The sequence below is a fragment of the Salvia miltiorrhiza genome, chromosome 7, assembly GCF_028751815.1.
Source record: "Salvia miltiorrhiza cultivar Shanhuang (shh) chromosome 7, IMPLAD_Smil_shh, whole genome shotgun sequence".
Taxonomy (NCBI): Eukaryota; Viridiplantae; Streptophyta; class Magnoliopsida; order Lamiales; family Lamiaceae; genus Salvia; species Salvia miltiorrhiza.
Genome location: NC_080393.1, coordinates 34,752,534 through 34,824,622, shown reverse-complemented (window position 1 = coordinate 34,824,622; position 72,089 = coordinate 34,752,534). Strand labels below are relative to the sequence as shown.

At 40.8% G+C, this 72,089-nt stretch overlaps 4 protein-coding genes across 5 annotated transcripts; all 4 read left to right on the top strand.

The window, feature by feature from the left end:
* The first annotated feature begins 28,278 nt into the window (after nt 1–28,278).
* LOC130996168 (uncharacterized) lies at nt 28,279–29,735 on the top strand. The gene is made up of 3 exons (XM_057921677.1): nt 28,279–28,704; nt 28,797–29,022; nt 29,119–29,735. The coding sequence occupies exons 1-3, from the start codon at nt 28,417–28,419 to the stop codon at nt 29,580–29,582; spliced, it is 978 nt and encodes a 325-aa protein (XP_057777660.1). The 5' UTR covers nt 28,279–28,416; the 3' UTR covers nt 29,583–29,735.
* A 10,071-nt stretch (nt 29,736–39,806) lies between these two features.
* LOC130996167 (RNA demethylase ALKBH10B) lies at nt 39,807–46,929 on the top strand. Its single transcript, XM_057921676.1, is given in 9 exon segments — nt 39,807–40,761; nt 41,718–41,819; nt 42,208–42,305; nt 42,403–42,498; nt 42,500–42,521; nt 45,103–45,222; nt 45,360–45,472; nt 45,556–45,710; nt 45,991–46,929. Coding segments are annotated over 9 exon segments (1,800 nt in total). The 5' UTR covers nt 39,807–40,325; the 3' UTR covers nt 46,649–46,929.
* Nucleotides 46,930–47,710: 781 nt separating this feature from the next.
* On the top strand, nt 47,711–50,110 carry LOC130996166 (PHD finger-like domain-containing protein 5A). Of its 2 annotated transcripts, none has more exons than XM_057921674.1 (3): nt 47,711–47,831; nt 47,957–47,991; nt 49,364–50,110. In XM_057921674.1, the coding sequence occupies exon 3, from the start codon at nt 49,409–49,411 to the stop codon at nt 49,739–49,741; it is 333 nt and encodes a 110-aa protein (XP_057777657.1). In that variant the 5' UTR covers nt 47,711–47,831; nt 47,957–47,991; nt 49,364–49,408; the 3' UTR covers nt 49,742–50,110. The 2 variants fall into 2 exon arrangements, with proteins under 2 accessions (XP_057777657.1, XP_057777658.1); XM_057921675.1 differs by lacking the exon at nt 47,711–47,831 and adding an exon at nt 47,862–47,883.
* A 4,626-nt stretch (nt 50,111–54,736) lies between these two features.
* LOC130994155 (uncharacterized) lies at nt 54,737–61,328 on the top strand. Its single transcript, XM_057919185.1, has 3 exons — nt 54,737–55,191; nt 59,620–59,879; nt 61,081–61,328. The coding sequence occupies exons 1-3, from the start codon at nt 54,737–54,739 to the stop codon at nt 61,326–61,328; spliced, it is 963 nt and encodes a 320-aa protein (XP_057775168.1).
* The last annotated feature ends 10,761 nt before the right edge of the window (nt 61,329–72,089 follow it).

The following is a 72,089-nucleotide window of genomic DNA, read 5'->3' as shown; positions in this document are numbered from 1 at the left end:
CAGAACACCTTTTTGAACTCCTTTTCGACACAAACACTCAATTCAATAGGTTGAAGGGAAGTTTAAAAACTTACCAACTAAACTACAAAGAACAAGTTCTTTGCAGTCAGTTTAACCTACGATTTGGATAAACAAGGTTTGCCTAAGGTCTAAGAGAATATATGTAATCAGCAGTGACTGATTCTTGGCTTTGGGATTCTCTTCTTCGATTCAAACTTTGGAGAGGTTTGGCTCTGAGCTGAGTAATGATTTTGGCAGCGTTTCAGCTTATGTTGTTGAATCGGTGAAGATTGAAGTGATCCTCGAGCTCTATTTATAGGAGACGTCTTGAATAGATCCATTGGCGGAGAAGGTCTTCAAGATTTCTTCCGTTAAAGAGTAATTTGAACTTGGGCTGAGGCTTCAATCTTCGAGGTTCCTTGTTTGGTGAGAACGGCTACTTTGAAGAGCAGGAGATGCGACATCTCTGAAAAGGTAATCACCAAAAAGGAATGACCTCTGCAGAGAAAGGACGATCCTGAGATCTCTGCATTTAATGCGGATGTACTTCTGGAGTGCGTGGCTTCCTTTGGACGTTGGAGGTTCAGTCCGAGGAAGAATGTTTAACTGATACTTGACTTTAGTATCAGTGCGCTGATTCCACGTGGCTCGCATTAAGTAATTAGTCAAAACTGATTCTTCGACTGATGTTTCAGTCGACAACTTCAGTCTTCAGTCTTCAGTTCTTCGTTCTTCATTCTTCAGTCTTCAGAGCAGCAACTAAACTAGAAAAAGAACTCTAACACTTGAGTTCAAGCAGTTCTAGTCTATTACAAATGAAACCTATTGATTTTGGTATCATCAAAACAAGGATTAGGATATTTCACTAAGCTCCCAACATAGAGAATGTAAGAAATGTCACATAGAGTCGAATTTCTGATATATATGGTAATGATAAGATATAATACGATAACTCATACATAAATTATATTTAATAAATGCACAAATTAACTTATTCATAAAATTATTAGACATATAATGTTGAATTAATAAGACATAAATTAAGAATTTAGAAAAAAAAAGAAGAAGAAGAAAGATAATATGAAATTAAGAAGGCACAAATTAAGAATTCAGAAAGAAAGAAAGAAAAATAGAATAAGTAGCAAAAACATTCAAAATGTTTACAACAAAAAACAAATAGGTCTCTAAAGTTATGTTTTGTGTAACTTGCTCCCTATCATTAATAGAGTTAGCCAAATAAGTTTCTCCATCTAACGGGAGTTAACAATCATTAGATGAATGAATTTATTTGTCCCGATTTATGAACATTAGAGATTAAATTGTACAAAACATAACATTATAGGCTTATTTATTTTTTTCGATAAATATTAGGGGTGTCTTTTGCTACCCTATATTATTTAATAATTTTTAGAGAACTTATTTATATAATCTATATATTATACTTTTACCCCTATTTATTTAATGTTTTTGGAAAAGTTTATATATATTCCCCCATCCCATAAAAAAGTATCACATTTTTCATTTTATCTGTCTATAATAATGTATCACTGGACATGACTTTACTTCCCCTTTTTAATCACAATAATTTGTTTCTAACTCCACAATCAATTCAACCACGACCACTCATTTCCACTCGCCATATTATCTACCAACATTTATTTACAACATGTGTTATCTCATATGTGATACTCTCATTTGGCGAGTGCCCTAGCGGCGGCGGCCGAGGATGGGTGAGACGATGGAAAAGGCTCGACAGTGGAGGCTCTGAGGCAGGGTAGCGCAATTGGAGAAGGTGGGGGCGGCGGCTAGCGTCGGACGACAGAGACAGTAACGTTTGGGGGATGTGTGGCCTGAATTGAGAATTAGGAGTGGGGAGCGAGAAACAAACGGTGGTGCCGGTGGATAAGTAGAAAACGATAAAGGGGAAGAACCACCATGATCATCGTCGCACCGGAGGCGGCGAAAACCGGCGAAATCGCCGGAGAAGGAAGAAGGAGAATGATGTGAAAGAGAGATAGAGAGCGTCGGAAGAAAGAAAGAGAGGGAAAAAAAAATAGATTTCTAATTTTGAAATTGAGGGGTATTTAGTTTATTTAAAAATTAGAATAATAACAAAAATAAATAAAAATAAATTAATAAATAAATAATGCTTATATATAACGATTTTCTTAACGCTAAAATAACCGTTATAAAATAGATGCTCATAGATAACGTATAACTTAACGGTTCAGTAATATCGTTATATATATCACTAATAGATAACGCAAATATGTAACGCATAATTTGATACTGTTATAAATACATTTGGATAACAGTACATACATAACAGAGTTTTGTAAAACCGTTATGTATCATAAAAAATGCGCTCATACATAACGGTTTTTGACCAAAACCGTTATGTATGAACCGTTATCCCTATTTCTTTTTTTAGTAGTGATTATATTTTTTATAAAATACTAAAGTAAATAGTCTGCATAAAAATTCCATTCAAAAAAATTAACACTCTGTTCAAAATCAACTATTCTCATATATTTTTTTTTTTTTTTTTTTACATATTAGTCATCTAGTTTTAACACACAAAAAATCAACCTTTGACTTGAGTTTCCCTAGAAATCGAAACTGAAATCAGACTATATTTCAAATGTTACTCAACTAGAGTTGCCAAAATTTAGCTGGCTTGATGGACCGATCCGGTCTGCCCGAATTTAGGGATGAACTGAGCTTTTTAAAATGAGACCCAAAAAATTGGGCCTAAAAAGTCCATGCAAACAGCCCGTCGGGGTGATCGGGCTTTCGGACTAAAACGTCCAGAGTTTTCGGGTTTTTTAGCTCGCTTGATATCAATTAATTATTTTTTAAGTTATATTTTAAAATAATGAAATATGAACTTTATTGAATTTCAAAATATGAATTAATTTTACTTTTCACTATTGTAAATCTGATTTGATACATAAGATGGATTTATATTTTTGTACTTGAACTTACATATGAAAATTTCATATAATGGATGCAATGATAACGCTGATATAAAATAATAAAACCATTCGAGATAAATAAAATGTGCTTAACTCAAAATAAATATTATGAAGACAACATATGTACAACAGTAATATTTTGTAAGAAAAAAAATAAAAGAACTGAAAGTGACTATTTTTTTAAAAAAAATTGTTACACTAAAAAAAAAACCATTTGAGATATGAGTAATATTTTGTAAGAAAAAAAATAAAAGAACTGAAAGTGACTATTTATTTTTTTAAAAAAATTAATACACTAAAAAAAAAATACTCACACTTTAGAATTCTAGGTGACTCGAACATTCAATTTATTGATTGGAGGATAAACGTCTTATCAACACTCTGCGCTTCATCGCCAACTGAAAGTGACTATAACCACTTGTAAACTATGTAGTACATGCTTTACTTCAAATTAACCACTCGGATTTTATGGAGTTTTTGTTTGTTTGCACAGCAAAAAAAAGTTAAACGCGCCTCTTATTTAGAGAAAAAATAAATTGTATTTGAACCAACTATTGTAATAAGACGACATATTTATCAAGTTACGGGAATATTAATATTTTCTGGGGGAAGAAAGAGAAAAATAATTTATTTTCTTGTTAATGCAAACATTACATGCAATGAAAAATAGAATAAGGAGAAAGTCAGTTAAGATTCTTATTTCGTTTTTATTTATATTTGTGAATTGATAATTTTGATTTGATGTTAGTCGATTTAATTTATTTTATTTTTTATTATTTTTATAATAAAAATAAATAAATTTGAGGAAACAAAACTATTGAGCGGATTTGACCTAACCGTTTGGTAGCCCGAGAGGAGCTAAGCTGGACTTGCTAATTTACAGCCCGATCAAATTCTATATCCGTCCGGTCCAATCCGATATAATTCAAAAGTCTGATGAGTCGGGTCGAGCTCAATGCCTAACAAATCAAATGAAAGCATGTTGCATTCAATTAAGAGCAGATTTAAGGATAAATCGTGTCCTAACAAAAATTAAAAGAAGATGACTACCCCACAATTCCCATCAGAATGAAGAAACTTCACCAGAGAATAAATAAATCACAAGAAAGTAGGAAATTAAATTTAGGGCAAATAGTGTCAAAATTTATAAAATTTGGCACGATTCTTGTTTTTGTCTTGACCTTAAAATCTCAAGTATAAATTCATGAACTTGTATCCGATTTGTAATTTTCTCATAAAATTAAAATTCCCCCAAAATAACGCTGACATGGCAATCGAAAATACACCTAAGCAAATTTTTCCGGTGACTGGAACGACTACGTTTCAATTAACCATTACACGTTGTCGTTTTAATTATTTTTTGGGGATTAAATCAAAATCAACTCAAATTCCTCTTCAAATTAGGGTTCTTCACGAAGAAATCTGAAAATCTAAATTCATTAAGTAAATTGAACATTAATTTTAGGTCCCACTGCACACTAAGTAAAGAATTTCCTTTAAATTTTACGAGAAATTAGGGCACAAACTCATTCTCCAATAAGGGCTTCGTCCGTGTCTCCATGGCCACCGGCGCCTTCATGTTCCCCATGGCGGTCATTGACAGCGGCACCCCCACCTCCGCCGCGTGCTCCATCCGCCGGATTTTTTTCCGCCGCCGACACCGCCTCACATAAGCAAACAACACCGCTAGTTCTAACGCGAGCGCCACCCCTCCCAACACCGTGGTCACAATTATCCAAACCCTCTTGTTCCCCTTTCCCTTCCCTTTCTCGGGGATACTCCGCGGCGTACATCCGCTGGGTGCCGGCGCCAGCGCCGCCACCGTCTCCACCGCTATTGAGTAATGCCCCTGGTCCGCAGTCAAATAAATCGTCCCATTCACAACGTCGAGCAGCATAGGGTTATTAAATTCAGATGCAAAACGGCCATGTTTTGCTCTCAATTAATTTATTCAGCATAAGTGTGACACGTATGTGACACATCATCTAATTAATGGCCGGAAAACGTCATTATGGGAAAATTACAAATCGAAGCAATGGTCATGGATTTATATGAGAGATTTTAAGATCAAGGGAAAAACAAGAATCACGCCAAATTTCATGGATTTTGTCTCTATATGCCCTTAAATTTATAATCTATTAAATTATGCCACATGAAAATTAAGAATTAAATATATATTAATTTATTTTATACACTCCCTCCGTCCACGAAATAAACTCCTACTTGCCCTTAAATATTTGTCCATGAAATAAACTCATACTCTGATTTTGGACACTTATACCCTCCCTTGCTTTTAAAATTACTACGCTTTTACCTATTGGGCCCACTTTATTCAACCATTACTTATATAATTAGTCTCCCCTAAACTAATTATAATAATAATAATAATAATAATAATAATAATAATAATAATAATAATTATTATTATTATTATTATTATTATTATTATTATTATTATTATTATTATTATTATTATTATTATTATTATTATTATTATTATTATTATTATTATTATTATTATTATTATCGCCGTCATCGTCGTCGTCGTCGTTGTTGTTATTATTATTATTATTGTTATTGTTATTATTATTATTCTTATTATTATTATTATTATTGTTGTTGTTGTTGTTGTTGTTGTTGTTGTTGTTGTTGTTGTTCTTATTCTTATTGTTGTTGTTGTTATTATTATTATTATTATTATTATTATTATTATTATTATTATTATTAGGGCAAAGGTGCAGATTCCCCCCTGTAATACACCCCCTAGAGCTTTTAGCCCCCCAAAATCGGTCAAAGCGCGTTGACCTCCCCAAAGTCCCGGAAGAAGGGTGCAATTAAGTCCAAAGCCTTGACGGGCGTTTAACGCCGTCTTCAAATTTTTTTTTTTTTATTTATTTTCGCTGGGCCCCACCGTTGGGAAACCACAATCCTCAACAGATACGACGTTAAACGGTGCAAAGAAATCCACCCCTGAAGAGAAGAGGATCGAGAGAGCGAAGAAGGTGGTAGAGAGGTTTAATCAGGACGCTAATTTCCAGTTCCTGCACGATCGCGTGTCCGATCTCTTCGCACAGCGGTTGAGATCAGATATGGAGATGCTGAAATTGGGGAATTTGAACAAAATCAGCCTCGCCGCGAAATGGTGCCCCTCTCTGGATTCGTCGTTCGACAAAATAACCCTGTTGTGTGAAACCATAGCGAAGAAGGTGTTTTCGAGAGCGGAATATGCAGAGTATGAAGGCGTGGAGGAGGCGCATTACGCGTATCGCGTGAGGGATAGGCTGAGGAAGGAGGTGCTGGTGCCGCTGCGGAAGGCGCTGGAGCTGCCGGAGGTGTATATCAGCGCCAATGATTGGGGATCTCTGCCTTACAAAAGAGTGGCGTCTGTGGCAATGAAAACATACAAGAGTAAATTCTTCAAGCACGATGAAGAAAGGTTCAAGGAGTATCTAGAGAAAGTGAAGTCCGGCAAAGCCAAAATCGCTGCAGGCGCATTGCTTCCTCATGAGATAATCGCGTCGTTGAATGACGAAGACGGCGGTGAAGTCGCGGAGCTTCAGTGGAAGAGAATGGTGGAGGACATGGCCAAGGCGAAAAAAAAATAATAATAATAATTTGAAGACGGCGTTAAACGCCCGTCAAGCCTTTGGACTTAATTGCACCCTTCTTCCGGGACTTTGGGGAGGTCAACGCGCTTTGACCGAGTTTGGGGGGCTAAAAGCTCTAGGGGGGTGTACTACATGGGGGAATTTGCACCTTTGCCCTTATTATTATTCTTGTTATTGTTCTTGTTATTATTATCCTTATTATTGTTATTATTATTATTATCCTTATTATTGTTATTATTATTATTATTATTATTATTATTATTATTATTATTATTATTATTATTATTATTATTATTATTATTATTATTATTATTATTATTATTATTATTGTTATTATTATTAATATTATCATTATTATTATTATTATTATTATTATTATTATTATTATTATTATTATTATTATTATTATTATTATTATTGTTGTTGTTGTTGTTGTTGTTGTTGTTGTTGTTGTTGTTGTTGTTGTTGTTATATTGTTGTTATTTGGTAAAGCATAGATGAACGACGAACGCTTTGTTTGGTGAATTATCGGTGAATTATGGATTTTACTTAGAGATTGATCGGAAAAATAAGAGAAGATTGTGGGATTGCTGAGTGCACGAGAAAAAGCTGTTGTAGTATTGAGAGTAAAGATAACGTAAGTTTACAAGGTGCGTACATGCGGTTATTTATAGATTACATGCTAGGGGTAAAATAGTAATTTTGCCCTCGAAGCATGCTTCCCGCGTGGTCAAGGGCATAGTGGTAATTTTGCCCCCCAGGCGGGCGGTTCCTCCGCTCTTCAGCGACTTCTCTGGCATACGTGACTTCTCTGGCATAAGCGACTTCTCTGGCATACATGACTTCTCTGGCAAGAGCCATTTCTTTGGCAAGAGCCATTTCTCTGACCGGGAGTGACTTCCCTGACATATCCGCTCCTCTGGTGAGGTCCGTTCCTCTGATAAAGACGATTCCTCTGCTCTGCATATATTACTCCTCATCAGCTACTCCCCCCTCTGGTCTGACTAGTTCGCTCTGGAACAGAGTAACTTAGTCAGAGTAATCACCCGCGTGGCTGACGTCATTCGCATTAACTGCCCGTCCTTTCACAGTGTACTTTCCCGTATTTCGAGGTTACTTTTTGCTCTTCGCGTCCTTTCGTCTCTCCGTAGAAATTCTTGGCCGTTGATTATTTCCCTGAGGCCACGTGTCATTCATCCCGCGTGTTGGTAGTTGCACGCGTACGTTATACTTAGGCGATTTAAATCCTTACTATTCATCTTCTTCGATTTTACTTCTTCGCAATTCTCTCTCAATTTTCGGCGATCCTCTCCCTGTTCCGGCGTATTTCCTGCAACCCTTCCGTTCCAGTCTTTCCCGTCGCTCTTTCTTGTTTTAGGTAACTCGCGTATCCCTCTCCTGGTGCTTGTGTTTGGCGTAGATTAGTTATTTGTTGTGTTGGTGCTCTGACTGAGTATGAACCCTAAACTTTTTTTAATTTTCACGATCATGGCCTCTTCCTCTATTGCCCAGCCTGACTTCTCCCCCTTCCCTTCTCCCTCTCCCGTAGCCTCTCCGATCAACTCTCCCCCTCCTTCCAACCCTGGTTCACCCCATGATTCCCCGGCCTTGACTGAGCCCCAACCCTCCGCTCCTAGGTCCCCCAAGACTATTCCTCCGTCCCGCCTGGGTGTGGCGGCGATGCATAAGATGTATGATAGATGTAAGCGCCCGTAGGGCTTAACCTTCGAACCCTATTCCAAGGCCTCGGTGCCTTTCACTAAACTCCACGCGAACAAAATTCCCCTCTTCCATGCCCAGGTGGACGCTGGCTTGAGACTTCCCCCTCCTCCCCTTTTAGTGCAAATCTGCAACCATTTCCATATCCCCTTCTTCCAAGTACTTCCCTCCGCTATTCAGAGGTTATTTGCTTTTCACATCCTCTGCACAGCTCATGGTGTCCAAGACACTGCTAAACTGTTTATTCAAACCCAAATCATCAGGTGGCAGGGTCACCCCTTATACAGCTTTGCCGCCCGCAAGACCTACCCTACCTCCTTCCTCAACTCCCTCAACTCCCATGATAAGGGATTCATATCCCGCTATTGCTACGTGAAAACTAACCAGGGCTCCTGGCATCAGTATGATGCCCAAGAGTTGCTGTGGCATGAGTCCCGAACCACGTACAAGCCCCCTGCTCCCGAAAAACCCTCCGATTCTGATCTAAATATAATAAATTTTCTTAATTCCCTCAACAAAGATGCCACCTTCCCCTGTAAGAAGCTAACCGAGGATAACTCGGCCTTAGCTGCCACTGGAATGTTTCCCCTGTACCCTCCTGGATCCATAGGTAAAGATAGGCATTAGTAGTTATGTAAGAATTATTTATTACCTTGCTTTTGTTGATAAAGCTTTATTTATTTGCAGGAATGTCGTGGAGAAACAAGTGCAGGGCCGAGCTCTCATCTGACCGTCCCTCTGGCGAAGAGGGACAGGGCTCTAGGCAGCCCTTGGACTCCGGGGTAGATGTCTCCGGGCTGATACCTACTGCTCCCGAAGGGACCACTTCCGTACAACACTTCCCCTCTGGCAAGGGGAATGATATGGATGTGCTACTCGCCTTCAGTCCGGACAGCCAGAAGGCGAGGGGCTCTGGCTCGGGCCAGAGTGGGGGGCAATCCATCATTCCTGTGGTGGATGTTGAGGACGATGTGCCTCTCTCCCAATCACTCCGCAACATTCCCACTCCCGAATCCCGCTTAGTCCAAATAAAGAGAAAGGCCGCGACGCAGGCCCTTGCAGAGAAACGTCGCAAAGAGAGCCTGCAAAAGGCTTGCAAATTTGTGGACCCAGAGGCCGGGTCAGCAGGCGAAGTGGAGACGATCTCCGTGGAGGCTGAAAGGGGCAAGGCATTAGCCTTGCCTGCAGAGAAATCGGAGGCCCTGAGCCCCAAGCCGATCTCGTCCCTAAGGGGGCGTGATTTTGTCCGCACCGTACTCTCCCACATTCATCCCCAGGATAGGGAGGCCGCACAGAAGATAAAGAAGTCTGCGTTGGCTAACTCACTCAGCCGCTTGGTGCTTCAGGTACCCTGCATCATTCAACATGTTTAAATGACTTTATTACTAAGCTTTCCATTTCTCTGCCCTGACATTTCCCTTGCCTTTTTCTGCAGCTGGAGTCCCAGGTCGGGGAGGTGGTCCAGTACATCGATGACTACGGTGCACTGGAGAATGATCTGGAGGCAGAAAAGCAGCGGACGGCACAACGCGACGACGAGGTCGCCGGTATCGTGGAGCGGCTTAGCAAAGCCGAGGCAGACGTGGCGGAGCTGCAGTCCAAATTGGCTCAGGCGGAGATGGAGAAGGCCTCTCTGGCCTCTGAGCTGCAGAGGGTTAAGAAAGAAGGTCACGACAACATCCTCCGCCTCAGGGCGAAATATGATGAAGAATATAAGAAAGCCAAGCGTGGCTGGAGGAGGGCCTGTGCTGGTGCCCAGAACCGTGGTTACGTTTTGGGGGCCCGGGACCAGTGCCTGGAGTTCTTCTTGTCTCCCCAAGGCCAGCACTTCCTGGGTATGATGCTGGAGGGTACTTTGGAAGCCTTCCAGTGGACTCCGGATTACTTGGAGGGCTTTGGGTCCATCTTCGCCTACGTGATAAAGCAAACCGCAACAAAGGCGTTGGAGATGGCAGGTGTGCCCCCGGAGCAAATTGCAGCTTTAGACATGCTAGCCTTGATGGAGAACATCAAGGATGAAGACCTGAACCAGCTGCTGGGGATCACTGCTAATTCCCCCCAGAAGCCGGAGTGGTGGTACCCGGTTTTAGAGAAGGCCCTTCCCTACTTCACTTTTGGGGTCGGCTCTACATCGGTGCCTGCTGCTCCGGTGTACAAGCCTCGCTTCTGCGCTTCCCTGGTGAACTTCGTGAACCAGCTGCGGGGTCCAGCTGGTGACAACACTCTGGGGTTTTCGCAATACAGCATGGAGCCTCCCCTGCCCTCCGGTTTCCAGGCCTCAGCCTTCGAGGATCCTGCTTCTTCCTCCTCCGCGGTGGATCAGCTTTTTGCCCTGTACAGAGATGAAACAACATATGTGCAAGAAGCTTTGAAGCTGCTGGACGTGGAAGTGCGTCTTCACGAGGTGAAGGATACTGGCACGTTGTCAGTGCTTGAGGCAGGAGGGTCCTCCAGCCAGGCCCCTACAGCTGCTGTCCCTGCTCCGGTCTCCTCTGTCCCTTCCCCGATCTTTGTCGTCCCTGCTCCGATCTCCTCTGCTCCTGCCCCGGTCTCTACCGTCCCTGCTCCAGACTCCTCTGCTCCTGCCTCTGAATCTGCTGTCCCTGCTCCTCCCTCTTGAATGCCCTACTGTCCCTTCTTTAGTTTATAAAAAATTCTTGTAGTTCCGAACTTTGTAAATACTTAGTATTTGTTTTGCTCCTAATGTATAGTTCTGCCATTTTGGCATTATAAATGAATTTCCCTCATGACTTGTCTTCTTCTTTTAATTTCTGTGCTGGCTCTGTCTTCATTCCTGCTTTGTGTTGTTTTGTTGCTTGTTGTTTGTTGTGGTTGATGCGAGCTTGCATTCCAGGATCTTGAGCTGTGATATATGTTTTTGTTGAATAGGGTAGAATTCATATTTTTTGTTGAACTGTTTGTGATTCCTCTGGTTGACTTTCCTTTAAGCAGCTTCCCTGGCTATGCTTTCCGTTTGATGTTTCTGAATGGTCCTTGTGAGTGATTATTCTGATTTCCCCTTTCGGGAGCGTCTCTGGTTCGCCCCTCTATGGTTGCTCGGTCTCCGCCATCTGGGTGTTTCTCTGACTCCTCCCTCCGGGATTTCTCTGACTTCTGCCTGGAGGATTTCTCTGACTTCTTCCTGGAGGATTTCTCTGACTCCTGCCTGGAGGATTTCTCTGACTCCTGCCTGGAAGATTTCTCTGACTCCTGCTTTGAGGATTTCTCTGACTCCTGCCTGGAGGATTCCTGGAGGATTACTCTGACTTTTTCTTTCTGGACCATCCCTTCGCTGCTCCCTTTGCTGCTTTCTTTGCTGCTTTCTTTTGTTGCTTCCCTTTGTTGCTTCCCTTCGCTGCTTCCCTCTAGAACACTCTGCGCAGAGCATGGAAGACCCGGGGGGTGCAACCAACTTTCGCGGCTTACAATTCAATAGTAACACTTTGCACGGAGCATGGAGGACCCGGGGGGTGCAACCAACTTTTGCGGCTTACGATTCAATAGTAACACTCTGCGCGGAGCATGAAGGACCCGGGGGGTGTAACCATTTTTCGCGGCTTACGATTCAATAGTAACCCCCTGCACAGAGCATGGAAGACCCTAGGGGTGCAACCAACTTTCGTGGCTTACGGTTCAATAGTAACCCCCTGCACGGAGCATGGAAGACCCTAGGGGTGCAACCAACTTTCGTGGCTTACAGTTCAATAGTAACCCCCTGCACGGAGCATGGAAGACCCTAGGGGTGCAACCAACTTTCGTGGCTTACGGTTCAATAGTAACCCCCTGCACGGAGCATGGAAGGCCCTAGGGGTGCAACCAACTTTCGTGGCTTACGGTTCAATTGATTCCTCTGATCTGCCCTTGATGTTTGCTTTTCCCTTGACTTGCTAAGAAGCAATTTTGCCTTTGTTTTCCCTTGACTTGCTAAGCAGCAATTTTGCCTTTGTTTCCCCTTGACTTGCTAAGCAGCAATTTTGCCTTTGTTTCCCCTTGACTTGCTAAGCAGCAATTTTGAATTGGTAAATTGTGGGCTATGGGTATACACCCTACTCCCCCCTCTGGTGGCATGTGCAATACTCTGCATGAACATGTTAAGTAGAATGTACAATTTGAAAAGCGATAATTTAAAATAAATGAGTCAACATCAGGGAATTCCCTAGAACCACGTATCCGATTTTATTGATATCATGGCCCCGAACCTCGTTAAAACCCCTGTGGATCACTGCATTGGATCCGTATACCAGGGTAAAAGGCGCCTCACCAGTTGCTGTCTTTGGGCTAGTTTGGTAGGCCCAAAGGATAGTGTCTAACTCCTCAACCCATTTACCTCTGCTCTGATTCAGCCGCTTTTTGATTCCTTCACAGATTGATCTGTTTGCTAGCTCCACTTGCCCATTTGCTTGAGGATGAGCCACAGACACGAAACGTTGAGTGATGTCCATTCAGTCACAAAAGTCAGCAATTCTCTGCCCTGTAAATTGGGTTCCGTTGTTTGAGACGATAATTCTGGGGACTCCGTATCGGCAACAAATGTTTCGCCAGATGAACCGTTCTATTGTGACCTCGTCGATTTTTGCAACAGCCTCAGCTTCCACCCACTTGGAGAAGTAGTCTACCGCTACAATGAGAAAACACTTGCCCCCTGGTGCCGTGGGCAGTTTTCCGACTATGTCGATGCCCCACTTGTCGAATGGGCATGCAGCATACATAACGCCCATGGTTTCCCCTGGGACGTTGATTCTCCCGGCATATCTCTGGCAAGCCTCGCATTTGCGGACGAATTCCCTGGCATCTTTGTTGATGTTAGGCTAGTAAAACCCTGCCCGAATGATTTTTCGTACAAGGTCCCTGAATCCCGTATGTGCACCACAGCAACATGCATGAATTTCTTTTAGAGCAAAGTCAGCTTCATCAGGAGATAAGCATTTTAATAAAGGGTGGGTAAAGGACCGCTTGTAGAGTTGATCATTGATTTAGCAATAATTCTCGTATCGAGCCCTCTGATTAGATTCTTTGTTCAACCGCTCCCCTGTTTTAAGAAAGTGCATGATCGGGGCCCGCCAGTCATCCCTGATTTCCACCAAAAAGACCTGTGAAGTCCCCATTTCTCTGGTATCACAGAGCAATATGATCTCATCGTTCCACGTTTGTTCCACTGCGCTAGCCATGCGCGCCAGTAAGTCTACCTTTATGTTTTCTTCTCGGGAAATCTGCTCAATTTTAAATTCCATGAACTTTGCTTTCATTTCGTTGATTTTATTGTAATATGCCCGTATCCGATCTTCTTTGATATTGTATTCTCCCGAGAATTGTTGAGCCACCAACTGGGAGTCGGTTCTGATGATCACACACTCAGCCCGCAATTCTGACAAAATATGTGCTCCTCTGACCACGGCCTCATACTCGGCCTCGTTGTTGGACATCCTGCAGGTGAACTTGATAGCAAACTGATATATCCCATAGCTTGGGGAGATGATGTACACCCCAATTCCGCACCCTTCCTTTATTACCGACCCATCAACAAAAGCGATCCAAAATTCTTGCACAGGTCGTCGAGTGGTTTCTTGGATGAAATCCGCAAGAGCTTGTACTTTAATTGCCGTTCTCGGCTCATACTCTACGTCATATTCTCTTAATTCCACGGCCCACTTGACCATCCTCCCTGAAAAATCTGGTCGTCCCAGTACCTGCCTGAAAGGTAGAGCAGTTCGCACTACTACCCGATGTGATAAGAAATAAGGCCTCAACTTCCTTGCCGTGACCATGACCGCCAGAGCAGCCTTTTCGATTTCCGTGTAGTTTAACTCGGGGCCCTGAATGATTCTGCTGACGAAGTAGATTGGCTTCTGGTGATTTCCCTCTTCTCTGATGAGCACCGAACTAACTGATTCTTCCCCCACCGCTATGTACAAGTATAACACCTCCCCCTGGACTGGCTTGGTCAGGGTTGGGAGTTCTGCTAGGTAGGCTTTGAGATCTTCAAATGTCGTCCGACATTCCGCTGTCCACTGAAATTTGGTCCCCTTCCTTAAGATTTTGAAGAATGGCATACTGCGCTCTGCTGACCGTGAGATGAACCTGCTCAGAGCAGTAATTCGCCCGTTTAGAGTCTGCACTTCCTTGATTCCTCTGGGTGGGGTCATGTCCATAATGGCCTTGACCTTATCTATATTAACCTCGATTCCCGTGGTAACCCCAAAGGTGCATTTCGCTGGGTTGAGCATAAGTCGGTGGTTTCTTATGACTGTGAAAATTTCCTCCAGGTCAGAGACATGATCCTCTGCTCTGACACTGCGTACCAACATGTCATCGACATAAACCGATATGTTCTTTGAAAGTTGTTCCTTGAAGATTTTTTCCATCATCCTTTGGTACGTAGCCCCGGCGTTCTTCAGCCCAAATGGCATACTCCTCCAGCCATACACCCCACAACAGACGGCGAAGGCCGTTTTAGCGATGTCCCCTTTATTCATTTTGACTTGATGATACCCCTGGTATGCGTCCATCATAGATAACAACGCACAACCCGATGTAGAGTCCACGAGTTGATCGATCCTCGGCAGAGGATAATGGTCTTTGGGGAAGGCAGCATTCAAATCTCTGTAGTCTATGCACATTCGCCAGGTGTTTGTCTTCTTGGCCACCATTACGGCATTCGAAATCCACTCAGGATATTGTACTTCCTCAATATGCCCTGCGTCCAGCAGCCCTTGGACCTGTTCCCTGATTGCGGCATCTTTCTCGGCCCCGAAGTGTCTTGTTCTTTGCTTTACTGGCTTGATCTTAGGATCCACGTTAAGGCAATGCTCTGCCAATTCTCTGTCTATTCCCTTTAAGTCGGCTGTGCTGAAGGCGAACACATCCGCATTTCTCTGAAGGCAGCTGACTAGCTCCTCTCTGACCCGTTCACTCATTGAGGACCCGATCTTGGTCTGAAAACCCTCCTTCCCTGGAAATAATTCAATCATATTACACACATCATTGGTGGATATTAAAGCGGATTTTTCTGTACTATCCCGGTCTTTCAGCAACTTTGTCAGTTCCTGCCGTTCCTCTGCCAGAGCGGCGACGTCGCCCACTTTCCCCCTCTTGTGGATATCTGATCCCTCTGCTGCCCTTTCTCTCTTCTGTCCTGACGAATGCGTGAGCATCCGCACATGGCATTCTTTAGACATTGTCTGATCACCCCATTCTTCTCCCACCCTTCCCCCTTCGACAGGAAATTTCATCTTGAGATGGAACATTGAAATGACTGCTCTGAAAGCGGTCAGAGTTGGGCGTCCCAGTATTACATTATAAGATGGCTTTGGCATATCCACCACCAAGAACCGGATCACCCTAGTTTTGCACGCATCTGACTTGCCCAACGTTATTGGCAATTCTACATACCCTACTGGCATAACCATTTCTCCTCCAAACCCGAACAAATGAGCATTCGTAGGCTCTATATTGACCCCGATCCCCATATTCTGGAGACATTCTAGATATAAAATGTTCACCGCACTGCCCGAGTCCACAAACACGCGATGTACCATGCAACTGGCTATGTCAGCCTTAATTACTAACGCATCATCATGTAGATACATAAGCGTTCTCAAATCCTCTGACCCGAAAGTGATGGACGGCTCTTCTATCGTGTCCGTGATCCCCATGACTTGTTTAGGATAGTATCCTGATTTCACTGCCCGCAAAACTTGTTTCTTAACTCTGTTAGATGTCGGTGTTCTATTTTCCTCGAAAATCATATGGACCTCCCTTCTGGGTGGGTCAGGAAGGGCCCGATCTTCTACCGCGCCTCTGCGGTTATTGCGATTGTCCTCTCGCCTCCGATCCCGGTTATTCCCCTAGTCCTGCCTTCGCTCACCTCTATGCTCCGGCCTCTCACCCTAACCCTCGTTGCCTCGGGCTATAAACTCGTCGAGATTGCCCTGTCGTACTAAGAGCTCCAACTGGTGCTTAAGGTGTCCACAATGCTTGGTGTAATGCACGTAAGAGTTATGGTATTCACATAGCTTATTGTTGGGGCCCTGTTGGGGCAGCCCGTCTCTGTAACTCCCGGGCGCCCTGAAGAACGGCTGATTTTTTACTAAGTGGAAAATTTCCTCTTGGGGTTTGTTCAGTGGAGTGTACTCGTCAAAATGAGTGACTTCATTCACGGTGCGCTGTTGGCGAGGTGGGGCCTCTGCTTGGGGAGGAGGAACCCTCGGGGGCAATCCTCTGAAAGGTGCCTGATCCTGATGTCTATTGTTTCTTTCTGATGCATCCTCAGCTTTCTTAGCTTTATTCTTGTCATTTTCGGCTTTGCGCGCCATCCTGGCATCCTCCAACTGTAAATAGCCCGGCAGTCTAGCCATAATGTCATCGAAGTCCCTGGCCGGTCTAATTTGTAACTCATCAAAGAAGATCCCTGGCTTCAATCCCCTGACATATGCGTAGTTCTTAATCTGTGACTCTGCCTCTGGCACCTCCAGAGCAGCGAGGTTAAATCTGGCAGTGTATTCCCGGAGTGTTTCGTTCTGGTCTTGCTTGACGTCCATCAGTGAAAGGGCTGACTTCCCAACCATCCGCGAACTTGCAAACTGTCTCGAGAATCGTGTTCGTAAGTCATCAAACGAATGAATAGAATTTGGGGTGAGCGTCCCAAACCACAATTGGGCAGGTCCAGTTAGCGTGGTAGAGAAAATTCGGCATTTGATGCCTTCGGTGTACATATGGAGCGTGACTAACCCTTCAAACCGATTGAGGTGTACCTCCGGATCGGTGGTGCCATCGTAATCCAGAGAAATGGGCTTGTAGCTTCGTGGCAAAGTGTCTGCCAGGAAGTCATCGGAGAAAGGACTCCGGTTGTGGATGGGGTGGAACCTTGACGTCTTGGCCCTCTTGTCCTCCTTATATCTCCCATGTTCCCTTCTTTTCTTCGGCGCGTCATGGGCATGATGACGCTTGTGTGCCCTGTGTTCCTGCCTCCCAGAGGAGTACTCCTGATCCCGTCCCTCTGACCCTCGAACCTGATGTGATTTCTCTGACCGATGCGATTTCTCTGCCCGGTATGATTTCTCTGCCCTGTAAGATCTCTCTGATCTCTGCACCCTCTCGTCCCTCTGAGATTTCTCCCTCAGAGTATCCTCCAGATCCTTGAGTTGATGTTTCAGCTGTGATACTTGATTCTTCAGTTTAGCAGTCTCCCTTGGTCTTTCTTCTTCAAATATAGGGGTGATAGAGTGGCTGTCAGACTCGTCCACCCCCTCCCTTCTGACAATGCTCCCTAGACGGGCACGGCTCCCTTCCGGGCGTCTTTCCAGTTCCCTCTCAGTAGGGAGTCTCGGTGTCTCCTTAGGCAGCGGGGCCTGCTTAGTTGCGAGTTGATTGTTCACCTCCAGAGCAGCGGAAGGCGGGGCTTCAGTGCCCTGTTGGTTGAGCCCTCCCAGCAGGGGAGTCGTGGTGGGGACGGTGGACAACAGGGGAGTCCCCAAGGCCTGGCGCATGGTAGCGTAGTTGAGCAGAGCCATCATTTGCTCTGCCAGTCCAAAGTTTAGCGATCCACCACCAGATGTGGGGACCAAGCTTGGCATGTCGGAACCCGGTGTCACCAGAGCAGATCTCTGGATGTTAACATTTTGCCCTATCAGTGGGGTAGCTGAGATAGCGTGGAACCCTGGCGGCGTGGTGAAGACGGTGCTAGCCTGCACACCGTTGAACAGCGAAGCAGAAACCTCAGTAGTGTGAGCAGCGGAGTTAAGCCCTGCGTTGTCAAACTCCTTCTCAAGAGTACGGCGAGCATCAGAAGAGTCCATAGTACCTACACACGAGAAATGTGAGAAAATATTTCAAGTAAAAAGCAGATCGGGAGATCCATTATCGGAGGAATACGAAATGAGGAATATCGCGAACTCTGGCACGGAAGCCATTAAGGGATCCCATAAGAAAACACCCCCGTGCACTAGGAAATAAACCCAGAGCACGGTTCAAAACGTAAGCAGAGAGAACAATAGAGATTTCCCCATAGATTCGGAATCAAATTCCAAAGAGAAGACGTATTGCTCGGTAATTGATCCATGAAAATCCAAAAACACAAAAACAGAGCACCAGACAACATATCATTAGCGAAACACGTTAGACTCACAAGGAAAATAAGAATTAAGCGAGAAAACAGCATAACCACACACAATTATCATGATCGCGTGTTAAATAACCACAAATCAACCTTTGATCCTCAATTTCCATACCCTCCCCCACATGCACATGCAAGGAAAACATAAAAAACCACCGATCTTAAAGGATCGGAAGTGGATCCGCATGAAAATACGAGTATAGGTCCGGATTTGATTGGGTAATCGAATTATCAGCTCAATCGATGCATGTGCACGCAAATCCGACCATAATTACGGATCTGCATGCGCCGGCGACTAAAACTCACGTCCTAGCCCAGATTTCCCACAGACGGCGCCAGCTGGTAAAGCATAGATGAACAACGAATGTTTTGTTTGGTGAATTATCGGTGAATTATGGATTTTACCTAGAGATTGATCGGAAAAATGAGAGAAGATTGTGGGATTGCTGAGTGCACGAGAAAAAGCTGTTGTAGTATTGAGAGTAAAGATAACGTAAGTTTACAAGGTGCATACATGCGGTTATTTATAGATTACATGCTAGGGGTAAAATAGTAATTTCGACCTTGAAGCATGCTTCCCGCGTGGTCAAGGGCATAGTGGTAATTTTGCCCCCCAGTCGGGCGGTTCCTCCGCTCTTCAGCGACTTCTCTGGCATACGTGACTTCTCTGGCATAAGCGACTTCTCTGGCATACGTGACTTCTCTGGCAAGAGTCATTTCTCTGGCAAGAGCCATTTCTCTGACCGGGAGTGCCTTCCCTGACATATCCGCTCCTCTGGTGAGGTCCGTTCCTCTGATAAAGACGATTCCTCTGCTCTGCATATATTACTCCTCATCAATATTGTTGTTGTTGTTATTATTATTATTATTATTATTATTATTATTATTATTATTATTATTATTATTATTATTATTATTATTATTATTATTATTATTATTGTTGTTGTTGTTGTTGTTGTTGTTGTTGTTGTTGTTGTTGTTGTTGTTGTTGTTGTTTTTGTTGTTATATTGTTGTTATTGTTATTATTATCCTTATTATTATTAGGGTTAATTGCATCAAAATACCTTACCTTTTACCACAATTTGGTTTTTTGACAAACTTTTTAATTGTAGCAAAAATTTTAGCTACGTTTCAATTTATTGCAATGTCCGTCCCGCGTATATTTTTGGTCATATCCATGCTGAGGTGGACCTCCGTAAAGCTTAGGTGGCATGTCGTGCCGGGTAATGAAACATTGTCGTCTCAAATCCATTGCAATAAATTGAAACGTAGCTAAAATAAATTAGCCGGAAATGAATGGATTTGGCCAGAAATATACGCGGGACGAACATTGCAATAAATTGAAACGTAGCTAAAAATTTTTCTACAATTAAAAAGTTTGTCAAAAAACCAAATTTTGGGAAAAAGTCAGGTATTTTGATGCAATTATTATTATCCTTATTATTATCCTTATTATTGTTATTGTTATTGTTATTGTTGTTGTTGTTATTATTATTATTATTATTATTATTATTATTATTATTATTATTATTATTATTATTATTATTATTATTATTATCCTTATTATCCTTATTGTTATTATTATTATTACCCTTATTATGTTTATTCTTATTGTTATTGTTGTTATTATTATTATTACTATTTTTGTTGTTGTTGTTGTTGTTGTTGTTGTTGTTATTATTATTATTATTATTATTATTATTATTATTATTATTATTATTATTATTATTATTATTATCAAATAGCTAGTTGAAAGATTAGTAAAAGTAATCACAATACATAAACACTACCCTTTTAGTCTTTTACATCACCTTTACACCACCTTTTTCAGCTTTCTTAGTCTCCGTGCCAAACCCCAACTGGGAGTTTATTTCGTGGACGGAGGGAGTATTAGATTCTAATTAAATAGATATATATTTAATATTTGTGTCCCGTTGATGACGATGACCGGTCTTAGTGAAAACATGAATTGCCCAATAGTTGCACCGAGGGCAGTAAAACAGTGAAGAAATCACCCATCAGATCCCACTTGTATGTTGATCAATGATCCGGGGTTCGCCTGCCTCAACATGTGAAGATATTTAGGCCGTATAAAGAACAATTGATTATACTGACCGTATATCATCTCAATCGCTAGATTTCATGCTCGTAAAGCCACATCGTATTTGATGCGCACACTACAATTTCCTTGGGCTTCATGATCTCTGTGTTATCATGCATTTTCTTTGCCAAATAGGCTGCAAAAACATTTACATGAGCCTTTATTCGTATCACACGACCAACCTCACGAGAGCAAGTGTGCTCACTAATAAACTTATAGACGCTACTCCATTGTCGTGGCTAGATGATCGCACCTCGAAGGGACACTTGTCCGAGTGCTTGCATGTGAAGTAAATGTTCTTGTGATCAGATTTATGGATTTTGGCTTATGCACTCTGCTGCATATTCCACAAGCCGACAACAACGACCAATTCATTTTTGTTGTTGTAGTATGAATTCTTGTTGAGTTCGGTCACTTTAAACGGGTGATCACTAAATTATTAGCAACAAATTACCGCAACTAACACGGTGCAATTGTAGCACAAATTGGTAACCAAGTATCGTATCCACAGGGACTGACACAACGAAACTTCTTTAGCTATCTCCTAAACAGACTAAAACAGTAGACAGGCAAACGAAAACAAAGAAGGTTTGATTAACTTAAACTAAAAACGCAAATAGCAATAAATCAAAACACGTAGGAAAAATCAAATATTAAAAGACAATTGATCCTAGGGTAGTAAATTCATTAACTAAATCTACGCAATTAATCTATTAATCCTATGTACCAGTTTAATCCAGTTATGATGAGAGATCACTTAATTAATCAATTACTCTCGCTAGAGCAGCAACGATCGTAGATTAGTAAATTCTCTATCTCCGTTAGGTCTCAAGAAAATCTACTAACTCCCAATAGCTCCTAAGAATAGCTCCCTATGATCCACCTATCTCCGCTAGGTCTCAAGGTTAAAATCATATCATACATTCCTGAATCCGCTAAACAGTTATCTCCGCTAGGTCTCAAACCGAATAGCTAAACATGCAAACTATTGATCAGATAATTCACAAGAAATTAAGCACCAGGAATTATGAATCATAAACTGGAAGGCACAAAGGTATTAACAAATAAATCACAGAAATTCAATCAACTATTTACAAACCCTAGAATCAGCGAAAGGAAACTAGCCAGACATGCTAAAATAAAACATAAACATAATTAAGAAGAAAGCAATTGTAAAAACTAAATTATATAAAAACTGAATGAAAACGATTGTAGCGGCTTGAATCTTCAATCTTGATCCAAGCCTTGAAAACTGGAAAGCTAAAATATTCTAAAGCTATAAAACTGAAATATGAATGTTGGGGTCGTGCTCCCAGATAGGTCAAAAGATGACCTATTTATAGTTTTCAGATTTCCTTGGATCACCATGGAAGTTTCCATGCAAAGTAGAATTCTAATGGTAATAGAATCGTGTAAAATAAGGCAACTCTCCAGCTGGATGCGCGCTCCGGAAAATACTCCTACTCTTGCTGAATTCGCAGCTCTCGCCAGAGGAACGGATGATTTCTCTGACCTCGCCAGAGAAATGGATCGCCAGCGGAATGCTATCACCAGGGGAATGCTATCGCGCCAGAGGAATGGTGATTTCTCTGCTATCGCCAGAGGAATGGTGATTTCTCTGGCTTCTCGATTCCTCTGGCTTTGATTTCTCTGGCTTCTCGATTCCTCTGCTCTGACTATCGACTTCTCTGGCGATTGGTTTCTCTGCTCTGGTGAGTTGACTTCGCTGCTATGGTCTTTGATTTCTCTGACGCCAGAGAAATGGTGATTTCTCTGCTCTGGAGATGTCGGTTCCTCTGCTCTGGAGACCAGAACACCTAGAAAACGCCAAATTCATCCAAAATTCTCCAAAACTGCATTATTCCATCTCGAAAGCCTAAATCTCCTGCAAAGCATAAAATACACCATAAAACGCACCAATTTCCAGAACATTATCTTAAAATACGCACATACAAACCCTTAAAAATAGAGCAATATAAGCATAAATCAACGGGTCATATTCAAAGTTGGCAAGTGAGGCTGTACAATCTACTGGAATCACTGGAACCAACCAATTAGTTAGTTCAGTGGGATCATGTTGCTTATCATCATCGTCATTATCACCATGACCTACCCCGGTTGCTTCGGTTGACTCGTGCCTTTGTATTTATCAAGGAAATTAATGTGGGTAGCCCACCTTCTTGATGCACACAACCTGCAAAGTCAATCCCAGTAAATCTGATGTGTTTGCCTTCGGACAAGTCATCGGCGGCGTCTGAATTCGTTTCTTCTTCACCTGTCCCATCTTCGTCCACGGGTAACTCTGATTGTTCTCCATGCGCGGCTTCACCTTGTTCTTCCCAAGGTGCCATGGTCAGTGAAGCAGTGTTTGGCTATTCTTCACCGCGTGGATAAGTTGGTGGTTGATCCCAAGAAGGTCACCCTTCATCATGCGGCGTATTTGTTGGTTGATCCCAGTTTGCCACGGACTGACACGCAGTGTGCTTCCAAGTTTGGCCACCCACGGGTTGATTCCAAGGTGCCGAGACATGTAATCTATTTGTTACTTTCCAATAAGTAGCATTTTGCCCTTCATCATTACCCAATCAATTCATACTGTCATACCTCTGAATTGATTCCAATCATTCGTCAACCTGATGTGAAGATTGCCCATCATCAAATGAAGGGACATAGACCTCTTCTACTAACTCTTCGACCACACGATCCACATTAACATCGTCGTCATCAATATACAGGACATGATTTGTTTGTGCAATAAATAACTTGCCCATATCCTCGTCATCATCAATTTGATGTTTTTTCAGCCTACCAAGCCAACTCTTTGATAGATAAAACATCTCACAGCTACATGATTGCCATTCTGCGGGCATTTGCTAGTTAATTAGGTATAGCAACGTAAGAAGATCGGCAGAAAGAACTGTAACCACTATTGTAGCCCCACCGACGTAGTTGCAGCCCTCGAATACACTCGCGTATCTCACAGTGACGTTTTTAGGGAAGTGATCCATCTACAAACAATTGACAAGATATTACTATTAATTACAAATACTCCAAATATCATAGGTTCAGAGTCAAATAAATACTAAAATACTCGAAAAATATCATGATTTAACTATGAAATTGTGAAAATAGTGAGCTTGTTGCCCGTGATTTTGAGGTTGCCGAAATTGTGAAAATAGAGAGCTTGTTGCCCGTGATTTTAAGGTTGCCGACAGGAGCAAGCTCAAGATCATGGGCGGCAAGCTCACTATTTTCACAATTTGAAATATTTAATCACCCGAACTAATATTAACAAATAAGTATTGAATACATAAAACATGCTTTTAATTGAATAATTCAAAATGCTAAATCTCGATTAAAATAATAACAATAATTAAATTAGTGATACTCCACTAATCATGAATTTATTTAATAAATTAAAATGCTCATTCCCGATTAACAAAACAATAATAATTGAATTAGCAATAGTCCACGTAGCATGAATTTATTTAAGAAAAATTAAGATGCTAAATCTCGATTAACAAACCAATAATAATTAAATTAGTAATAGAGAATCCAATAATAATTATTTAGTAATTAACAAAATAATAATAATTAAATTATATCTACATGAATTTGTAATGTAAAGCCTCTATTAAACCATGATTAAACGTAATAAAGACATAATTAGTGAAAATTGGAGGTTGCCGCCTATGAATTCTAGGTTGCCGCAAGGGCGGCAAGGTCGTATCACAGGCAGCAACCTCCAATTTTGACCAATTATGTCCTGAAATTGTTTATCCATAGAAATGAAACCCGTAGAACAGTAAAGTTGAGTCGAGTAGGTTCCTCTATTCGCAAGACGAGATACGTCCGGATAGTACTCTTGGAACGAATGAAAAAAAGTTTGTCATAGAAGGTAGGTAATTAATATTTATAGAAGAAAAAATGAAGGAAAAAAAAAAGGCAAAGTGACGTTGGAAAAGGAAAAAAAAATAATTAAAGGCTAAAATAGCCATAGAAAAAAAAATAAAAACAGCTTAAAGCTGTTGAAATTCGAATTTTCAAACATTTTTTATTTTTATTTTTTAACTATAAGCGCGTGTAATACACGCGCCGGATTTTTACACGCATGAGCCCGACTCATCTCATCAAGCCATAGCTTGAGTTAGGAAGAGCTGTCTCCGTCGACTCATAGCTTGGGATGACTTAAATCAGTTTTATAAATCGATCGATGCGAATGCTCTTAGTCATTGTATCGCTTGATCAATACACCAAAATTATCATTTAATAAACGATGTGGCGCTATGCATAGGGTTAGAAGAAAAATATATAGACTTAAGGGCTTATAATTCAGCCCACGCCATTCCAAACTTGGCCCATATCAAACTACTTAATAGTGATGGATTTAATAGGGGTGCAAAATCAAAGTGGGAAAGTTTAAACTAAATGAAACTGAAGATCTAGCCATTTCCAAGGGGGAGAATAATCATTTACAGCGAGATAATTAAACATATTTTTTCACCGTATGTAGTCTATATAGTCATTTTAGTGAGTAAAATTTTGAAGTAGCCAAAATGAAGCATAAAACACAATTTATGGCCACACATTGAAAAAACACAAATTTTGGCCATTTTTATTGATTTGGACGTTTTTACCCTTAATGAGGCGGACCGGGTAGGATCAGGCACGCGGGTCGCGTGCCGGGTCGGGTTAGGCACTTATGGCACTATTAGTGCCATAAGTTCATTTTGGTCACTTATGGCACTAATAGTGCCATAAGTGCCATTCGTGCAGCACAAATACAGAAACAACAACATCATTTAAACCCTAAATGGAACATCTAAACCCTAAGGGCTCGTTTGATATTGGGTTATACCCTGTATAAGTTAATTTATTCCTGATTTATATTGTGTTTGGTATTCTGTTAGACTTGTGCGGCTGGCCCAGGTTTAATCAAGGGCCCGGTCTTAATTTGTAAGATTAACCCCGTCTAATAATACCTCCTCCCACATCCGATAACTTTTACCCTTTGGATCTGGATTAACTTTTTCATACCCTTGTCACTAGTTTCAATGATAATTTTTTTGCCCTACCTTCTCACCGCTTCCATCTTTTCCCATTGTGTCTGAAGTTTTGGGGGCGAAAATTCGAAAGGCAATCGACGGATACCCATTGGAAATCTGGACCCAGCGGCTGTAACAGGAACGTCGGAGAATCAGCGTCGTCTTCCGAATTAGGTCAGGACTAGCTCTTCAATCATCGAACTTTTGTAGATCTGTTGTTTTCCGATTGTCGATATTATTTTTCGCCAAAATAATTGCGAGATTCGTCGATAGTAAAATGAAAAATTTGATGCAATAGGGTTCAGAAAATCAGCTTCACCCAATTCTCGAATTTGTGTATTTTAAAGTTGACAACTCATCTATTATAATTAAAAAACTGATCTTCGAAGAATTTATTGAAGATGAAAACACCTTGCATGCTTGTATCCGTCTGTGTTAGTTGTGTCATTTGATTTATTTCGAAGCACCATTTTTACAATCCTTTGAATTAATTCAGATTTCGTTTATTTGTGACCACAAAATGTAGGGAAACATAAAGAGGAAAGTCTTCACAAACCTGATAACCCCAGAGGTGAGTTTCGTAGGCCAAACTTTGTACAATGTACTTTAATCGATAAGGATTTGCTGATTATAGGCCAAGTTTCATTCAATTTTAGCTATTTCTTGCTATCATTTTATAATGGATATGTGACCATCTGATCTTAAGCTCCTTCGCAGTTTGGGATTTTTTGTTTTTGTTTTTGGTGTTTATACCCTGTGTTGCTGGTACTTGTTTTGGTAAAACAGGGTTTGAATTATGTTATTCCCTCTTTCATGCTATGTTTTGTTGATTATATGATAGCTTGTGCATCGTTGATCTAGGGTCTGTCATGTTGGCGAATCATGTGAATATGAATATAATTCAAAGGCTTTGATAAGGAGTTTTTTAAGCATTTTTTGGATTTTTCATTGGCTGCCTTGGCTGCGTTTGTAAATATCTGTTATGATTTATGACTTATGATTTATAAGGGGTCTGCGTTTATGATTTATAAGGGTCTGCGTTTGTAAATCGCTGCGTTTATGATTTATAGGCTCTGGTATGATTTATGATTTGTGCTTGACTGCCTTGGATGGCTGCCATGGTATGATGATTATTTATTGGGCTCATATGAATCTCTGTCAAAATTTGATTGATAATATGTGATACTATTTATTAATGCAATTATTTGAGCTTAATAATGGCCAACTATTTCTTTGCTACTAGGTTGTTTACATACCTGCTACTTCTGCCATTGAATTCACAAAATGCCTGGAAAGGAAGACATTCGTATGCGTGATATGCAATTTGTTTTGTTGCAAGAAATACTGCGAGTTCATGTGATACAAGTGGCATTGTTATTTGTCTATTATGAAGGAATATTAAATTGAATTAACGTTCCGCTTGCCCGATAATCGTTTCTTGGTTATTATTAATTTATCATACAACGATTAATCCTAACATGCTCCTATGAATTTAACAGCTGCACATAGGTGTTAGGAATTACTTACTTGTAAATCGGATGCACAGGTTGTTGATGATTGTGTCGAAAGACTCCAGTTCTGATCTTCTCGACTGTATCCCGCTCAGCTTTCACCGTTGGATGGACAACGAGCTGTGAAAGTCCCAACGCAGAAATCTCCCAACGTTTCCTGCGCCTCCTCTCAGCTCTCAAACCCTAATAATTATCAGTGTATTTTTTTTAGAGCTGACAGCTGTATTTTTATAATACAGAAAGGAGGGGGAGGCGCCAGTTATGGTGTATGGGGCGATTTCTAGCCCTACTTGGGCTAGGAGACATTGGGCCAGTCCAGGGACCAGATACAAGGAATAAAGATGGGCCTCAAATAAATTAATTTATCAATGGTCAGCCCAGACCATAATTAATTTATAAATATCAGTTCATTCCACTAGAGAACCGATATTGACTTACCCCTTTATTGCCGATGATGAGTCGGGGCTTGTATTTAGACTTATTAAATCCTCGTATTTAAAATATCCGACATCCATTAATTAATTAGAGCTCTGACAGCCTAAATTAATTAATCTCTTTGTAATCCTTAAGCAGTACCACTCAAACCTTATTATTGCGCCTGAACTTAATCAACCTGCAGGGTTTAGCACAATAAACATTATTGAGCTCCTTAAGGGGATGTCATTATCCTATACGGATACGAGTACCAATACAGATAATCAGATATCATATATCAACCGCTATCACCCAAGATACAGAGTACTCAAGTTACTATATAACTCTCGCTCATAGTAAGTCAAAGTGATAAACGAATCAACATATATATCTGACATCTTATTAATATTAAGATCTTATAAGTCACCGAGATCTTTAATTCTTCACTTAAGTCAGATAGAAGAATATATCTCACTGTGGTCCTATCAATACGTATGACGTACCAGTATAGATAAGTAGTCAAGACAAACTACTTCCATCTATACTGCAACCTAAACCAATAACTTGTCCTAGAGTTATTTCGGTTGTGATCATATTATATCTCTTAAGGTTAATCCAATTATATGGTCTTCTGTGATCTACAACACACCATATAATCTACTTATATAGAGATAAAGAACATACATATGCAATCATGAACCCAATCAGATAGGAGATTAAATAGTGAACACAGGAATCATTGTATACAAGCATAAAACGTTCTTGCTTTCAGTATACTTATCCAACATATTATCATAAGACTAGGCTAGGCAAAAGAAGGCGTGATTTTGGAGCCATAAAATATGAGATAATCCATAAATTGCCTGACCAAGAAAAATATTTAAGCCGTTTATTTGGTCTTAGTGATGTTGACTGCATATCCAACCTTCGAATGGACCGTAGTACTTTTGCTAGGCTTTGTGTTATTTTGCGAGAACGGGGGGGTTTGGTTAACGGGCGATTCGTTACTGTTGAGGAACAAGTAGCAATGTTTCTTTCAGTTTTAGCCCACCATAAAAAAAATAGAGTAGTTCAGTTCGATTTTTGGAGATCCGGTCAAACAATATCGCACTACGTACACGCCGTTTTAGGAGCTATTATACGGCTACATGATCTGGTCTTAGCTAAGCTAGAGGCTGTTCCCGCGGATAGCAATGATCCACGTTGGCGGTGGTTCAAGGTATTAATAACATGAATCAATATTATTTTTAGTAAACCAGTATTTAGTGTTCTTGGTGTTGTATACTAATTTGATGTGTGACTTGTGAATAGGGCTGTTTAGGGGCATTAGACGGCACGTACGTGAGTGTCATGGTTGGTAATGAGGATAAACCCCGATATAGAACACGGAAAGGGCAGATATCAATCAATGTGTTAGGTGTATGCGATCGGAATCTGAATTTCAGTTATGTTTTAGCCGGTTGGGAAGGTTCGGCTGCGGACTCTAGAATCTTACGAGATGCAATTAGTAGACCTCATGGCCTTAAGGTCCCAAAGGGTATATAATGATTTTCTAATAATTTCAATACTTAGACATGTTTATTTGTTAACATGATAATTAATTGAATTTTTTACTTCATTGTTATCTTGATAGGGAATTATTACTTGTGTGACAATGGTTACGCGAATAGTGAAGGTTTCCTAACGCCGTTCAAGGGTGTTAGGTACCATTTAAAAGAGTGGGGACCAAACAATGCACGCCCACAAAATAAAGAGGAGCTTTTTAACTTGAGACATAGTAAAGCGAGGAACGCCATAGAAAGAGCCTTTGGGATATTGAAGATGAGATGGGGTATACTAAGATCACCTTCTTTTTATCCAATTCGAGTGCAAAATCGACTTATAATGGCTGCCTTCTTGCTGCACAATTTCATTCGGATGGAAATGCCGGTAGATCCTATTGAACAACAACTAGATGCCATGCCCCAAGACAACGATGCAACATTAGATGGGACATCCGATGAATTCATAGATGAAGTTGATAGTTCCCCCCATTGGAACGCGGCGAGGAATGCCTTGGCCGAGGCAATGTGGTTACAATATGTGAACAACAATTAGGTTTCATACCTCTTTTTAATTATAATTACTATATGAACCATGTTTACCTTTACATTAGTTGAGTCTATCTTCCGGTACATGTTGTATCAACAAACAAGTTGTATTCATGGGGGTTTGAGCTTAAAATCCAAAATGGAATTGTGATCTTCTTATTTTCTATCCTTGTCTTGAGTTTAAATTTTTATGAATTGGTGATCATAAGATTGGCTGACTTTCCATTATGCTTTAAGGTATATTTTTTTGTTTTTTTTTTTTTGATGGGGTGAATTGTTGCCTTTGCTTCATTTTGAACTTATTATTTCCTACTTACTAATTTTTTTGTGGACCTGTGATCCTGTGATTTAGTGCCTCTATCTTGAGTTTTCATTTTTTTTGGATTTGTGATCATGTCACTGGTGTTGTGATCATTTTTCTTTAGTTCATTATGCTTTATTTTTTTGTTTGAATTTGTGATGAGGTGCATGGTTGCCTTTGTACAGATCATGATATTGGCTGATAAGCCTCTATGGAAGAGAGGGATTTCAACATATTAGTAAGTAGGAAATAATAAGTTGAAAATGCAGTAGAATAAGATGGTAAAGTTGAAATCACTTTGAACTTTTCTTTAGAGATGCAACATATTTTAAGCACTCAAAGCTAGTCTGGACTACTTTTCTTTTTAGAAATATCATTATTTTAAATTTCAAAGCATGTAACTGATCTTCAGCTTGATTTTAAATTTTATTTCAGTTTGTTTGCTCTAGGAAATGGTGATCATTTAACACCAAGAACTAGAATACACGCAAAACTCAATCCCAAATACTTATTTTGATTAAATTTGTCTCTACATGAATTTGGAGATATCTCACATGTTTTAGCAAAGAATTGTTTCTATTCCTGAGCTCCTTTAGATAATTGAATACTTTGCCTTCACTCGAGTCATATCACTGGATTTGTGATCATTTTTGCTTGAGTCCAGTTTGCTTTATTTTTTGTTTGAATTTGTGATGAGGTGAATGGTTGCCTTTGTATTGATTATGAGATTGGCTGCCTGGTTCTTGATACTAAATTTTGGTTGCTTTGTTATAATTTGATTGGTTGCTTTGATACTGCCTTTGTTTTCAGTTTTCAATTTTTTGATGATTGGCTGCCCTATCATTATTTGTAAATCTCAAGCTTTTATAAAACTATTACCCTTTGGTTTATATTGTGATGAGATTTTTTTGATCAAAAAAATAGGATGGACGCTGCAAGTTCCGAGGTGTCGACGCCAACTCCTCAGTGTAGTTGTGGCAAGGGAAACATGAATCTGAAGTGTGCCGGCTATGGCTCAAGGAACCCCGGTCGTTTCTACTACAAATGTCCAACGGGCGAGGACCATTGGAAGGGATTCTATTGGTACGACGAGTACCATCAGCTAGGGACACACGAAGTGCTTCGGACGCCCTGTTCTTCTCGAAGCCAAGGATTCAGCCAAGGTGCTTTGTCTCCACCTGTTTCACCCAATGGTGTCAGCGGTTTAGAGTTGCCGGGAACGTGCTTGGGGTTTGCCGGGCAGCGTGGAATATTTGAGTTCTTGAGGGCTGCACTTTGCTTCACTATCTTTGTTCTAATTCTAGGTATTTTGATTGGAAAACTTATGTGAGGAACGTATGTTGGTATCTCGTAGTGCGTCTTGTATTAGGCGTTATTTTATTTTGGATTAGATTTACAGTTAATTATTCGTGAAGGTTTGTAATTTAGATTCTACATTGTGACATCAATATTTGCTTTTTTGAAATTGGGAATATGCTTTGTCATTCCATGCAATTGAAAGGTGAATGTTGACTCACAAAATTATGAGTTCCCAATGCAAACAATAAAAAGGGTGTCTGTTGCAGGTAGTCAAATTTTCGATTCCCTTGAAATGTATAATACCGAGGTTGGTAGTGTATTTAAACTTATTAAATGTTGCAGGTGGTCAATCCACGTATTTTCGATACATTCAGCAGTCATAATCTCGATTTCCAGTTAATTTAATTGGATTCAAACACAATTGGTTGGGTGAATCATGCAAGGTCAACATGGAAAAAACTCCAACTATCTATCATTAATTTAACCCACAAACTAGTAACACAAATCATCTATAAATAGTGGGGTGAATCAAAGTGTTTCTCACAGTTTTTTGTCTTGATAATTCGAATAGAGCTTGTTCCAACTCTCATTCACTTCTCCCCCAACATGACGTCCCCACCGGTAGGCTCACAAGCACTTTACCTCTATCCTTGCAAGTGGGATAAAAGCAAGGATAAATTACTCCTCGTCTCTTTAATTGAAAAAATTGAAGAATGTCGGCCAACCCCACCCCACCTATCGCCCCACGCTCTTATTGATGCGATGTTGAAGCTAAACTCTCAATTAAGTGCGGACGTCTCGTTGAATGAGGTTGAGGGACGGGTTGCCTTTCTACACGATCGGTATGTATGCTTCAAATGGTTATGTAACGTCAAGGAGACGCACTATGATCAAGCTAACAATTTCGTTCACGTTGTGGAAGAAGTGTGGCAACGCTTGTTTAAGGTATATTTGTTGTATATTTCATGGACTTAAATAACTGACATGTTTCTTATGGTGTTACTTTGTTTGATGGATATTATTTGTAAGGAAAATCCCTTGGCGCGAGCTTATTACTATGTTGGTGAGCCGGAGTTCTTTCTTTTATGCAATTTGTTTGGGATTAATGACGTGAAGAATGAGCTTTCCCATACACTCATCGTCATCGACGACTCGACAACCGTCAACAACCAAGCTCACACAAGCGATGACGAGGTCACTTCACCGATACCCAAACCAGTCGCTAGAAAGCTAATCGTGGATGATGCATGTTCTAGTGTTGCGCCGTCCGTTCCAAATCCATTTAATAGCAAAGTGGTTCGTCCATGGAAGGCAATTAAAAATAAATTTAGACGGCCAAGCAATCCTCCTGCAAAGAGGAACGACGGTGGAAGTTCTTGCGGCTCCTCTTCTCCATTCAAGTAGCTCATGCTCGCGCTATTATATTTCGCATTGGTTGTTCCTTCTCGTATTGCAAGTTTCAATTTCCTTGTTTCATTTCTTTGTTTAGTCGCTATGTTTGTTTCCTTTTACCCATTACCAATTGCCTTCAACAGTTATCCAAATTATTTAGCTGCATTTTATTTTATCCAATTCGAGAAGGATAGTTTTTTTGTTTGATCCACGATGCGAAATTTCACCTTTCATTTAATTTTTTTTTTGGTTTAGTTCGTGCTCTTTATGCCATTTATTTGTAGTGCTTTTTTGCTTTGTTAGTTCTTGGTACTAGTTAATATAAGATTTTTTATAGTTATTAAACCTATTAATAAAAAAAATTAAATTATTCTTCCTTAGTTCTAATTCTTAGATTTTCGAATAATTACTTTAACAAAAACTTGTTTAGATTTTTGGCTTGCTCAAGCATTTATTTCCTTTGATATAATTTTTTGATATATGGTATTAGTATTTTTGAGTTATCGAGTTGAGGTGGCGAGAATGACTAGATAATATGTACTTTCATATTTAATTCAATTTGATTATTATTCGTTTTTTTTTTAAATTGATAAGTTGGATACATGAAATATCATAACAAATTAATTGGATACATTTGAGCTTACTGAAGCAATATCTATTGTTAAACATTTGACGCAGTAAAACAACTCATAAGAACAAACCTCAAGCATTCAAAACCCAAAAATAACTTAAAACAATGTCAACCAATTCCAATGCAAAACATAATATTCGACAAAAACCGATGGAAAGCAAGAAACAATGTCAAGCATTCAATACCCGAAAGATGGCCAAGTAATATGCTTATACCTCAAGCATTCAAAACCCAAAAGATGGCCATTCTAATATGATTATACCTCAAGACAAACAAACGAAATGCCTCCATCGTTACCTAACGCAGTTGAATCAGTTATGCTTCGAAGCAAGAAGGAACAACACATAGTCTTCCTTCGCATCTTCGGGGAGACTTGAAAAGACGTCGAGGAGCTCCACTTCCTTAGCAAGCATGTTGCATATCTCGAACTTCTCGGTTTGTGATAGCCCGGGTATACCACTCAACTTGGCAAACACTTCTTTGTGCGCCTTTGATACATCAAAATCATACCCCATTCGACTTGATATAGTCTCGAGTCTCGATTCCGTACCCCGGCCAACCTCATGTAATGCCTCGAAGAACTTGTCATCAAAACCTATACTACGGCGTCGTTTCTTGCTTGATGTTGGGGCATCCTTTTCAATGGGTATGCTCTCTTCCCGATTGCGGGTTTGGCTTACATTGTCACATGAAATGTCATTCTCAAATACGTCCTCAAGCGAGACGTGGTAGTCGCCACCATCATTAAGTTGGCTGAGGTCTATCTTCCGGTACATATGATGTGCCGCCTCCATTAGGTCCTCAGCCTCATCGCCGGTTGCCCTATCTTTGCCGAAGATAAGCTTCCAATCCTCGAGGTAAGGCCAACTTTTGTAACGAAAATTACCCACGCTCTTATCGGCCTGGCAAACAATGGAGAAGTAGTCACAAGACAAGCACGAGCGAATGAAACAATCGAGATAAATGTAGTGGGGTTAACCGTACTTACAGCCACAAAGTTTTCCCACTACTCGTCGTCACAGTCAATCATATGCTTCCCGTTAACATTGAAGCCAACTCCGCTCACTTTGAGAATGTTCCAAAGTGAATAGTACGTCTTCTTCCACGTTGTCACTTTGGAGTTGATATGTGGCATTCCTCTCAAGTCAGTGGTCGGGAACACCTTCCTCATAGACTCTTCGAGCTTATTCAGATAGCCGCCGCGAAATCCGTTGTCGGATTTCCAGCCTTGTGCAACGAGTTCCTTCAACGATGCAATCAAAACCTGCTCTTCGTCAGTGGACCAAGAACTGCGCTTTTGATCCGTCTTGTTACTCTTGCCAGAACGTGTAGTGCCGTCGGTGGCTACAACACCAAAAACAATATTAGTTTTGTTGCAGTACTGAGTACTCGCAGCTTGCATATTTGAACTTACTCATGAACTGCATTTCATCATAGAATACTAATATGAAACTCCCAAAAACAGATGATTCAATTTTGATATGAAAAGGCTAAAAGCATATATCACCTATTGACGGAAACGAAATGCTGAAAATTAGTACGTAGCTGTACCAAAAATTCTCTATTTTTCAATGTACGTAGCTTCACTAATTTAGTAGATGTTCATTGAAAACGCATAGAACAGATCTGAACATTTTTGTGTCCCAAAACCAATGGCCACGTCTAAATGAATGCAGAAAATTAGTTTATCTCGTCCCCAATCCAACGGAAATGTCAAGATTTTTCGAAGCCATTATCGTATCTGAGCAAATTCAACGAAGCGTGGGATAAGATGGAAATCCTGTTATTGATTGACTCATTTTTTCGCAAGAGAAGATGACCTTGAAACGGCTTCAATGGAGGCTGTCGAATCTGCTTCTTCTCGGCTGCAACTGGTGCGACTGTTCCTATTCTTGGTTGGGTGGTGAAAGGGCCAAAAATGAAGCATTTGGTTTGATAATGGGCAGTTGGGCTATTATGTGGAAGGATACGCATGAGATTTTAAAAAATAGATGAGGATATTTTTGGTATCTTATTTGTTTATCCAACATATTCTAATGGATACCAAACACATTTCAGGATTAATTAGATATGATATCAAACACCCATTCAATATTAGTAATCTATCCTAATCCACGCTAATTATCTGAATAATTTTTATCCTGACTAATCCAAAACTGAAAACCAAACGAGCCATAAATGGATAATCTAAACCCTAAATGGAACATCTAAACCTCAAATGGATAATCTAAACCCTAAATGGAATATCTAAACCCTAGGGGGAAGTGTGCAGTACTTATGGCACTTATGGCACTAATAGTGCCATAAGTGCCATACGTGCAGCACACAGATCAGATCAGATCTGCCATGGCTAAAATCGAAGGAGGCGGAGATCAGATCTGCCGATGGAGGAGGCGGCGCAACGATCAGATCAGATCCACCGCTGCCGCCTCATCAGACCAGATCTGCCGCCGTCGCCTCATCCTCTACTCCGACGAATTCTGCCCAGGCGGCGCGCTGGAGAGAGAGAGGGAGGATCTCATCCACCACCGCCGCGAGAGCTCCGACAAATTCTCCAAGCTCGGCGCCGCTGCCGTGCAGCCGCTGGAGAGAGAGAGAGGGAGATGAGAAAGAGAGAGGAGCCACTGGAGCAGAGAGAGAGAGATGAGAAAGAAAGAGGAGCCGCTAGAGAGAGAGGGGGAGATGAGAAAGAGAGAGGAGAGAGAGAAGGGTAGAATAGTCATGACATACAAAAAATAGCCAAAATTTATATTTTTTTAAATGGTGGACAAAATTTGATGTTGTATGTTGAATAAGGCCATTCGGCCCTATTATTTCTAGTCATTTTGCACAAGTAAGTTTAATTTTGTTGGATCCTATTTGGTTGCTACTGCTACGGCCCTCTATCTATACCTTGTCTTTGGTTAATGCCGGTTTTATATTGCCAATATTTTATAGCGCAGCGTACTTATTCATTCATTGCCTACTCGTGGTCCTTTTGCATTTATTTTATTAACTATTTTTCGTGCAAATGGTCCCTATTTTCATTGTGCACATTAAAAATATGTACGCCGAGACTTGATTTTTTTAGTTCATTTTACTATTTTTGAAACAAATCCACAACATTTTACTAATTCGCAAAACCACGTTCTCCGACTCAAATTGAAATTTAGTATATCATATTTGATATCTCGCTTTGTGTCCTATTTTTAATATTTTTTCTTCATTTTCAATATTATATGCTTTAGTTTATTATTAACTAGAGTTTATTCCATTTAATTAGGATATATAATTATTTTTTTATTATTTAATTTCAATTCTTAGATAATAATAAGTTAATGAATTAAAAATTATGGTATATAATTTTTAAAATTTTATTTTTATTATAATAAGAATGGGACATAATGACACACATAAAGTTGTGGGACAATGAATCTCATTCCTCCGTAACCCACACAAGAACTTGACAGCTCTGGTGCATCCAAACTTAAACTTTTTATTCATGTGGTCTAACTAATCATAGTTTAATAAATTTATAAGAAGAGTTTTAAAATTAAAATTATAAATAAGTAATTGTTATAATACGAATATACAACTATAACATAATTTAAATCACATCACAATATTACAAGAATACAAGTTAAGAACGACAACCTCAAAATACTTTTCTTCTAGTATTATTTAAGATTTGAACAAGAATATGTTCATTAACTAATGAAAATGAAACATCCACAATATGATAAGAAAATATATTTCTGTATAAAAGGTTGCTTTTACCTGAGTAATAATAAGGGAAAATTGCACCTAAATACACAAACTTTGCCAAAAATCCATATTTGACGCGAAGTTGGGATTTTACATTTTAATACACCAACTTTCGTTGTTGTCCAAATTTGACACGACTTAATTCTTAAAAATTCAAAAAACAACCCTTTTTTGTAAATAATTAGACAAAGATCCACTTATGTTATAATTTGAGACATTTAAACCAAAACAAGATATTTCCTTATGATGTTTTCTTTTAAACCATTTTAGGTGCGGATCAAAGATTAAAAGAAAACATCATAAGGAAATATCTAAATGTCTCAAATAATAACATAAGTGGGTCTTTGTATAATTATTTACAAAAAGGGGTTATTTTTTGAATTTTTAAGAATTAAGTCGTGTCAAATTTGGACAACAACGAAAGTTGGTGTATTAAAATGTAAAATCCTAACTTCGCGTTAAATATGGATTTTTGGCAAAGTTTGTGTATTTTCACGCAATTTTTCCTAATAATAACAAGTGAAACATAATTTACGATCTTTTAAATTAGCGTATTTGGCATGTCATCTCAATTACTTATAGATATAATTTTATTATTGTACGTATTAGATCATTTTACTATAAAATTTAACACAAACAATGACAAAAAAATAAAAAATCAAAATCTCTCTATTATATATAGAACAATCCATAATTTCTTTCTTCTAATTAATTACTAAATTTCGAAATATATACTCCTTTTTTATATACTACAAATTAATCCTAGCACTGTCCCAAGTCCGCGACTGCCTCCAAAATCAACGAAAAATTTAAAAAGTATTTGTCATGGAAATATAGTTCTGAATCTTGATATGTCTAAAACTCACACCATTGAAAATTAGTAACAATAACTTTTGTGTAGATAGTGTTTCCATATTTGTGTGAATAGTAGTCCCGTCTATGTGCAATTATTTTTCTATTTTTTGTGGTGTATAGGTTACCGTCTGTGCGCAAGTTACTTATTTGATTATATTTAGACGCTTCTTGTAATTCTAATTCAAAAAAGAAAATTTATTTGTGTGGGTAATGTTCCTACCTTTATGTGGGTAATGATTCCACCTGCGTGCGATTATTTTCCTACTTTTATGTGGTGTAGAGGTCCCGCTGTCGTGCGGATTACTTATTTAATTATATTTAGATAGCTTGTAATTCTAATTAAAAAAAAAAAAAAACTCTTCAAACCAAACAAACATGAATAAAAACAAATAGCAGAAACAAGAAAAAGTAAGGTCAGTCACAAATTGCAATATGAGGGCTAAAAGTATTCCTAACAATTCTAGGTAAATAATATGCCAGTACATAATTAGCATTTCTACGTGACTACTAAAATCACTAGCTTTCATTTAATAAAAATTTAGGGTTCATATTATTATGAAATGTCGCATCTTTCTTCCTTTGCCTTGATTTGATCATGAACTTCCAAAGCCCCACCCACGCACCCACACACACAATTTTTTTTTTTTTTGAGGGTCACAGACACAATTTTATATATACATAATACAATGCAAGTACGTTTTATAACTATGAAGTGAATGATGTTGTGTCAGGAAAATGGGCTTTTGGCAGCATTGTAGATTTGTCCATTTCAATTATTGAAATCTTCACACTTGACACCACGTTATCCGGAGATGCATATCTTTCACATTTACAAAATTTTACATTTTATTAGAGTTGAAAATCTGAATAAATAATGTTATTGTAAGTTAAGGCGGAAACATTAGACGGCTATACTATGCTAGAATTCAATTTCACATGCTAATTAAGGAATTGCAAAATAGTCGCTACCTTTTCTACCCAACATAACAAATTCTCCCTCTCCTACCAATATTTCCGGGTCACTTGAATTGACAAATTTGACCTTCAAAAAGACTCCTCCGAATATTCTGACTAAATCCATTCCTGTTTTATTTCTTTTTTTAGACTAAATCCATTTCTTCAAACTACAAAACGTAAAGGAAAATAGTTAATTAAAATTTCTGAGTTATAATCAGACTTCCAATTTAGATCATCGAGACACTTAAGTCGATCAATAACATTTTCGAATTTATTTATGTATAAAGAAACAGTGAGAAGATAAATTATCTAGGAATCAACGCTAACTCCAAAGGGATAGATTAGTCATAATATTGATAAAATTTTGGAATTGAATTAATGCCTTCACCGTCACACTTCAATTGACACATTTGCCTCTTTTATTTGTCCCACTTCAATTGACACTTTCTAAAAATAGTATGTGGTCAATATCTTCTCTACACACATTAAACAAATGGTTTTCATCCACTTTACACATCCAACCATCTATTCTTAATCTTCGTACCCAAAATAAAAGTGTCAATTGAAGTGGGACGGAGGAATAATAATTTGGTGAATTAGATGAGTAGGTGTATATTTGTAAAACCGTAAACGAACAAAAGACCAAATCTTCGTAGAGAATTTAATATTATTAATAAATAATAATAATAATAATAATAATAATAATAATAATAATAAAAGAAAAAGAATGCATCCGCGATGTTGTTTCCACATTTGTCATTTTGGTTTGTCTGCGATATCGTTTACACTATCATTTATAGAAGTAGAGTCCATAAACTTTCACTCACAACAATAATTAGACTCAAATTCCACGCACTATAATATTCACTACAATTTATTACTTATTCATCACTTTTCTTAAAATTTGCACCGTACATAATGTGAAAACGATATGGCGAAATGAGAGAGTATTTGTTTTTCTTTTCATGCAAGAAAAAAAAGTAAAGAGCAGCACCAGAATCCGTAAACCCCAAAAAACGCATAACACACAGTAAAAACAAACAGAAAAAAGGGCACCATTTAAGAGCAGCTTACACATACGCGTGCTTCACAAGCCATTTTCTCTCAGATCTTAGTTTTTCCACACACACACACACATTGAATTTCCTCCTTATCACGTCACTCTCAGATCTGGAAATCACCTCCCTACTACTACTACTATTACTGCGTGTGCCTCCACACACACACATTGCGGAAGAACAATCGCCTCCGAGAGTTTAAACTATTTTACGTATTTGCGCCGATCGCAGATCTGTTAGACATCTCGCAATGAGCTAAATTACTATCTGGACGCGTTTACGTATTGATAAAATACGTAATTCTACGTATATAAACTGCGAATATTGTGATTGTTAAATATATATCGACATAAAGGATTGTGGCTTTTGGCGTGTATAGTGCAGTGTAATATCTGTTTGGTATGGCAATGCAATCAGGGGCTATGGTGGTGACCTGAGAAAATCCCTGTGCAGTGGTACAACCACCAGCAACAGCCGCCGCATCATCAGGTGGATGAGAGGGAGGGGTTTTTTATGTGGCTGAGAGGTGAATTTGCAGCCGCGAACGCGATAATTGACGCGCTGTGCCACCATTTGAGGGCGGTGGGCGACCCTGGGGAGTATGACGGTGTGATTGGGTCCGTTCAGCAGAGGAGGTGTAATTGGAATCCCATTTTGCATATGCAGCAGTACTTCTCGGTGGCTGATGTTGTATATGCGCTGCAGCAGGTCGGTTGGAGGCGGCAGCAGAAAGTGGTGGGTTTCGAGGGGGGTGCCAGGATGGGGGGAGGAGGAGGGAAGGAGTTTAGGAGAGGAGGCAGGGGACAAAGAGGAGGACTTGAGGTGCAGAATTTTGGTGGAGAGATGAACGGAAAGGATCTCAACAATGGCTACTTTAAAAGCAATCTCAAAATGATTGAGAAATTGGACGAAGGAGACAAGGCAAAGGTGGAGAAGAAAGAGGAGGAAGGTAAGAAGATGTTTTTTTTTATTGAATTTGAATGTTCTATTTCTGTGTGTACAAATTCCTTTAAATGTGGATTCCTTTCGTTGGGAAGCCAAGGAATGTGATTTATTTGTGATTTACTTATTATTTTGGTTTAATTAGAAGGTTATTAATTTTGAACCTAATCGGCAATCGGAATTTATTGGATCTGATCAGTTATTAATGATCCATTTTTCGTCTGGTGAAATATGAAATTGCATTTGGCCTCTTGTTCGTTTATGAGACTAATGGCAATGACACCTTCTTTTATGGATAAAGACATTGAGTATGCAGCTAACCCAATATTCAAGAAGGAAGTCACGGGGATCAATTGCAAATTTTTGTTGATTAATATTATATGGAAACTATATGTGCTGGAAAGTACTTCCACGGTTTATTGGCTAGTTTTTTCCTTTTTCATATCGTGGCTTTTCATGCTTATGTTCATGAATGCATTGTTAAAGATAGAGTTTTTTCTGCAAGTTCATGGATATTTTTCCGTCTCACCAATCCTATCGTCTGGCAAACCACTGGGGCTCTACATATCGCATACATGCTTATACTGAAATTCCCTATTTCTATTAAGGCGCTTTATCAATACAGTGTCCCTGCTGAAACAAGCTCACAAATATGCTTTAACATGGCATTTGTGCCACACTTCCTGAATTGTCTTGATTAGTTTCCTAAAGATTCAGAAGAATTCATTAACTTTAATGTTTCCAATTGAATTCTCTCTTCACAGTCAAGTTTCTTCTTGGAAGTTAATGGATAGATATATCACACATATGTTTAGTTCGTTCTTGGTCTTCAGTTTGTATTCCTCATAATCAGGCATGTTACTCCATCTTCCATATAAAAAACATTTATCCATTATGGTAAAGATGAAACAGAAAGAAAGAAAAATTATTCCTCTGATGGGTAACCTTTTTTGATTTATGAAGTGACAGAATTTGATGAAAAATCTGAAGAAAATGGTACAGCAACGAGAGAGAAAAGCACACAAGGAGCTGTTTCTCATGCAGATGTTGAGGCAGAGGATAAAGGTACAATATGATATCCAACTCCAGAGATGTTTCCATATCATTTTCGCTATACTTTTACCTCTCCAGTAGCTTTATGATTTTTGTGACTAAAGGAGAATTGCTTGTAGGATTAGTTTCTAGTAGGCAAAGTGTAGCTGTTTAGAGTGTCTAAAATGTACATATTTACAAGTGCGATTTTGGATAGGTTAAATTTTTGGTAGCTGGTCTGAGTACCTCTTACTTATGAATGTTTGAAATGCTGTTTAGGTTTAATCAAAGATTCGTGCATGAATATGTTAGCAAGCAAATAAAAATAAGATTCAGCATTTGTAGACAGCTTTTTTCCTTGAGTTTATAAACTGCTGGTGCTTGAACTATAATCTCATTCCTGTTACTTCCCCATTATCAGGGTCTTGCAGTGTGGAAGGATCTGGATTAGTAGAGAAATCGAACCTTGAAGTTTCTCCAAAATCTTTTGTTGCTACTGAGATATGTGATGGAAAATCAGTAATCTCCTTCTCATCTTGTTATCATACATTTGTTTTCTAGAACTTATTTGAGCTCAGTTATCAGACATGATTTGGCTCGATAATTTGCATTTTAGGTTAATATAACTGAAGGATTGAAGCTGTATGAAGATTTATTTGATGATTCAGAAATTTTAAAGCTTAATAATTTGGTCAATGATTTGAGAGCTGCCTGGGAAGAGAGGACAGTTACAAGGTAAGTTTAGTGGTAGCTATTTGTGGCACAACCTACAGAACTAAACATGTTTCTGTTTGTTTTTCCTTATTTTGTTGCTTTTGTCATTTAAAATGTTATCGAATTCGAGTATTTTAATTTAGAAGGGCTCTTTCATTTTTTGAGTTGGGTAATAGAAATAGGTGAAGGTGCTCGTACAGCAATTTGTGAGGGTTAAGTATTTGGTTGCTCATACTTTCCTTCACCAGGAATTGCAATTATCATTAGGTGCAACTGGTTTTGTTTAACTGTGTCTTCTTTTTCATGTCTGCTATGGTGATGGAGTTTTGTTTAAGTGATGTTAGACTATATTCTCTGCAACAACTATTGCATGTCTTTCTGCTTTTTTCCTAGTTTAGCGGAGTTTGAAGTAAGATTGGCAAAAAGAAAATATATAGTGAAGCTAGGCTACTCCCTTTATGATATGTTGATTAAGTTGACAGTCCAGTAAATCTACATGGCTACATGCAATTCATTTAGGAGAGAAACACTTATGTTTCGTCCAGTAATTTGTGGAAGAATTTTTAGCTAATATTTCTTTGAAAAGAGATCTGAGAATCAAAGTAGCATTTGGTTTCTCAACTGGACTTGTTCTTGTTGGGAAATATTATGGTGTCAGAATGCACTGATCATTATAGATCTAATCTAATATTAAGGTCATTATAACAATCCCAATTCCCAACATTCATTTACAATAAGAATACAACATGACCTAATGATGATTAGTTATAGCGGACCTCCTATTGTTCTGGGAGTGGGGGAAAGGTGGATTTTTTTTGGAAAGACTACCAAAGAAGCCTTATAAAATTGAAGAACAATGAATAAATTGGTATTATTTTTAATCTGAATGACTGGTGAAAAGCTAGGGATGCACATTTGATTTAACTGGACTGACGTTGTAAATTATTTGCGAATAAAATCTCCAAAAAATTGAAATTGATATTGAACTGAATTCTATTTTAAATAAAGTATAAAGCTAATTGAACTTAGTGGTTATTTCATTCTTGAGATATAGTTTGTATGTCATAACTTTCTAGTAGATAAAAGGAAATATGGCAATACTACTTATTAAAATTTGTGTATATACTTGTGAATAGTTACAATTTGATGTTTGGATTGATGAACTGAATTTAAAAGCAGAATCTGAACTGTAATCCAACAGTAATAAATAAATTGGTTAGAAGTTGTGTCTGTGCGTTCCTACTTAGAAATAAATAAATAAAAATAGGCAGCCTAGTTTAGATGACTTTTGGAATGACTGAAGATGTCAAACAATATCATGATTACAGTAATAAAACGAAATAATGGCTGAAATATATGATCTCTGATTATTCACTTTTCTGTTCAAGCTGATTGATTTACAACTCCACTTGGAACAAACCAATCATACAATTGTGTGATATTGTACATTAATAACTACATCTAGATTATGGGACAACAAAATGCAGCTCATGGTAAGATGCGTCCACTCTAACCATTAGGTCGGGGTTTCGAGTCATCAAGGGGGAAATGGGGAACCATTATTGATTCTCTTTTAATGATAATAAAAAATCATAAATAATAATATAATATATATAAAAAATAAAAAATAACAAAATAAACTACATCTAGATTCTGAATTTTGCCTTGGGTGTTATGCGGTGGGAACTGATATCCATGTCTGTACTCTCATGAAAAGTGAAGTCTACACGAAACGATCATGCCTGTGGCCGCTGTACATCATGTAGCCTAACTAGAAACATATAATGTCTTTAAGATTTTGGAAGGTGGCTGTGAAGGTAATATTCCAGTTTGTAAACAAATAACACGGTAGTTGGATGTGCTCCTCAGCAGATATGTTAACATAATTGCTTTAAATTCCTGTAAATTGTAAGCCGGCAAGTCTGAGACTCTGAAATATCAGATGTGTGCTTGGAAGAATCATGCATTCTGTATTTTTCGTTATAATCACCAGCAAGAATGATCCTAATTAAGATGCAAATTTTATCTAGTAGGATCTGGGTACCTAGAGATGTAGGAATTAGCATGGTGACATGAACATGTTCCTTTGTTCTGAATTAGGCTTTTTGTTTGTCTTCCATTGCGCAGCTTTTTATGGGGATTTCTTTTGCTCTCTAGTCATCCCATCCACCTACTTAGTTTGATTTTGGTGATACCTTGACTCCAGTTAAAAGCTAACTGAAAAGAGGAACTGTCTGTCAAGCCAATGCACTTTCATCCTTGTCTGTTATTACTTCTACACTTGTAGAAGAACTGCAATTGACAGAAGTTTTAGATTAGTTCCACTGAAAAGTGGAATTGTCCATCAAGCTATGCACTTTCATCAGTGTCCTAAACCAGTCTTCTCTAGTCCTGAATTGTGATGCATTGATCTTTCATTATGTTGTACGATATTGAAAGCTTTGGAAAAATAATGAAATACTCTATTGAATCTAATCAACTATTTTAACCTGTAAATGCATTGAATGATGCTCAATGTCGAGTAAACATATGCCCATCCAGTCATTTTTGGCACCAATTATTCTTGTAAAACAATTTCTTTTTCTTTGTTCCACTGATACAGGTCAAACTTTTGTCGCTTTAAAGAGACCCATGAAGGGACATGGAAGAGAGATGATTCAATTGGGTGTCCCCATTGCAGATGCACCTCCTGAAGATGAAGTTGTTGCAGGAACTTCTAGAGGTATGTTCTAGAACAAGCATGCAGATTAAGCTAATCTTTTTGTTCTTTCTGGGAGTGGCTGTGTTTGTTTCTGTCCCCCCACCCCCCCGACATGTTTATTATTAAACATGTTCAATAGGGTTATGGTAATTTTGCAGATCCAAAAATTGAGCCCATCCCGGTGGCGCTGCAAGATGTTATTGAACGCTTACTTACTAAAAATGTTGTTAGCACCAAACCGGACTCAGCCATCATTGATATCTTTAATGAGGTCCCATATGACAGTAGTGCATTCTATGTATTAATTATTCGTATTAAAGGATATAGATCTAATTTGCTTCTTCACACTTATAGGGTGATCACTCACAGCCCCATATCTGGCCACAATGGTTTGGAAGGCCTGTGTGTGTAATATCCTTGACTGTGTGTGAGATGTCTTTTGGTAAGGTAATGGCAGTGGATAGTCCAGGCAACTATCGTGGTGCTCTCAAACTCTCTCTTTCACCAGGGTACTTGCAGATCTCTTTCCTTTTTGCAAATAAATTTCTCCACTTCACTGTTATTTCATAAAGGTAAATTCATGCATATACGTTTTTCTAATCACCTGACATTGACAATATTAAAGGACAGCATGTTCTGTTTCTTTATGGCTAACATTAATACTATGTCCGCTATCTAGGAACTGTTTCGTACTCAGTTTGTAGTTACAATCAAAATTTGCCATTTATTGCTTTGATATTTTTTTCTCCTATTGCTGTTCTTGTGTAATTCTTTTCTTGCTATTTACAGATCAACTATCATAATGCAAGGGAGATCTGCAGATATTGCCAGGCATGCAATACCTTCCTTGCAGAAACAGCGAATGCTTCTTACATTGGTGAAGTCGCAATCTAAGAAAACCATTGGCGGTGATGTTCACCGTGTTCTACCTCCTTCAGCCACTTGGGCTCCACCTCCTAGCAGGTCACCAAGTCATATTCGGCCAGGGGCTGCAAAACATTTTGGCCCTGTACCATCCACTGGCGGCGTATTACCCGCTCCTACTGCTCGTCAGCAGCTACCCCCACCAAATGGAATCCAAGTCCAACCAATGTTTGTATCTGCCACTGTAGCACCAGGCATAGCATATCCGGCACCAGTTGCTCTCCCTCCTACATCTGCTGGATGGCCTGCAGCTCCTCCACGGCATCCTCAGCCTCAGCCTCGCCTGCCAGTCCCTGGCACAGGAGTTTTCCTTCCATCACAGGGTTCTGGTAATTCGTCAAATCAGCCTGCATCAACTGAACATAATAGCATAGAGATGTCAAATGGTCCTCGGTCCTCCCTAAAAGTGGACGATGAAGCCACACACACAGAGCAAGAGTGCAATGGGAGTAGCGACAAATTGAATGAAGGAGCAGGGATTTTGAAGGAAGAAGAGCAGGAAAAGTCAGGTGGAGCCGTTTAGTTAGAAAGAGATAGCAAAGAGAAGGTTGGAGGCTTAATTGTTTGGGTGGGCTGCAATTGGCAATGAGTTGAATGCAAATGTAAAGAGCGGAAGATACTACGATATTTTTGGTGATGAGACTTTCTAGTGGTGGATGGAGGGAGAGAGATGAGTAGCCTTTTTCATTTTTGAGCTCCCTTCATTGCCTCCTACTTTTTGTTGCCTTATATATATGTATGCTTGGACGTTAGATGGAACTTTTCTCCAGCATTTAATTAATTAAGCCTCTACTTTTTGACTTATGTCTCATTACATTCTATCTATTTCTTCTGCACATAAATGGTTGCTTTTGCTTTTTCCTCACTCAAGTAATGTTGGGTATACTCTTTTTTCACTTCATTTATGGGAGGTTTTTCCCTCGCTCAAAATTTCACCATTTATCAATATAAAGCATCCTTCCCCGCCAGACCATATTTTTGACATTTTGCCCTCACTATGTCACTAAACTATTTTTATAATTAAAGAACATTAAAATGCTGTTTTAGAATAAAAACAATAGGAAAAAAAACAGTCCCTTTGCTTGAAGGGTTAATCACTTAATTGTCAGAAAAAGGCAAGGACCATTTTGCAACTACAACATAGATTTGTAATCTCTTTAATTACTATAATATCATTTCTAACAATCTTACAATTACAACATGGCCAATTTTTTCTCGCAAACTTTGTCCAATGTGTCATTGAATATTTTCACATAACTACGCCGCATGTGTAAGCAAAAACCAACAGAAGTTAAATTACGATAACAAAAAAATTGAAAATATAAATATGAATAATTACTTTTGATAGTATGTGATATTCAAGAATAAAATCGTATAGTTTGGAGTAGTTTTGAATTATTCGTCATTTCTCCATGGCAAAAACTTGATTGATATTATGAAAGAAATTGTTAAATTGATAATTTAATACATTGTGGATAATTTTGTGCATTTTGAATAGTTTCTCCTAAATCTAACATATATTGATAATTTGTTTGGCAAAAAGTGAGCAACCTAACCCATAATTTGATTTTGATTAGACAACATACGCCTGGGCCCCCAAACGACGCCGTACCAAAAGTAATTTTGCTGGAGCACTCCAGAAATTTCCCCATCACTATAAAATTTCTTCCCCAGTTGCCGCCTTTCCAGCTCGCTCAAATATTCAGGTGAATCTTTTCACACACATTATAACCTTTTACTGCGTCCAATTTCGATAATGTGATCTCTCTTTCTCTTTCTACACACTGTTTGTTTATTAAACTAACAAGTATTCTTTTCCTGTGCATTTCAGGTTCATTCTGCATTGCTGGAGGTCACTTGATCGAGGTAGGTTTTCCTTAAAAAAAAATTTTGCTCATTAGGGTTTCTATTGGTTATAATTTACGAATTCGGAGTTTTTACTTCATTGCAAGTGAGCAGGTTCTCTTTTGTATCACGTTACTGATGAAATGTGTGTGTGTGTATGTGTTGGGGTGATGGGGATTCTCAATTCGTTATAGGGTTAGGGGATTAGATGTTAGTTTTACTGCTACCGGGCATTCTTAGTTTTATGATAATGTGGACATTGGTAAATGCGTGTACTTGAGTTGTTCAACGAATCCCTGGCGTTGAAGGTGGTTGAGTTATAGTATATTTGTATCGATAATCATGTAGGTGGACTGTGAGTCTCTGTTAGGTTTTAATCATTTTTTTACATTTGCTTTCTTGGTTATCTGTCTACTTGTATAGCACTTGGTCCTGGCCTCTTACGAATAAGAATAACTGGCCGTTATCAATTTTGGAATAAGGTTCTGTGTGTCAAGAACTAAGAAATTTCTGGAGCAGGGTGTATATTTGTTGGTTTGATGTAAACTATAAATTTGAATATGAGTGGATGCCGAACCTGTTGAACATGTTACAAGGAGTAGCTAGTGTTGGCTTGGGATCAAGGACAAAATATCCACCTTGGGGTTTGGGCTTAACTATGTGTGACGTTTCACTCAATAATCTTGTTACCCTTGCTCTTGTTAAGACTTTATTGCATCTCCACCTCATAATAATCCACTCCTTTTCTCCCAAAACACTAAGAAATAATGCAGGGATGCTTCCTCTACCATACATCGTCAAATTCCAATGTGAGTTCTCTGTTGTCGTTAGTACCCTGAAAAATTGGATTAACTATATTTATTATCTAACTTAGAACATCGATGCAAGTATCACTGTACATTGTAATGTTTTCCAACTCTTCTTGTGATGTAGGAGGTATTGTAGTGTTAGCAATATTCTGAATTTATGATTGCTTGATAGAGTTACTTGGTGATGTTAAATTGCATCAAAACCTTGGTTGTCCAAACATAGCTTGTAAAATTGTATTTGTTGTCAATCTTTTGTTTTCTTCCCTCGAAGCTGAGGGGTTTATCAAGCACTGCACCGGACTGACAAATCTGGTTGGCTGATTTAATCCTGAAATGATTGACTGATCTATGGAGTTCAAGAACCCTCAGCCAATAAAGGACTTCCATTTTTCTTCTCTGTTTTGCTTTCGATGAAATTATGGGCAGTAACATATATGGGACTGATGCTTTTGAGCAAAGAAATTCCCTGAATTTGATTTCCAAAACTCTTGCGTCAATCACACACTTGTCTTTATTTACTGAGATAGTTTGCTTATACAATTTGTTAACAGCTACTGGCTTGACCCAGTTTGTACATGATACAGGATTTAGCAACTTCCTTAGGCATATTAAGAGTTACTTGAAGAATCATGGCCAAGCATCATCCTGATCTGATCATGTGCAGGAAGCAGCCTGGAATAGCAATTGGACGGCTTTGTGAGAAATGTGATGGAAAATGTGTGATCTGTGATTCCTATGTGCGCCCTTGCACCCTTGTCCGTGTATGCGATGAATGCAATTATGGATCATTTCAAGGTCGGTGTGTCATATGTGGAGGGGTGGGGATATCAGATGCATTTTATTGCAAAGAGTGCACACAGCAAGAGAAGGACCGCGATGGCTGTCCTAAGATAGTCAACCTAGGAAGTGCTAAAACAGATCTGTTCTACGAACGCAAGAAATATGGTTTCAAGAAACGATGATCTATGCTGAATCTTTGCGTAGGAAACCTCATACTTCTGATGCTTATGGATTCTCTGGTCTGATTTGACATGATACTGAGGTGAGACGTGTATGAAGGAAGCAGCAGTATTCTCATCTCCCTTTCTAGTCTGACGCTAGATTTGGATCAGTGAAGGATAGATATGCTCATTCATGTCTATGATATATGCATGTTCATATTCCATGCCTCTTTTGCGCATCTTCCACACATGCTCATTTTATGGTCTTGTCTTGTGTTTATGATTTTTTTTTTCGATTTAGATTTTATGGGTTATCTGGTGTTTATGATGCACTGTATTATTGGATATTCCCTCCGTTACAATTCAATAGGCCATGTTTTTTTATTTAAATGTCGCATTTCAATAGGCTTCTATCTCATATTTTATTATAAAGGGTTAAGATGCAGATCCATCCCTCAAGTGGACACTCATAGAGCGTTGATCCCTCATTCTCGACTTTGGCGCAAAAAACCTCCCTCATAGTCTAGAAATAGGGTGCAATTAGATTCAGACTTCTAACATCCGTTAAGTGTTCGTTAAACATCTGGGTTTAATTGCACCCTCTACTTCAGGGGTGGAATCTGCATTTTAATTTTTTTGGCAACCCACCTTTGGCATCCGTGTAGCTGTCCTCGTACTCATCGACTCTTTTGTACCTTGTCAGCTCGCACGCGTTCATTCTCTTAATTGTTTATTGCCCACCGCCGACATGCAGCAACGCCACTAGGGTCCACCTGGACCGGATTTGTACATATTAGGCATAAAATTAAGCACTAAATAACATATTAATAGTAGAATAATGACATACACATTTATTTTAATTGTATATGTACAAAATGAATAAAAATTAATTATTATATCATTAAAGTCAATTTTATCTCTAACTTTATCATAATATTAAGTAACAGTGGAATAATGTGTCTTCTATTTTACATGTAAAAAAGAAAAATAATATTATCAATAAAAATAAAAGATATAATAATAATAATAATAGTAAATAAATAAAATTTAAAGATATATTATATATAGATAGATATATACACAATTAACGTCATAAGATAAGCCTAAAGGGTTAAGGTGTTGGAAGAGATGCTGTTGTGCGAGGGCGATGAAGAAGCTAGTAGCAGCTGCTGCATGTCGGCGGTGGGCAGTCAACGATCAATAGATTGGGCGCGTGCGAACTGACAAGGTGCAAATCGGAGCCGATGAGTACGAGAGTAGCTAAACTGATGCCGGAGATGAGTTGCCGAAATTAAAAAATAAATAAAATAAGGTGCAGATCCACCCCTGAAGTAGATAGTGCAATTAAACCCAGATGTTTAACGGCGCTTAACGGCGTTACAGGTTTTGGTTTAATTGCACCTTATTTCTGGACTATAGGGGAGGATTTTGCGCCAAGGTCGAAAATTGGGGGGGGGGGGTCAACGCTCTAGTAGTGTTCACTTTATTGGGTAGATCTGCACTTTAACCCTATTATAAATTATTCGTTTCTTAATATTTGTGCTCAAGCCTTGTGGTCTATTGAATTAAGACAGATGGAGTAGTTAATTGTGTATTTGCTTTTTTAGAGATGCTTGAGACTTAAGATTGGAAAATTTGAAATCGTGAACAAATTTTCTTAATTTGTTTGGGCTAAAGCCTCTAATCAATGGGTTTAGTCCATTGATCAAAATTAAATGTCTAAGGATTGCTATGCCATGGCAAACACTACCTTAGTTCTAATTAAGAGCACTCACATTCATGTACTCGAAGGAGCTTACTCGAGTAAACCCCTCGTTGAGTAAGCCAATGTGGGCCTTGCCTTACTTGAGGCTTACTCGAACTTATGAGTAAGGCTAGATCGACCCTATTTAAAGCGCGTGTATATTTAAAAAAAATAAAATCTAATTTTTTAAACCATATTTGACCGTTTCCAATTTTCCCTTTTTTTTTCATTTTTCTTTTCCTTCCTTCAAAACGGCCATATGACCCTTTGTAATTTTTTTTTGTAATTTTCAACGGTTATCTTTTGTTTTTTTTTTCTTTTTTTTTTTTATAATAAATTTCTTCTATTTAAATCCCTACTCCTCATCCAAAATCATACACGCACAACTCAATTCTCTCCAGTCTTCATCCTCTATCTCTGAAACACTTTTAATTTCCTTCACCAAAGTCGATCCGAATAATCTCGACTACTACTCCCCAAATTGGACCCCTGATCTTACTGGCGACTACCATCCTGATTTATCGGGATTCAACTTAGGGGAGGAGCCCCCAACATCCGAGGAGGCAACGATTCTAGGCTTCTAGCTCGGCAATGGGGTGGAAACTAGCTAGTTTTTTTATGTAATTTATAATTATTTCTTTAATTATTTTTATGTAATTTTTAGTTTTTTTAAATTAATGAAATTTTAATTTGAAGTAATTGTGCTATTTAAGTTGGTGCAATTTAAATTAAATGAAAAATCAAAACTAATGAATATGAGTAAGTGGATGAGTCTCTCCAATAGTAGGGTGCTTACTCATAAGTGGTCCCTACTCCATTGAGTAAGCTCCTTACTCAACGGATGTGGATGCTCTAAGGGATTAGTATTTGTCAGCTTTTTCTCTACTTGAATAGTCAACTAGTGCTAAAGCGAATGATACAGATAAACTAAAGTAGAGTTATCATAAATATTTTCTTTGTTGGCTTAGAGTTTGATAAGATATTTGATGAGGAGTAATATGTGTAGAATAGAGAAAGGATACAAATCAGAGGAATCATCTTCACTAGAAGAATCATACTGGTCAAAAGGATCATTCTTACCAGAGGGATTTTATCCATCAGAGACAACTCATCCACTAGAGGAATGGCTTTTGTCAGAGAAATCATCATCGGCAGAGAAGTCTCCCACACCAGAGAAGTCCTCCACACCAGAGAAGTCTCCCACACCAGAGAAGTCCTCCACGACAGAGAAGTCACCTCCATCAGAGGGATCGCCAGAAACGCGGAAGACTTCCCGCGTAAAGATGATATTCCGGATATATCCTTCGACCACGCCAAATACATGCGCTTACACCAATTTTACCATTTTACCCTTCTCTGTACTCTATAAATAGGTCGCGCATTTGTACCTTGTAATCACGCTATCATTTGCTTTTGAATACAACAGTCATATTTTGCTCTCGTGCTCAATTCTCCGATCGTCACTTCACTCTTTCCGATCAACTTTACTAGGTATAGTTTATGCTTTTCACCCCGTAGTTTAGGTGTTGGTTTCAGGAAACACCAACTGGCGCCGTCTGTGGGAAGGCTACTGAGCTAGGATGTGAGATCACGGTCGCCGGCGTACGCAGATCTGAAATTCCAATCGGATTTGCGGGCGTTGGCACCAATCGAGCCGATAATTCGGACACCCAGCTGTTTTTAATCGGTTAATTGCGTCTTCTGGGTTAATATGCTATTAATCTGCTGTGATTTGCGTTGATTTATGTTTTTGGTGCATGGGGAAAGGTGGCGACGGGCATAAGTCATGAATCGGGGAATTCTACGTTTATTTACCGTTTGTTGGGGTTAATTGTTTACGGACGAAGGGTTTCCTTGTAGGATTGATGTTTTCTTCACTGATCTAATGTTTTATATGGGAAAATTGGGGTGTGAGGCTCTGTTTTGATTATGTTGGGTGTTCTCTTCTTACGGATCTAGTGTTTTGCATCGATGAACGGTGGATTGACCTTTTATCTCCGGTATCTTGAGTTTATGCTGTTAGTATACGGGTGTTTTATGTATAAACGTGATAGTTGTGGGTGATCTTCATGTTTTCTCCGATAATCTTAGAATTATGCTTGTGGGCTGTTGAGTACTACTCTGTTTTTGGGAGGATGTGAGGTTTGGTTGTTAATTAGGAGCTTCGCACTGATGAAAGATTGTTTAGTACTTTGTCTCTTTTTTCATGGACCTTTCTGCTGTTAATTCACGAGTTTAGCACCGATTAATACGTCGATTAATGCTTTGTTGTTGTTATAATGGGGTTTTGTGCTACTGAGGGGTGGATAATTTGCGTTTAAAGGGAATAATTACGGATGTCCTTCATGCTTGCTTAGATTAACTCTCGTCTTATGCATTGAATACTGCCTTATGCTGCTAATTTGGCTGATTGCCGCGGTAATCCTGTTGTTTATAGGCTTTGTGGTTGTTATAGGATGTGATCATGTTAATTTTGGGTTATGATGTTCGTTTCCTTACATAGCTCTTGTTTATCTATCATTTCTAATGAATTGCGCTGACAAGCCTTTTGATGGTTGTTTCGGTTTTCTTGGTGCTCTGTTTTTTCCCGTCGGTTCTTAATGCGGTTTCACCGGGGAAAAACTCCGTTACGCGGGTTCTGTTCTTTAAGATTTATGCCCTGGGTTTATTTCCCAGTGCATAAGCGTTACCTTGAGGGGAATCTCTTAACGGTCTCTGTACCGGTATCGGGGATTTCTTATTGGATTTCTTATATCGGGACTTCAATCCGTAAATGGGGGATTTATGCTTTCATCGCTGGGATTTTTCTCTCACTCTGTTTATATGCAGGTACCATGGGATCCTCTGATGCTCACCGGAACTTGGAGAAGGAGTTTGACTCCGCTACTGTCACTACTGAGGTGCCTACCTCGTTGTTCACTGGCCTTCAGGGCAATCCTACTTTCACAGTGCCACCGGGATTCCAGGCTATCTCAGCCACGCCGACAACAGGGCTGAATGTCAGCGCACAGAGGTTTGCTTTGGTCACACCGGGTTCTGATCTGCCGAATCTGGCTCCCGCGTCTGGAGGAGGATCGATCAACTTTGGGCTGGCAGAGCAAATGATGGCCTTGCTCAGCTACGCCAACATGCGGCAGGCATTGGGAACTCCCATGATGTCCGTCATCCCTACTGCGGCTACCCCAGTGGGAGCAGCCAACCTGCAGGGCACTGAGGCCCCACCTCCCGCTGCTCAGGAGGCAAATATACTGGCAATCAACAAACAGGCCGTGATGCCTGGAGAAGGACAAGGGGACGCTGCTGACAGAGAGTTAGCTATACCAGAGGGGAGCCGTGTTAGGCTTAATAGTGTGGTCAGGAGAGAGCGGGTTGACGAGTCTGACAGTCAATCCGTCTCCCTGGTGTTTGAGGAGGAGAGACCAAAGGAGAAAGCACGGCTGAAAAAGCAAGTATCACAATTGAAACATCAGCTTGAAAATCTGGAGGAATCGCTAAGGGAGAAATCCCGGAGGGAAGACAAGGAACAGAGATCTGAACGGTCCTACAGAGTAGAGAAGTCTCATCGCCTGGAAAAATCACGGTATACCGAAAGAGGAGAAGAAAGGGAGCTGGAGTTTTCCTCTGGCAAGCCAGAGCATCGGGCTCACAAACGTCATGACCGAGATGTGCCAAGAGACAGAAGGGAGCAGGGAAGATATAAGGAAGACAAGAGGGCTAAGACGTCAAGGTTTCACCCGATCAACAACCGCAGTTCTTTCTCGGACGATATCTTGGTAGACACCTTACCTAGAAGCTACAAGCCCATCTCACTGGATTATGATGGCACTACCGATCCGGAGGTGCACCTCAATCGGTTTGAAGGGTTGGTTACGCTGCACATGTACACGGAGGGCATCAAGTGCCGAATTTTCTCAACTACTTTGACTGGACCAGCTCAGTTGTGGTTTGGAACGCTTCCGCCGAATTCTATTTACTCTTTTGAAGATTTACAGACTCGCTTCCTACGACAGTTTGCGAGTTCACGGAGGGTAGGAAAGTCAGCCCTTTCGCTGATGGATATCAAACAGGATCAAGGTGAGACGTTGCGGGAGTATACAGCAAGATTTAACCTCGCTGCTCTGGAAGTGCCGGAGGCAGAATCACAAATAAAAAATTGCGCCTATGTCAGAGGACTCAGGCCGGGGATCTTCTTTGACGAATTGCAAATCCGACCAGCAAGGGATTTTGATGACATTATGGCAAGGTTGCCAGGTTACCTGCAGTTGGAGGATGCCAAGATGGCGAGAAAGGTGGAAAATGACAAGCATAGGGTCAAGAAAGCTGAGGAAGCACCTGAGAGACAGAGACACCAAGATAGGGCCCCATTCAGAGGGTTGCCTCCGAGGGTATTGCCACCTCAGGGAGGAATGCCATCTCAACAACGCACTGTAAATGAGGTTACGCGGTTTACTGAGTACACGCCCTTGAATAAGCCACAAGAGGAAATTTTCCATTTGATAAAAGACCAACCGTTCTTTCGGGCACCGGGAACCTACCGGAATGGGCCGCCACAGGAAGGGTCCAATAACAAGTTATGTGAGTACCACAATGCCTTCGGTCACCTTACAAAATATTGCGGACATCTCAAGCACCAACTGGAGTTGTTGGTGCGCCAGGGATATCTCGACCAGTTCATTGATAGAGGAAATGAGGGGCAGATGCGGACTGATCAGAGGGATCAGCGAGATCAGAGGGATCAGAGGGATCAACGAGATCAGAGGGATCAAAGAAATAACAGGGATCAGCGACAAGAGCAGGGGAACAACAGAGATCGCAGGCCTGATGACAACCGGGATAATCGCAGAGAAGGGGCAGAGAGGCAAGTCCCTCCTCCACCATATAGAAGAGAAGTGCACATGATTTGCGGAGAGAGCGGGACGCCCACATCAAATCGGGCTAAAAAGTAAGTCATCAGAGCAGTAAAAACAGGGTATTATCATAAAAGGGTCATGGAAATCACAGGTGCGGCAGAGGAGCCGGCGATTACTTTTGGAGCAGAGGATATACGTACATTAATGTACCCGCATGATGATGCGCTGGTCATCACGGCGGATATAGCAGGCTGCATGGTTCACCGTGTCTTCGTCGATTCAGGGAGCGCCGTGAATATTTTATACAAGGAATGCCTCCAAAACATGGGAATAGAAGTGCACATTGAGCCCACAAACGCTCCCTTGTTTGGGTTCGGGGGAGAGATGGTTATGCCATTAGGGTATGTGGAGCTGCCGTTGATCCTCGGCAGTGCAGCCAACAGCAGCAGAGCAAGGATGGTACGATTTTTAGTTGTGGACATGCCCAAACCTGCGTACAATGTCATACTCGGACGACCTGCCTTGACGGCATTCAGGGCAGTAATCTCTATGTTCCATTTGAAAATGAAATTCCCAGTCGAGGGGGGAAGAGTAGGAGAAGTTTGTGGGGATCAAACAGCGTCAAAAGCATGTCACGTCCAAATGCTTGCACACTCATCGGGCCAGAAGAGGGAAAGAATGACAGAGGGATCAGATACACGGAAGAGGGGAAAGGTGGGCGAGGTGCATGCCTTAGCAGAGGAACGCCAAGAGTTGGCGGATTTATTAAAAGACAGAGATAGCACAGAAAAAACCGCGCTGGTGTCCACCAGTGATGTCTGCAACATGATAGAATTGTTTCCAGGAAGAGAGGGTTTCCAGACAAAGATTGGGTCTGCCATGAGTGATCAGGTCAGAGAGGAACTCATTGGTTGTCTCCGAAGAAATGCAGACGTATTTGCATTCAGTACCACCGACTTAAAAGGGATTGACAGAAGGTTGGCAGAGCATTGTCTCAACGTGGACCCTAAGGTGAAGCCGGTAAAGCAGAGAACAAGAAATTTTGGGGCAGAGAAGGACGCGGCAATAAGGGAACAGGTCCACGGATTGTTGGAAGCAGGGCATATTGTGGAAGTGCAATACCCGGAGTGGATTTCAAACGCAGTGATGGTACCCAAGAAAACCAATACCTGGAGGATGTGTGTGGATTTCAGAGATCTAAATGCTGCCTGCCCAAAGGACCACTATCCTCTGCCGAGGATCGATCAGCTGGTGGATACCACTTCAGGGTGTGCTTTATTGTCCATGATGGATGCATACCAGGGATACCATCAGGTCAGGATGAATAAGGGAGACATCGCCAAAACAACATTTGCCGTCTGTTGCGGAGTATATGGATGGAGAAGTATGCCTTTCGGCTTAAAAAATGCGGGAGCTACATATCAGCGGATGATGAAGAAAATTTTCAAAGAGCAATTGGCAAAGAACATTTCGGTTTACGTGGATGATATGCTTGTGCGGAGTGTCAGGGCAGAAGATCATGTTTCCGATCTGGAAGAAATCTTCACGGTGGTCAGAGATCATCGGCTTATGCTGAACCCAGCGAAATGCACCTTTGGGGTCACAACAGGGAAGTTTTTGGGATATAAGGTCACGCCTGCAGGGATTGAGGTTAATGCAGAAAAGGTCAAAGCTATTATGGACATGACGCCGCCCAGAGGAATCAAAGAAGTGCAGACTCTGAATGGGCGCATCACTGCTCTGAGCAGATTTATATCACGCTCGGCAGAACGTAGCATGCCGTTTTTCAAAGTACTAAGGAAGGGAACTAAGTTTTTGTGGACAGAAGAATGCAGAGCGGCGTTTGAGGATCTTAAAATCTATCTAGCCAAGTTACCGACTCTGACCAAGCCGGTGCCGAGTGAGACCTTGTATTCGTATATAGCGGTGGGGGAGGATGCGATCAGCTCTGTACTTATCAGAGAAGAGGGAAGCCACCAGAAGCCCATCTATTTTGTCAGCAGAATCATACAAGGGCCTGAACAGAATTATACAGAGATTGAGAAGGCTGCTCTGGCAGTCATGGTTACGGCCAGAAAGTTGAGACCCTATTTCCTCTCACACTGAGTGATAGTACGCACATCTCTTCCCTTCAAACAAGTTTTGGGGCGCCCGGATTTGTCAGGAAGAATGGTTAAATGGGCTGTGGAGTTAGGGGAGTATGACGTAGAGTATGAACCGAGAACAGCGATCAAAGCGCAAGCATTGGCAGATTTCATACAAGAAACAACTCGTCGTCCTGTACCAGAGTTTTGGGTGGCCTTTGTGGACGGATCCGTGACGAAAGAGGGATGTGGGATCGGGGTTTATATCACTTCACCGGGTTATGGGACATACCAGTTCGCCATCAAATTCACTTGTCGGTTGTCCAACAATGAAGCGGAATATGAGGCCGTGGTCAGAGGGGCTCACATCTTGTCCGAGCTCAAAGCCGAGTGTGTCATCATAAAGACAGATTCTCAGTTGGTTGCCCAACAGTTTTTAGGGACTTACAGTATCAAGGATCAGAGGATGAGGGCATACCATTCCAAAATCAGTGAAATGAAAGAAAAGTTCATGGAATTCAGGATCGAGCAAATTGCCAGAGAGGAAAATACGAAAGCAGACTTATTGGCGCGCATGGCTAGTGCGGTGGAGCAAACTTGGAATGATGAAATTATTTTACTCTGTGATACCAGAGAGATGGAGGCTTCGCAGGTTTTCTCGGTAGAGATCAGGGACGATTGGCGGGCTCCGATCATACACTTTCTGAAGACAGGGGAACGGCTAAGCAGAGAATCAAATCAGAGGGCTCGCTATGAGAATTACTGCTTAATCAACGATCAACTCTTCAAACGATCTTTTACTCAGCCTTTACTAAAATGCTTATCTCCAGAAGAGGCTAATTTTGCTCTGAAAGAAATTCATGCAGGTTGCTGTGGTGGGCATACGGGATTTCGGGACCTTGTACGTAAAATTATCCGGGCCGGGTTCTATTGGCCTCACATCAATAAGGAAGCCAGAGAGTTCGTCCGCAAGTGCGAAGCTTGCCAGAGACACGCCGGGCGAATCAACGTACCAGGGGAGCCTATGGGTGTCATGTACGCGGCATGTCCGTTTGACAAATGGGGCATTGATATAGTCGGAAAGTTGCCCACAGCACCGGAGGGAAAATGCTTTCTTATCGTGGCAGTAGATTATTTTTCTAAATGGGTTGAGGCTGAGGCTGTGGGCAAGATAGATGAAGTGACAGTGGAACGTTTCATTTGGAGGAACATTTGTTGCAGATTCGGTGTACCGAGAATCACTATGTCTGACAATGGGACTCAGTTTACAGGGCAGAGGATAGCAGATTTCTGTGATCGAATGGACATCACTCAGCGCTTCGTCTCAGTGGCTCATCCACAAGCAAATGGCCAAGTAGAGTTAGCAAACAGAACAATCTGTGAAGGGATTAAAAAGAGGCTGAACCAGAGTCGAGGGAAATGGGTGGAGGAGTTGGACACCGTTCTCTGGGCCTACCGAACTAGCCCAAAGACGGCCACAGGTGAGGCACCTTTTACGCTGGTCTATGGGTCCAATGCAGTGATCCCAGCGGAGGCCAGACTGGAATCATACCACATCATCACTTATGATACAGAGCATAACGCCGACCTTCGAAGAACTGAGCTCGACTTGGCGGAAGCACAGCGGGAAGAAGCGCAAATCAGAGCAGCAAAATATAAAAGTGTCATCAAAGCAGGGTACGACAAAAGGGTCAGAGCAAGAAAGCTGGTCAAGGGCGATCTAGTATTGAAAAGAGCAGACGCATTAAAGGCAGTGGGCAAGTTTGAAGCAAATTGGGAAGGACCATTTATCGTTACAGAGGTCTTGAGCGGCGAAGCGTACACATTGTCGGATTCAGACGGCAGAGCTCTCCCCAGGCCATGGAACATAAACACACTCAAAAAGTTCTATGTATAACTGCTACTTAGCAGGAGTAATCACTTGTAGACCGGATACTCTTTTTCCCCACAGGGGTTTTAACGAGGTCCGGGGCCATGATATCAATAAAACAGATATGTGGTTCTAGGGAATTCCCTGGTGTTGTGTTTGTTTATTTCAATCATTGCTTTCTTACATTACATATGCTATTTAACATGTTCATGCAGAGCATTGCACATGTCACCAGAGGGGGGAGTAGGGTGGATACCCGTAATCCCCAATTTTCAAATTCAAAATACAAACTGCTTCTTAGCAGGATAAGGGAGAAACAAATACAAAAACTGCTTCTTAGCAGGCCAAAGGGAAAGCAAAACATCAAGAGCTGACGACTTCGCCTCTATATGTCAACACTTCAAGCTTTTCTCCTCCATCGGGGGATACTCACGCCAGATCTACCTCAGATCCACCCCGGATCTACCCCACACCTGCAGGATATCAAGAAAAACAACAAGCCAAAATGCCAAAAAGAAAGAATACAGAGGAAAAGACCAACCAACGTCCAGATCTCGGGAAACCGGTAATAATGCTCTCAAGTAGGGGAAGTCCACTCTTTACAACCACAAAGCTAGAGGCCTGCGCCGGAAGCACAGAGGGAGAAGCAAAACCTTCAAGGATGCGAATGTTCTGAGGGGAACTTCCCTTACTTGAGTGCCTTACAACCAAGCTAAGAACGGTTCAGGGGGGAAACTTTCTCCAGGAACCCTGGAGATAAAACTCTCAAGCGGGGGAGAGTCCTGTCTTTTCAGTATACAACCTCTTAACAGGACTCGCTCCCCCGATTGAGAGCTTTACAACCAAGATGGGGAAAGATACAGGAAAGGAGAGGCAAGGGAAGGAAGATCTAGGGTCTGAGAGGAAGTCGGAAGAAGGCAACGAGGGAGCTTCCTGTAAGAATCTTGGAGATAAAACCCTCAGGCGGGGGGGAGTCCTATTTTTTCAGTCACCAACGGGCGCCGGCGTACTTTCGCAAAAGGACTCACTTCCCCGACTGAGGGCGTTACAACCAAGATAAGAAGGCATTTTGAGCCAAAAAGACGGGAGATCTAGGGTTTGAGAGGAGAGCAGTTGGGGGCGGCGGAAAGAAAATAAGGGATTCTGAGCTAGGTCATGAAGGATGGAGGGGTATATATAGAGACGGTATTGGGCCTAAGAAAGGGGCCAAGGAGTAATGGGCTCACGCGAGTCTATGGGCCGGTGGTGGAACAAGAAGTAATTGGGCCAACATGTTCATAACAGAGTATTGCACATGTCACCAGAGGGGGGAGTAGGGTGTATACCCGTAGGTCCCAATTTTTAAATTCTAAAACTTCTTCTCAAGGAAAGCAGAGGAATCACGCTCCCGCAGCACAGAGGAATCACGCTCCCGCAGCGCAGAGGAATCACGCTCCCGCAGAGCAGAGGAATCACGCTCCAGCAGCGCAGAGGAATCACGCTCCTGCAGCGCAGAGGGAAGGTTACTACTTAATCGTAAGCCGCGAAAGTTGGTCGTGCCATCCGGGCCTTCCATGCTCCGCGCAGAGGTTGCACATAATCGTAAGCCACGAAAGTTGGTTGTACCCCCCCTGGGTCCTCCATGCTCCGTGCAGAGGTTGCACTTAACCGTAAGCCACGGAAGCTGGTCACACCCCCCAGGTTTTCTATGCTCCATGCAGGGGGTTACTACTTAATCGTAAGCCGCGAAAGTTGGTCGTGCCATCCGGGCCTTCCATGCTCCGCGCAGAGGTTGCACATAATCGTAAGCCACGAAAGTTGGTTGTACCCCCCCTGGGTCCTCCATGCTCCGTGCAGAGGTTGCACTTAACCGTAAGCCACGGAAGCTGGTCACACCCCGCGGGTTTTCCATGCTCCATGCAGGGGGTTACTACTTAATCGTAAGCCGCGAAAGTTGGTCGTGCCATCCGGGCCTTCCATGCTCCGCGCAGAGATTGCACATAATCGTAAGCCACGAAAGTTGGTTGTACCCCCCCTGGGTCCTCCATGCTCCGTGCAGAGGTTGCATTTAACCGTAAGCCACGGAAGTTGGTTGCACCCCCCGAGTTTTCCATACTCCGTGCAGGGGTTACTATTTAATCGTAAGCCGCGAAAGTTGGTCGTGCCATCCGGGCCTTCCATGCTCCGCGCAGAGGGTTACTATTTAATCGTAAGCCGCGAAAGTTGGTCATGCCATCCGGGCCTTCCATGCTCCGCACAGAGGGTTACTATTTAATCGTAAGCCGCGAAAGTTGGTCGTGCCATCAGGGCCTTCCATGCTCCGCGCAGAGGGTTACTATTTAATCGTAAGCCGCGAAAGTTGGTCGTGCCATCAGGGCCTTCCATGCTCCGCGCAGAGGGTTACTATTTAATCGTAAGCCGCGAAAGTTGGTTACACACCCCCCGGGTCCTCCATGCTCCGCGCAGAGGGTTACTATTTAATCGTAAGCCGCGAAAGTTGGTTGCACCCCCCGGGTCCTCCATGCTCCGCGCAGAGTGCTCAAGCTGGGATGGGAAGCAGCTCGGATAGGAAGCAGCTTAGGTGGGAAGCAGCAAAGGAGCACTTGGATGAAAAGCAATCACGAAATCTCTGGCAGAGAAGTTAACCAAATCCTCGTAAGAGGAGGCGGCAAAATCTCTGGTAGAGAAGCCAACCAAATCCTCGCCAGAGGAGTCATCAAAATCCTCGCTAGAGGAATCATCAAAATCCTCGCCAGAGGAGTCATCAAAATCCTCGCCAGAGGAGTCATCAGAATCCTCACCAGAGGAGTCATCAAAATCCTCGCCAGAGGAGTCATCAGAATTCTCACCAGAGGAGTCATCAGAGCCCTCGACAGAGGAGTCATCAGAACCCTCGCTAAGAAGGGTCATCAAAATCAAATCAAATCAGCAGAGGAGATGCGAGAATATAAACTCAGCATGAACAAGCAACAAAAAACAACACAAAGAACAAAGGGAAAAAAGCGACATAAGCGGAAAAGAAGTTTCATAAAAACGCGCCAAGGAGGCACAGATGTACACCAAAAATCGGAGGTAAATATTCAGTCTGTACAAAATAAAGAGTTACAGAAATTGTTATCAAATTAGGCAGGAGGGATGGAGGCATCTTCAGGGGAAGTAGAGGAAGTAGGAGCAGAGATAGAGGATACTGGAGGAGGAACACCACTGGCAGGGATCTGGCTAGCAGAGGTTCCCCCGGTAAACACTGGCAGCATGCCAGCTTCCTTCACCTCGGGAAGACGGACTCCCAAGTCCAGCAATTTCACAGCTTCTTGTACAAACGTTTTCTCATCTCGATACAGGGAGAAAAGCTGATCCATGGCAGAGGAGGAGGAAGCGGAATCTTCAGAAATGGAGGCCGCCAAATCAGAGGGCAGAGGGGGCACCACACCATACTGGGAAAAACTTCGGGTACTTTTGTTGGTGGGATCCCGTAGCCGGTTCACAAAGCCCGCCAGGGAGGCAGAGAAAGCAGGCGCATACAACGGAGCGGAGGGCACTGAAGCAGACCCAACCCCAAAGGCGAAATAGGGAATGGCCCTCTCCAGCACTGGATACCACCATTCTGGTTTCTTCGGAGAATCCGCAGGGATCCCCATTAGCTTATTTATTTCCTCATCATTGAGGTTATCCATCAGGGCATGCAAATCCAGGGTAGCGAGCTGCTCCGAGGTCGCCCCCGCCATCTCTAACGCCTTGGAGGCGGACTGCTGTATCACGTAGGCAAAGAGGGGTCCGAAATCCTCCAGGTATTCTTGAGTCCGCTTGAAGGCCGCCAAGGTGCCTTCCAGCATCAACCCCAGAAAGTGTTGACCCTGCAGAGACAAGAAATACTCCAGGCGTTGATCTCGCGCCCCCAGGACATAGGCACGATTCTGCGCTTCCACGAGCGTCTTCTTCCAATCACGCCGAGTCGCCTTGTAGGCTTCTTCATATCCCGCCTTGAACCTAGCTAGATTCTCATGACCTTCCTTGGTTGTCCTTGTTAGTTCAGAAACCAGGGAAGACTTCTCCACCTCTGCTTGGGCCAGCTGAGCCTTCAACTCAGCAATCTCTGCTTCAGCCTTACTCAGACGTGCCACCACCCCAGCGACATCATCATCACGCTTGGCGATGTCCGCCTGCTCCTTCTCTCTCTCTTTTTCTGACATATCATAGTCATGAATGCACTTAACTGCTCCCCACATCCGAGCCTCCACCTGCAAGAAAACAAAAAGGATTCCGACAGAACAATAAAGAGGTTAGTAATTTCGTTTTTACTAGGATAAAAAGTATAAAAAGCAAGGTACCTGAAGAGCCAACTGGCACAGCTGAGTAACTAAAACCCCCCGGGTTAGCTTCTCCACTTTCTCCTGGTCCTTGGAGTGGACACGAGCTATCAAGGCATCGATTAACGCCTGCCCCGACAGACTCGAAATCGGCCCAGGAACAACATCATCTGGTTCTTCAGCAGAGGCCACAGCTTTGCCCTTGCCTTTTCCACCTGCAGAAGGGAGGGTCTTCAATCCACCGGCAGACTTCTTCGCTGGTTCCTTACCCTTTCCCCCGGCGGAAGGGAGGACCCTCGAACCATCAGTGGACTTCTTCGCTGGCTCCTTGGACTGACCGGCCTTTTTCAGGCCTTCCTGTTTCTCCTTCTCCCCCACGGAGATCAGGGAACCCCTCTTTCTTTTCTTCGAAAGTTCAGTCAGGGTGACACCGGGGACCGAGTCAGGGGAAGGAACTTCATCAGTAATATCCACAATCTGGATATCCCCTTCATAGGTGCCAGATGCACCATCAGTACTGGGACGCCTGCTCCTATGAACAAGGGCGCCTGCATCAACCTCCTCTACATCAAAGGGGCGGGAGACTTCCACATTCCCCTCTGGGACCTCTACCACCGGGGGAATGATGACCAGCTCGGCCCCAGCTGGTTGTTCTGAAGGAGCAGTTCGGGAAGCAGAATCCCCCGAGCCATGCTCCCCGCTGGGAACAGGAGAAGCAATAGCGGGCAGATTGTCCCCGCACTTCTTTCTCCAAGACATGTCTGCAAATCAAAATTCCACATCTTTAAAATCAGGGTAACAAAAGTTAATATATTTTCTAATTCATATTCTTTACCTATTGATTTCTGGGGATATAGGGGAAACAGGCCATTGTATGCCAGAGCCGAATTATTCTCAGCAAGGTATTTACAGTCTAAGGGCTGAACTTTGTTCATAGCATTCAGACGGGCTATGACATCCAAGTCAAAGGCAGAGGGAGCTTCTGGGGAGGCTGGTCTATAACTAGTCCGGGGATTGTGCCACTCTAGTTCCCGAACATGATAATCGCGCCAGGTGCCGAACAGGGTGCGCACATAACAATAATAGCTCAAAAAGCCGCCATCAGAAGAATTTAGAGAGGAAATGAAAGAAGTGGGAAATCTTCGAAGACACGCAAAGCTATACAAAGGATTGCCCTGCATGCGAAGAGATTGAGTTTGACAGAACAGTTTGGCGGTGTCCTTAACACCGTGGGCTCGGCAAAGGATATGGAAGGCGTATAGTCTTCGGATGGCAGAGGGAGCGACTTGGAAAAAAGGGATACGAAAATGGTTGCAGACATCAACCAGAAAGGTAGGAGGAGGAAGCCTTAGGCCAGCGTCTATTTGGGCTTGCCAGATGGCTATTACCCTAGGGTGGCGAAGGCTCTCGGGAGGTGTTGAATCTTTAGAGAAGGCCTCGAATTTTAAACCTTCGGGGTGACGACATTTACGTGCCAATCTCTCAACCGCCGCGACGCCTATGAGGGATTCAGGAATACGCTTTGGGGGTAGGGGAGTCTTCTTACCCCTTTTCTTAGGCTGAGAAGAACTGGGGACAGTTTGGGAGTCATAAGAAGCAGAGGGGGAAGGGAGGTTATCAAGATCCTGGAGTTGGGGAGAGGAAGATGAAGAAGTTCGGGTAGAAGGAGAGGGTGAACGCGAGGGTTGAGGAGCGGAAGTGGAAGCCATTATCAGAAATACAAATCCTAGGGTTTTTTAGCACGCTCAATCAGAGCACCAAATAATTACACCACTACGCTACAACTAATCACAAGAATTGGGAGAGGAGGGTATGCAAATTACCTAGGTCAAATAAAGTTTGATTGTAAATACCGGAGCAGAAGGATCGCTGAAGGTACGCCGGAACAGGAGGGAGAATCGCCGGAATTTGCAGATAGAGGAATTTGAGAAAACCGGAGAAGAAGAATAGTGAAAAATGGGAGTTCGAATCGACTAAGTAAAAATATACGCGGGCAACTACCAACATGCGGGATGAACGACACGTGGCATACGGAAATAAATCGACGGCTAAAAATCCCTAAGGAAAGACGAAAGGACGCAAAGGTTAAAAAGATAACCTCGGGGTACGGGAAAAGCACTGTAGCTTTGACAGGCATTTAATGCGGGTGACGTCACCCATGCGGGCGAGTCCTCTGACTAGTTGCACTAATCCAGAGCGAACTAGTCAGACCAGGGGGTGGGAGTAACAAAAACACTGGAGAATAATTTATAGGGTTTATCTTTACTTTCTTATAGTATTAAAGTTTTCGTGTTTTCAGAATTTGCAGGGATCAGGGAGAACATCATAACACCAGCTTCAACAATACTGCCATGGTTGAACACGAAGAATACCCGGTTCAACCAGACCAGAGGGGGGAGTGGTTGATGAGGAGTAATATGTGTAGAATAGAGAAAGGATACAAATCAGAGGAATCATCTTCACTAGAAGAATCATACTGGTCAAAAGGATCATTCTTACCAGAGGGATTTCATCCATCAGAGACAACTCATCCACTAGAGGAATGGCTTTTGTCAGAGAAATCATCATCGGCAGAGAAGTCTCCCACACCAGAGAAGTCCTCCACACCAGAGAAGTCTCCCACACCAGAGAAGTCCTCCACGACAGAGAAGTCACCTCCATCAGAGGGATCGCCAGAAACGCGGAAGACTTCCCGCGTAAAGATGAAATTCCGGATATATCCTTCGACCACGCCAAATACATGCGCTTACACCAATTTTACCATTTTACCCTTCTCTGTACTCTATAAATAGGTCGCGCATTTGTACCTTGTAATCACGCTATCATTTGCTTTTGAATACAACAGTCATATTTTGCTCTCGTGCTCAATTCTCCGATCATCACTTCACTCTTTCCGATCAACTTTACTAGGTATAGTTTATGCTTTTCACCCCGTAGTTTAGGTGTTGGTTTCAGGAAACACCAATATTATATATATTTATTTTAGAGTCAACATGTGAGATTAGCTATATTGAGCAAAGAAGCTCAATATTTGATCTCTCATCTAAAAACACAAAATTTGGCCATATTTTACGTTTTAGGACTGTTTTGCCCTTAATTAGGATGAATCGGGTTCGGGTTTGCGTTGGGTTGGGCTTTGGGTTTGGGTTGGGGTGCGTGGGTTATAATGGTACAATTGATATAAATGGATAAATTCGTGTCAATTGTGTCATTCATTAGGTATATTTGGCACAATTATGCTCATTTGTGCCAAGTGGGGGGAGGGGGGGAGCAAATGAAGAATCACGTGTACGGTTGGGTTGGGTAGAGTAGGATCCGCGGGGTCAAGGGTATATTGGACCGAAATTGTAAAAAAAATGGTCATAATTTGTGTTTTTTTCGATGGGTGGCCGAAAATTGAGTTTTATTACTCAATATAGCTATATGAGTGCATCTTTAGGGTAAATATCACTTTTTGATCCATCGTTTGAGCGTTTTGCCTTGAAAGGCATATGCCACGTGTCACTCTCCTAGCTCGCCACATACACACATTATGCGGTCCATATTTAAGATCTATATACTATTATAAGGGGGTTGATCTACATGATCCACTCCATATATATATATACAGAGGGGGGTTCTAATAAAAACCCCTCTTAAAATGAGAACTAGGAACCTAATCTTAGTCTTTGAAATTTTAGATCTAGTGGTTTAGATTTCTTATAAATTAAAACCGCATAATTAGCTTTTAGTTGTTTCATTTTACCGTTTTTTCATGTTTTTAATTAGTGGGAGGATAATTATGTCTTTTGCAATAGTATTAATTAATTAAAGACTCAAAGTAGTTTTCAAATAAGTGAGATACGTATTTAATCTTTCTTCTTTTCAAATTAGGTTTTCTACGTCTTTGTACTTTTAGTTCTTATATATCGTTTCATTTTTTTCTAAGTCTTCTATATTCTTCCATATTGTTAATATCAATTCTTATTGAAGCCAGTTGAAGCAAGTGTTTATATACAATGAACAATGAAGGTATTTATGAATATTTAGTAATTGCTTTTTTTTGTAGATTAATTTATATGATTTATTTTCGAAATTTCTTCCTCATGGTAATTATCGAAATGCACATATATCTAACGGAAATGCACAAATGCACACATATGATAATGTTTACAATTGCATAGTATTATATCTAAATGCACAACGGAAATAAAAATTACATATATTTAAGGTTTTATAGCTATCAATTGCACTGTAGATATGAAGTAATGCACATTTTCGAGTATTCAATATTTAACCAAATTAATTAATATCAATGTTCATACCATTCTAATATAGCAAAAAAATATAACATATTTTTCAAAACAGGTGAAATGAATTGATATATTAAAAAAACGGACAAATTCATGTAAATGTTATACGTAATCATAGTTGAAAACATCATTTGTTTCAACACAGTGTACTATTCAAACTCAAAGTCATCCAAATATCTTTTCCATCTTTTTATCCAGTACGGACACGAAATTTTGATAATATTCAGATGCAGCCCTCATTACATCATCCTTGACGTAGTTATTTATCTATCCTATCATAGTTGCACAGTATCTTGTACGAAGTCTAGCCAAATGTCTTTCTTGATTTGTAAGGATCAACAATAACATGCAAAAAAATCAACAATAACATGGAAAAAACTAACCAAATTATTCAAGTGCCAAATCTCAACAACATAACAATACTTAGTCTACAAGTTTCAAGGAATTAAAACATCACAAAAACACAAATTCAAGTTTCAAAGTTTGCGGAAAGAGGGAGGGGATCGAAGAAGGCAAGAAGTTGTTGTTGCTGGAACTGGAAGGAGGGACCAGGGACGGGCCGTGCCGGAAGGGGGGAAATCGGGAAGAACATGGGCTGTCGCGGACGGAAGGCCGAAAAGAGGATGAACCTGCTTGCTGTTACTTTGTAGTCGCGCGACTCGCGCCGGAAGGGAGACAAACCTAACCTAGGCTATCGAGGACGGTGGGGCGACGGCGGCAGGTGATGAACGAAATCGAATTTGTGGGTCAGATATGGAAATGGTAGAAGAGAAGTAGAGGGGAGCAGCGCAGCATATTTTCAGATTCTGTAGTTTAGGGTTTTGAGTTAGGAAATTATAATTTAAATTAATATATATTATATAATAAAATATATATATTTATCGGTTTGGTGTGGGCCCCAACCAAAAAAAATTGGGGGAACCGCAACTGAACCGAAATTTTTTGATTTTCATGTTCCGGAACCGCACTGAAAATCGCACCAATAAATGCAAAAACGCACCGCACCAAAATGGTACGGTTCGGTTCGATTTTGCATTACGGTTCAGTTTTTGCTCACCCCTAATTATTTCTCTTTAAAATAAAAAATAAAAGTAAATTGAAGAGTTCAATTTGCAGTAGCATGACTATTCAAATTTACTTAAATCATAGTATATTTTATTTTTATAAAATAAACGAACTATCACCGCATTTATATTTTGCACATGACCTTATAAAATAGCTCCACAATACATCACATTTTGATTTAATTGCAATTTGCACATGCGTTGACCACCCCTTAAATCCTAAACGACGTGTCTCCCGAAATTTGCAAACGTGGACGCATCGGCGGTCATGTAAAACGTCGTCGTTTTGTCAAGCCTTTTTAAATTAATAATAAAAAAACACGCAAATCTGCAAACCAAAATGCAAACCCTAGATCTGCAAATCTGTTCAGCCTTCCCTCAAGAGGGCCGATTTCAGTCAGCCGCCCCTGGACCGCCTCGCAGCCATGACTACATCGAGCGGAGCTTCAACGCCATCCGCGACGGAATCGAGCAGATAACAGAGGGACACCAAGGAGGCATTTGCTGACTACAGGATGGAGTACCTTTGTGAGTCAGAAAAAGTTGGTGGGCAAAGACTCGATCGTGTTATTGAGCCCTCGTTCAGTAGGAACTCCGGTGGTGCACAGAGTTGATTGTGGAGAGAAGGGTAAAGTGAGGCATGAGTTGGTCGTTGAGGCCACTTTCCTGGCAGCCAACGACCAACCTTTTAAGGTGGTCTATTATATGCGTGCGAGCACGCCAGAGTTTTATATGAGGGCATCATCTGTGAGTGCCGCCATGAGGGTGCAGAGGGAAAACAATGGTGGTGGAGATTTTTGTGGTGGTGGGAAATCTGCAAACAAAAAAAAAACCCTAGACCTGCAAACACCACCACCGGTGTCACCAACTTCACAGAGATAAGAAAAACGAACCCCTCCACCGCATCACTCGTCAATCTACTCCAAATCTGAAAATCCTTAGATCTGAAAAAAGAGGGAGAAAGCGTGGTGGGTGGAAGACATCGGTGGTTTGCTGTTGCAAAGAATGAGGCGGGAATTTTGAAGAGGGATAAAGAACCAAAGGGTGGAGACGAGCCATGGGAAGTCAGCTGTCCTTCGGCCGACTTCCATCGGACTTGGGGGGGTGGGGAAGGGACAGACAGTTTGGGGAAGGGAAATGTCCGATGGGATTTTTATTATTATTATTATTATTATTATTATTATTATTATTATTATTATTATTATTATTATTATTATTATTATTATTATTGTTTTACAAGTATCAATTTATGCTTCCAAGTGTTAAAAATGCCACATGTACTGCCACACAATTTTAATAATAGTCCACGTCATTGGCGGTCAACATTAATTTTAATCGGATTTCTCACCGTGTGCAAATTATAATTAAATCAATAGTTCGTGTATTATGGAGCTAATTTTTAAGGTCATGTGTAAAATGTAAATTTGGTGAAACTTCGTGTATTTTACGGCTATTAACCCTACAAATAAATAGTTTTGTACATCTTAGAATATTATATGATACATAATGATACTCATTATCATTTATACTTGCTTTTGATTTTTGATGAATTATATTTATACAAATTATAGTTCAAACCCCACCACTCCTCCTCCCCCAAAGTAAAAAAAAAAAAGTTCGAATTCTACACATAACGAAAAAAATATTTACATATTATCAATGAAAATCGATTAATTGGTATTTCAAAAATTGAAAATACAAAATTAAAATTTACTCCCTCCGTCCCACTTCAATTGACACTTTTACTTTGGGTACGGAGATTAAGAATAAAGGGTTGAGTGCATTGGCGGAGCTAGGGGTGGGGCAGGGGGGTCACTGGGCCCCCTGGGATTTTTGAAAATACTAGGATATTTTCGTAATTTTATATTAAAAATAAAAAAATATATAATTTTATCTACATCATTATCTTGTTGAGCTATTTTATATTGTAACTGATATGTAAGCTTTAGAATTAAGATGTTTATAATAAGTAAACACATAATTAATTTATGCATATCATGCTTGGATTTGATTCTAGAAATTTCTTTTTTGAATTTGATATTGAAAGTTACTTTGCCTTACAAAGTTTCATGGGATTTTGGAAAATAAAATCACAAACTATTTTGAATTTGCAATTTTAATGTCTTTTGAGTGTGGCGAATTAAATCACTATTTTTTCAAGTTTTGCAATTTCGTCCCC

Coding starts and splice junctions, on each gene's coding strand:
- LOC130996168 (XM_057921677.1), top strand. CDS start 28,417: ATGGACCGTAGTACTTTTGCTAGGCTTTGTGTTATTTTGCGAGAACGG. Junction 28,705..28,796: donor CACGTTGGCGGTGGTTCAAG/GTATTAATAACA, acceptor ACTTGTGAATAG/GGCTGTTTAGGGGCATTAGA. Junction 29,023..29,118: donor TGGCCTTAAGGTCCCAAAGG/GTATATAATGAT, acceptor TTATCTTGATAG/GGAATTATTACTTGTGTGAC.
- LOC130996166 (XM_057921674.1), top strand. CDS start 49,409: ATGGCCAAGCATCATCCTGATCTGATCATGTGCAGGAAGCAGCCTGGA.
- LOC130994155 (XM_057919185.1), top strand. CDS start 54,737: ATGCCTGGAGAAGGACAAGGGGACGCTGCTGACAGAGAGTTAGCTATA. Junction 55,192..59,619: donor AAGAGGGCTAAGACGTCAAG/GTTTCACCCGAT, acceptor CATTTGTTGCAG/ATTCGGTGTACCGAGAATCA. Junction 59,880..61,080: donor TAGCCCAAAGACGGCCACAG/GTGAGGCACCTT, acceptor ACCTCTTAACAG/GACTCGCTCCCCCGATTGAG.